Source organism: Girardinichthys multiradiatus, chromosome 7, assembly GCF_021462225.1.
Source record: "Girardinichthys multiradiatus isolate DD_20200921_A chromosome 7, DD_fGirMul_XY1, whole genome shotgun sequence".
NCBI classification, from domain to species: Eukaryota; Metazoa; Chordata; class Actinopteri; order Cyprinodontiformes; family Goodeidae; genus Girardinichthys; species Girardinichthys multiradiatus.
Genome location: NC_061800.1, coordinates 231908 through 303996, shown reverse-complemented (window position 1 = coordinate 303996; position 72089 = coordinate 231908). Strand labels below are relative to the sequence as shown.

The window sequence follows — 72089 nt, the reverse complement described above, 5'->3', positions numbered from 1 at the left end:
TGCTGTTTTCTTCACAACCTCCCCATATGTTATTACGTTAATTTAAATACATTTTCTTCAGCCTTTCAGAGCAGTGGAAACAGAAAGCACACATTTTTTGAGATTCTTTTTACCCGTGTGAAAAAAATCCCAGGGAATCAACACTTTTGCAAAGCAGTGTAAAAGACAAAGGCCACTGTTTTTTAATTGTTCTGTTTTGTCTAAAGGCATCTAAACCTAAAAGGTAACAATAATGCTTTCGATATTGCCTCAGGAGTATTAGAAAGCCTTTTTGAGTTAAGCAACAAATTGCATAGCAAAGGGAACCAAAATAGGGTTTGAAAATAATACAACACAGGCAGCTTTGGGTTGGAAACATCCATTGATATTTGGAGAATTACACATCTATTCAGACAAAAAAAAAACAGTGAAAGCAAAGTAAGGGAGGGCAGGAACAGTTCCATGCGTCCTGTGAAACATTTCTGATTGCCTCTCAAAAAGACTTCCCACATAAACAGATCATTAAATACAGAACAGTCGTGGATGGAAATGTTCACAGCATGTTTCTGCAGACATATCTGAACAAAGAGCCTGAATAAAGGCAGATAAACTGAAAGAAAAACTCTGATTCATTTCTCTGTAATTTTACTCATTGTTTCTGTTTCTGTCATTTTAATGGACAGGATGTAACTTGTTATGAACACTGTGTAGGACAAATGAAAAATGACTTTTTTGCGTTTTTGATTTAAAGTTTTCTTCTTCTCAATCTGCCTGCTAAGTTCCTTAAAATCTGACTACAATCTGAATGTGTTCACTTTATTAAATGTTTTTTTAACAGACAAAAGTAAAACACGTTTTTACAAATAACAAATTAAGTCATAGCAGGTAAGGGGTGTCAAGATTGGGTATAAAGTGTCCATAAAATGATTTTTGTTGATTTCAAGTTGAAACCAGATATTGTAATAATAATTTAAAATAAATACAAACGCTTTTGCTTTTTTTTCTCATTGAGTTTTTGCCTTTCCTTTTCCTTTCAAGAGTTCGTACATTTTCTTAGAATGTGATAGAATTACTTTTTAATTCTATAACTTTGGTGAAATATTTTAAGTATTCTTCCATAATCTCCAAAGGTTTGCTGGAATTTGGTCAGAACTTGTGTAACTGAGTCAAGTTTCTAGGCCACCTTCCTCTAGTACCCTTTTTGCTCTGCTCAGAAATTTTCTATGGAAATACATTTTTTGTTACGGTCACTCCAAAACATTGATCATGTTGTCCTTGAACCAGCCGTAAGTATGCTTAAGGTCTTTGTTAGTTTAAAAACACAATTTCTACCCATGCTATAAGCTTTCTTGAGATGTTGCTTCAACATTTCCATATAATGTTTTTTCAAATCTCCTCTGTGTCCGCCTCAGGTCCAAGTGGGCAAGTCTGTGGCTCCTCACACCTGTTTGAATATTGTTATGGAGAAATCTTATGTGCACAAGCATGCTCACATATGCACCCACAGGTGTTTGGATTCAGTGTTTACAGAGACACCGATACTATATACGGATAAACTCGTTATTGCGCTGCGGTTGCCACCAAATATATCTTGCATTCATTAGTACTGTGTACCTCACAGTATCATTGTTGTTGTTATATATGTGTTTGATGTTTGTCCCTGTGTTGTTTTTTTCTTTTTATCTCACTTTCTGCAGGGGTAAAAGCAAACTTCTATGGTGTTATATTCTCTTTAACCTTCTTTTCTCTCCTCTTTCCCATTCTTTCTTCTTTTTTTCCCTTTCGTTTCTGTCTCCGTGTCCATTGCATTTGAAATAATCCCATAGAAATTTCTAATAAAGGTTTTTATATATATCAAGTGGACAATAAATATTATTATTATAAATATATTATTTAATGTATTGAGAACAAATTCTAAGAGAGTTCAAGGAAATATCCCTGCATAGTTACTATAAACTCCTCTTGTATATGTATGATTTCTGAATCTACATAATTATCATGCCATGCTCAGTATAGGCACATGGGTCATGGCTCCTTTGGAAATCCATCCATCCATCCACATCCATCCATCCATCCATTGTCTATTCCCATGTGTGCTTGCAGAGTCATGGCAGCTCTGGTTCCTCTTCTGAAAATCATTGTTATTCTAGTCTATTACTGACTCCAAAAATATAGCCTAAAACTGCAACATATATCATACTTGTCATAAGGAACTGAAATACTACATGCAATGCTGACACAAGTGATCAGATGATGTCTGTGCAATTCATTGAATAACTTAGTGATAATATGTGATAAAGATCGCTGGTGTTTGACAAGAAGCATGAAGGTTGACAGAGAAAGAAGGAGCCAACAGACATCCTGACAGGCAGGACAGGCTGGTGAGGAGACAACAGCACTGAGGGCAGAGGCATAAAAAGACTGAGGTGGGTTAGTATAAACACTGATACACCACTTCACTGATATAGGGGCTTTAATGTGGTGGTGGCCATTAAACAGCAATCTAAGAAAGATGCACAGACACACAACCAGGGAGACAGGGTGTAACACACAACAGTAATGGCAGAAAGGGAAGGTAAAAAGTAGAAACAACTAGATATAAAACAGTGGACAAGTGTGCTGTGGTCAGATGAAGACACATTTTAGTACCTTCATGAAGAAATAGACATCTGTTTGTGCGTGCCAAATCCCCTGTGGATGTTGCGGACCATGTGAGTCATCAGAAAAAGGTAAAAGAAGCCAGCCTCAGGGATGGCATTGACCTGCATCATTACCTAACCTCCTTCTTAGGACACCGCTGGTGCTGGGTTGTATATTGGTGAGATGTGTGCTATCATTGAGACATGGTGTCAACGGGACAATGCCAGACATGATTTTGCATGACTTCCAACATCTTCATATGAGGCATGTGACTCATGAACTAACCTGCCTGCAGTGCAGATCTGTCAGCAAATAAAAAAGTTTGGTAAATCACAGAAAGGAGAGTGAGACAAGGACCGGGATGTGTAGAGCTGCTGAACTTAGATTCTTCTGGAGAACTAAAACAATTATACCAAAAAGGTGGCAATATATATATATATATATATATAGACTGCTGGAGATAGGCACCAGCTTCCCCGCGACCCACTATGGAATAAGCGGTAGAAAATGACTGACTGTATATTTATATATGTTTCTCATTTCTAGAAGTTAACTTTATGATTCATTTTTTAATTTCACAATGATGGTGATGAGTGTAGTGTCAATGTAGTGTTTTGTGTATGAGGACATCATCAAAAGGATCTGCTTATGATTTAAATCTACAAATGTACTAAAATACAGAACAGATTCCTTGCTATTTTTATTTAACAAGAACAAAAACAATAAAAAATGCATTTGGAAAAACTTAGAGCATGGTGCTAATTAAAGCAACTGCTTATCTCCTATTGACAGTTTGCCAGTCTGGATCATTCAGTATGTATTTCAACACAAGACCGAAAATGAGAGATATTTTCACTGACCTTAGAGAAGCAATTATTACTGCTCATCAATCTGTTTTAGGGCCATTTATAAACTATTTAAAGTCCATCATCCCACAGTGAGAAAGATTATTCGCAAGTGGAAAACATTTAAGAGACCAGCCGATCATCCCATTAGTGTGCATCCCGAGGTCATCCCATGCTCAAAGAAAATACATAGACTCAGACTCTACAGACCTCAGTTAGCATGTTGAATGTTGAGGTATTGCTAGCATGGATGGGTTGAAGGAGCAAAATATTCTAGAGTCAAATGTAAGATTATCTGTCACACAAATTGAGAGCATAAAAATGTCAGTCAGTCATTTTCTACCGCTTATTCCATAGTGGGTCGCGGGGGAGCTGGTGCCTATCTCCAGCAGTCTATGGGCGAGAGGAAGGGTACACCCTGGACAGGTCGCCAGTCCATCGCAGGGCAACACACAAACAACCATGCACACACTCATTCATACACCTAAGGGCAATTTAGAGTGACCAATTAACCTAACAGGCATGTCTTTGGACTGTGGGAGGAAGCCGGAGTACCCGGTGAGAACCCACGCATGCACGGGGAGAACATGCAAACTCCATGCAGAAAGACCTCCGGCCAGGAATCGAACCCAGGACCTTCTTGCTGCAAGGCAACAGTGCTACCAACTGTGCCACCGTGCAGGATAAAAATGTCTATACCAAAAATTAACCAAAGCAATGATGTAAGAAGCTGATAAAGTCAACAGCTATTTTAAGTTAATGCTGCTAAAGATGGTTCTACAAGCTACAGAATTATAAAGTTCACTTAGTTTTTTACACAACCTTTGGCTTTGTTTTTCTTTAATAAATGAGGAACATTTGCAAATGTTTGTATACACTTGAGATTTGATTTTAAGCATTTTACAAGTAAAGACCAGATCATTTTATTGTCTGTCTTAATATTATTCAAACTAAGGAATTGAAATAACATATTTCAGTTCCTTTCAATGACTGTAATTTAAATCTACATTGATTTATTTTACACAGTTTTAATACTGATGTTGCCATACACTTACAAACCTCTCTGACCCCAAACTGCCATTCCATTCAGTTTGTTTCCCAAATGGTTTTGCTAGAAAATAACGGGAGAATGTGTAGTAAATGTACTTCTTCATGTACACACCCACCTGGATGACAGTTTTAGAGCAGGTAACATTAGAATAAGCCTTTTTCTTCTACACACATACAATCTGTGTGAACAAGACCTGAAACTGGCATGAAACTGTGACAATGTGGTTGCTGCTAGCAAAAAGAGCCAGCTGCCAGTAGTATGATTTTCCCAGTTGGACTCTGAGCTGATTTACTTGGAACCAGCACTGACACCTACAGTGTTTGAAAAAGAAGTTTGAAATGTAAACCTCAGGAAAACCTTTAGTGCATTCATATAGCTGTAGGACAGTGTTTCAGCTGGGGCAGCATGTGTAAGTACTGTATGACCTTAAACAATAAAAAATAAATCAAATAATCAATAATTAATGCATGTATGCATTAAAAAAGTATTTGGCCCCATAATGTTTTTTTCTGGTTTTGCTTTGTTTGATCACACTAACATCTTTCAGATTATACTTGTGACAAGGACATTTAAGGATATTCTAATTCTAATTAGCCCCACTCTTTGTGGTTGTTTAACTTGTGACTTCTCTTGCTGCTGTTTGTACACCTAAATAGTCAACAATAAGGTGTCCAGGGTCAAAGCAAAAGAGGAGTTCCTGCTTTGCTTTGGTGCTGCATGGAGGCAAAGAAACCTCTTTGTTTCTAATGTTTTGGGAGGACTCAAGATGGAGAGAGGACACATGCCTTGACATAAAGTATTTTGTGTGTGGCAGTCTGTTGTATTGTGCCTACATTTCCCTCATTTAGGATAAGAGGCAATGTGCTCAGGCAAACAGGTTTCAAATTTGACCACTAACATGTATTCATGTTTTGAGACCTGGTCCTTTTCTTTACTGCACACCAGCAATCAAAAACTCTTCTCCCTGGTAAAGTCAGTATAAGTCTTCATTTGAGCTATTTCAAGAGGGTAAAAACATTGCCTTGGGCAGCAACTTATAAGCCTTCAAAAATGGAAGTTTTAAAGGTTTTGTATGACAAGCATTCTTTAACAGAGAGTGAGGAACAAGCCTTTTCATCCTGTCCAGTTAGCCTACACTGCACAACTACATATAGTCCTGTTAAGAAAGATTTTAGTGCCTTGCTCAAAATTCCCGGTTTATTACAGGACACTGCAGGACCTGATAAAAGTATTCAAACCCCCTCTGTATTGTTCTGTTACAGACTTGATCTATGGCAAGGGTCAGGACAGATGGGTCTGTTTAGTCTTAGAGGGATGACTCCTCAGCCTTCTAGATGAGATAACATGTATCCCGCACTGTGTAAGGTTCAGTTTATATTGTCAACATGTCTAGGAGAGATTACAACAGGTTTTACCTCTGTTGAAGCTTTTATAAGGTGAACTTTTGCTTTGTCTAGTCAGAATGATTTGGCAGCACTCCTGAGCACATGTCCAATGTTGTAAAAAATCCTTCTCTCTTGTAAGATATTAATAAAGCTGATTCTGAGTGAACACCATCAGTCTCCCTTGGTAAAAATTAAATTTTCTACAACCGTCCATATAGTCATCAGCCAGTTTAAGGCAACTGCGCAAATAGCTGTCGACCTCAGACCTCAACCTCAGACACATGAAACATAGGAACCAAGGTAGCATTTTTGGTCACATTGAAGGTAGAATCGGAGGCGAGCTAAGCACATCTTCAACTGAGCATCCAACCTAGAACCAGCAAGTAACTCCACAGTAAAAGGACCGTGTTGCAAAAAGGTGACCGTTTGTCTGATGACAGGTTTATCAGACTGTCATCATTTCACATAGGAACAGAGAGACTTTCAGTTTCCAAGCTAGACACAGGTAAGGATAGAATACTTCTTTTGACCAAACCCTCTTTAACAACAGCATGGAGTTGCTTCTTTGTAAAGAAGCTGGAAAAACAAGTGTAGTAGTTGCAAACACATCTACAGTTACTTTACAGTATTGTTCTGTTTAAATTCAAAGCTTTAAACAAAATCCCTTTTCTAATTTATCTTTTAAAGTCGATGTTAATAAATCAATGCTAAAATGATGAAAACACTTCACATTTAGAAAGTTCTCCTTTACATCCATTTATTTTTGCATTCCTAAACAATTCCAACCATACTGTCTGTATTCAATGTTTGACCGCTGTCCTTTTGAATGAGACAAAGCCTATGGAGCTAAACAAAATATTGAACGTGTCTCCTCTAACCTCAGCATGCCAACTTCTCACAACCTAATCCAGAAGATGTCAGTAACTCAACTTGAAGGGGTTCATACTGTTGTATGTTCTCTTATGTTTTGCCCGATGCATTAGCATTAAAAGAATAAAAAGGTTCATTAGAACACAAAGACATGAATGAAGAGGTTTTGGTTTGTAATGCCACACACCAGCAGATACAACATGATGGAGTTTCATTGATTTGACTTTTCAAAATCATTAATGCAAACTAAATTTAAGTAACAAGTGAGAAGGGTTTAGTGTAATTTATCTTGTCTTATTAAAAACATGGTGGTAATCCTTCTTTAATCCTTGTGCTCCACAAAGACCTTAAAACTTGTTCTGTTCTAAAACTCTAATGCTTGAGCAGTAATTATAGACTGTGGAGAACAGAGGTTGAAACATGCTGAGACTTCATTACACAGACTTTGAAAGTGGCTGGTTTATTCTACCCTTCATCGGTTTACTGCTCCTGTAGGCAGAGTCACAGAGGGCCACTCAACTTAAGCTGTGTTCACCTGTTGTTGAATCACCAAAACACCATTTAAGTAACTATGATTTCACCTGACAAAGTATTTGACATTTTACACATGTGTTACTTCAGGTGTCTGTTTTTTTTGTTGTTGTTTTAAATAAATTAAAGGGAAAAAAAACAGTTATTGTTACAACCTGAGTGTTTTTTCAGCTGTTTTAATGTATTGTTCACTAACAAAAAGTACATTCTTCATCAGTTAAGTTTCAGGCAACTTAACAAAACAGCGCCTTAAATAAAAAATGTTTCCACTCAATCTTTTACAGTGGAACTTCCATTTATTTGTGCTGATTTGGGCTTCTTAAAGAAAAGCCAAAACACTGTGTTCTTTTACAAGAAACATAACATGATTATCATTAGTGGGCAGCAGATTTAATGATACTTAGACAATGTGCTCTGACTTTGAGCAAGATTGTGTCAGCTGGGTTTGAGGCATTTGGGATATGCAGCTGGGAAGGACATTTCAGGGGGGTCCTCTTGTGCTTAAGCTGTTGAAAAATATGTTCACCTCATTGGGTTTATCTATATCCCATCAGTAAAAACCTCCTCAATCTCAAAGTGTAGAAGATCAGAGATCTCCACAGTGATCTGTAGCGACCTACTCATCAGGCTTTTCCTTTTTTTTGCGTTTTCTAAATCCTCTTTGATGAACTTCAGTTCAACTCAATGAAGGAGCTTATTGCTGAATTAGGTTCTTCATGTAAAGTGAACACATTATGAATGCAATTATCTTTGTTATTAAATAGAGCTGGCCCTACCCATTGGGCACTCTAGGTGAGATTTCATATCCCCTGATGGTGCTCACCTCCACCAGCCATTTACATACATTTGCAAAAGAAATGAAAAAACATTGTTTTACCACTATCTTTAATTAATAAAATAACATGTCACCCAATTGACATGCTTACAAATGACAAATAAACAAAAATATGCTTACCACAGATTAAAAATCCAATCCCTTGTTGCAGCCTTTGTTCCTGATACAGGATGCCTGTTCCTGGGCTCCTTTGAGGTGGAGGGGACAGAAGGAGTGCTTGTGGCTGTTGCAGTGCCTCTTGAAATATCATGCATATCACCAATCTATAAAAAAGTTAGCCATTTCCAGTGAGAAAAAAAAAATCCTTAAATTCGGAGTTGGTCAGTAAAAGATGAGAGAGCCTCCACTGAGTGTGAGGTTGGTTGTGGTTTGGAAATTTTATAACCATAGAAGTGGAAGCATGATCTGAGACCACAATACTATGATACTAGTGGTGCCGACCCATTTTAATAGCCTATTTTCAACAAGTAAGAAATAAACTCTTCAGTATGTATGGTGAACTTGAGAGAAAAAAAGAAAACACTTGGATGGATCCCCAAAGGTCGCTTAGGCCAAGCTGGTCTTTGAAAGACTTCAGTGTAGTTGCAGAGTTAGATAGAGTAATGCCCCTTTTCCACAGGCCCTTTCAGGCATCATGGTTCCACTCCACAGCCCATCCAGAACTTATAGAATAAGGCACAGGGGTTTTGATGCACGAAGTCTGATAACAGGCAGCTGCTCTCCGCCTGCTCCCTCCTCCTGCAGAAGGTGGTTTGCTGAAGGTCTTATGTAAAATTTCCTAAACATGATGGTATTGTTTTGGGTGTTTTGGGGGGAAAGGTTTGTGCGTCTGAACAACTGATTTTATGTGTGATCAGCTGATTTAGGATGTTATTAAATACAGTGCACCGCCTGCATGTAATTCAGAAATCTGATATGGTGTGCTTTTTCTTTTCTTTCAGTCTTCAGGCTTGGTTTATGATTTGTAAATAGTAATATTATATTTCGGTTTGACCTGCTCTGGCCATTGTGGTTCTTAAAATTATTGTAGCTGCACTTGAGTTTTATTAACTTTTCCCTGCACCACATCGGTGAAAACTTTCTCAATTGTCATGGTCCCATGGCCATCAGTGAACAACTGTCTATTCGTGTCACATGTATTCCCCACATAGCCCTAGTCATGCCTGGTCAGAAGCAGGAACCGAAAAAGTAGGTACCAGTACAGAAACAAACAGTAATGGAAATGCTCGCAAAGCGGGCCTTGTAGAGTGGAGCCCGCCAAAGAGGACGACCTATCTAAATCGGTAATCTGGATAAAGTTAAATCACCTCCTATAATTTGATAGTGGTTGTCTGTGTCCGGGAGGGAGGAAAAAGATGAGAAACAAACTTGTTGTCACCCAGACAGTGCCGTAAACACATTTAGACACCTAAGAATAAATAACCCTTTACTACCACAAAATGCCCATTACGATCTTCATTAAATTTTATTGGTTTAAATGTTATGTTCTTGATAATAATAATGGCTGCACCTCTTGCCCTATAAACATTTTGAATGAAATACATGGCCCATCCTGGGTCATTTAAGGTGAGAAACCTCAGAAGTCTTAAGATCCTGTCAAGTCGCCTCAAATGGGAAAGCACCCTGTTTCTCTTAATAACTCTGTTGACTCCTCTAATGTGCTAGATATTATTCACCCCAATGCAAGAGTAGCACAATTTGCCGTGGTGATGCCCAGGTGAGGTGGAAAAAAAATAAAAATAAAAAAATAAATACAAAAAATTTGAAAGAAATAAGATAAAAAAAACAATTCTAAAAAACAATTCTAGACAATAAGATGACTACGTACCGTCCGATGTGTTTAGTGAACAGGTTTGGGGGATGAGGAGGTTGTTGCTGTTACACCATTTAATCCGCCAAGCAACAAACAAGCTAGTTACGAGGCCTGCACTGGAGTTTTGAAAGAGTAATCTGCCCTCTGATGTAGTGAGCACATTCAGTCTATGTGACCAGCTGGCCACACAAACAACTGCAGAGACAGAGAAAAAAGTTTTACAAACATATTACTCATTTTAATGCCAATAAATAATAAAAATGGCGAATGAACATTGTATTGCTCAAAGAGAAGAAGAGACACACCTGTGACTCATATTTTGTGTAGTCCTCCAAATCATAGCGTGGTTTTCCACCTAACAGTTTCTTTGGTCCCACAACTAAATCATTTTTTAAGCTCATGTGTGCAGATATTTTTGTATTTCAGAATTTACAAGTGAATTGGTAAGCCTTATTAAATTACCTAAATCAACAGAAAAAAAAAGAACCATCTGAGAATTAAAGCAGCAAGCAGCATTGGGCAGCCCTTACAGCTTACCCTTGGCCTGTATTGCGACCACAGGAACCTGGCATCGCCACTTCCACACCACCGACGAGGCCACTCTTGATGCCGCACCTCACCACTAGGCAGTACCGTGAGCAAGCTTTCATATGATCTTTGGTCATGTCAAGTTCTGCACCAGCACAAAGCGTTGAAAATTTGGCTGAAAATTCACGATGGAAGCTGCGCTCTGTTCCTGTTTGGTGGCGAAGGATTAATGAAGACTTCCTCATTGGAAATTATTATACCTTATTAAAGAAAGTTTGAAACTTCTGGAGACTCTCAAGGAAGGTTAATCAGCTACAAAACCTGTCATTTGGTTGACAGTGGGCAGGGCTAAAGTGATGTCATCAAATTACCATGCCAACGTGTTTAGCATTTGTCCACAACGATGCACACAACATTTTGTGTAGATCCAATAACGTATGAGGGAGATACAGCAGTTGAAGTTTCCTAGGGGTTTTGTTGATCCCGATTCCAATGTAATCCAATAGAGCTGTTTGGGGGTTGACAAAGATCAACCATATTCAGTGTGACGTTAATTGGACAATGCCTGTGTGATTAAAAGCTGACCGTATGCAAACAGCTAGACACATAATTGTCTACTTTTATCAAATATAGAGGCTGTAAAAGGCAAAAATAGAGTGAAAAGCAAAATTCAACCTAAGATGGCCACCTTCCTGTTAGTTGTAGAGCATGGTTGCAAGAGAGTTTTGTGTAGGTCTTGAGAATGTCTACAAGTGCATCGAATTACATACCTCTACAATAATGTAAGGTAAATGTAGAGGGAAAATTTCCAGGGGGTCGTGTGGAGCTATTTCTTTTGCGACTTTTACAAAACCCCCAAAATTCGTACAATTCACACACGACTGATGCCTCTGCCAAATTTGATGACTTTTTGAAAATAATAAAGCTGCCAAAAGGGTAATTCATTTGGCAGATGAATAATAATAATAAACATTCGAATAGGCCTTTGCAGAGGTTAGCTGCTCGGGGCTAATTATGCAGGGGCAATAATACAAAGCAAAGTCATGAAAAAATGAGTGACTCAGTAGTAGAGCAGGTGCACCATAGTAGGAAGGTTCTAGTCCTCGATGAAGCTACTGCATGTCTTCCACATCTCTTTCTGCCTTTCTTCCTGCTGAGCTACTAATGAATAAAGGCCACTTGTGCCACAAAAAAAGATTTCCTAAGGTCAGGAGGTCCAGGCAACACACAGATGGTAGCTCAGAGCAGGAGTAGGTGATGAGAAGCAGGGGCTTAAATTATGAAACATGTTAATGGAAAGTAAAATGAAATGTTTTCAATATTAATTGTGTATATATGTAAATTAAAAAAGATATATTCTATTTCCATTATATATATATTAAGCAACCAAAAGAATCTTTATTGAGAGCTTAGTGTACCAGAGTCAAATCTGTACAAACTTGGCAATAACGCTGATTATGATATCTATTATTTTGTTTGTTTTCAGCAACTTTTAATAAAATGCTGAGTAACTGTTAGGGTATTTGGAGTTTTCGAGCTGGATCAGTTCTAATGTATAACAGATGCAAAAAAAAGCACTATATTTATTTATTATTATTTATTAAACATTCACAAAGGTATTCTCACCCACAAACTCCCCAAATATAGACAGTTTATAAAATGTCTGACCAGAGAGGACAACGTTCTGGATCACTGTTACACCACCATCAGAGACGCTTATCACGCCGTCCCACGTGCTGCACTGGGCCAATCCGACCACATCATGGTCCACCTGATTCCTGCATACAAGCAGAAACTAAAGCTCTGCAAACCTGTTGTGAGGATGTCAAGGAAGTGGAGCCGTGAGGCTGTGGAGAATCTCTAGGCGTGTTTAGGCTGTACAGACTGGGATGTGTTCAGGACTACTACCAACAGTCTGGACGAGTACACAGAGGCTGTGACTTCCTACATCAGCTTCTGTGAGGACAGCTGTGTACCATCATGCACCAGGGTGAGTTACAACAACAATTAACCCTGGTTCACAGCCAAACTCAGAAGGTTAAGACTGGATAAGGAAGAGGCCTTCAGGAGTGGAGACAAAGACATATACAGAGAGACGAGGTACAAGTTTGGCAAGGCAGTGAAAGAGGCCAAACGACTGTACTCTGAGAAGCTCCAAAACCAGTTCTCAGCCAACGACTCTGCGTCTGTCTGGAAAGGGCTCAGGCAGATCACCAACGACAAGCCGAAAGCCCCCACTCCATCAACGACCGACGCCTCGCCAACGACCTTCTATCGAGGCTCTTCGTCATGCTCTAACAGACTGCGACGGTCTGAGACGGGAACCTCAGCGCTGATCTCTGTAATCATTCCTCTGCCTTAATTTAGATTAAAAAGAGCTAAAAGTTAGAAACTGTTTGAGTCATTCCTTTAAGAGTCTATAGATAGAAGTGGTGACTGTTACCGGGGTCCAAGTACCGGTGGGGCTCCGAGGCGTCTGACCGCCAACAGGGTGTGGTAGCTCGGACAAATTGGTGTTCCCGCCCGCGCCCCGGAAGCGGAAACCACTTTTGGATAGCATAGGGTTGCCACGGAAGGACAACACATCACAGCTGTGGCCGCAACAGGTAAGGAGATACCTATTCAAAATCTCCAGTGTTTTTCCTGTAAAAACACTCTGGCTGTGTTGTTAGTCCTGAGTGAGTTGTTTTTGTAATTCTTGGAGGCAGAGAAATGGTTCAGAATAATTGTTGCGTACGTATTAATAAGTGATAAGATGTGTTAATAGGTGGTGCGATTTTAACGGTGACAGCCTGGGAAGAACTGTACACTCTTCTAAAAGACAGCTAAAATCTAAGGAAGTAAGTTTTGAGTTCCTTTGTTGTATGCAAGGGAAGATCGGTTTCCCTCGCACACAACATAAAAGCTACCTTCCTGAATGAGGCACGCCATACTTGGCTAAGGTTTGAACGGGTCCTGAGTTCCGCTTAACAGAATTTGAAAGCGCCGCCAAGGGGAAAGTATTAGGTTTTGATAGCTCCTTGGACTTCTTAAAAGTCCTAAAAGCCGCTTACCTCCTTGTGAGTAAAACACGCAGAGATAAATGCGCATCCTCGGTTTAGGTTTCGATGGTTCCTGTTTGCTCTCATAAAGAGCACAAAAGCCACCACCGAGAAGGAGTCTTGAGTTTCGATAGCTCTCTAATTTTTCCATAAGAAAAATTTAAAAGCCGCTGGCTCCTCTGTGAATAAACAGCTGTATAAAGATAAAAGAGTAACATTAACTTGCCAGTGTGGAGGTGTGTGTCATAACAGCGAGCAGACGGAAGTGAAGGGGGACACATTAGACTGACGGACCTTGACTGCTACATGTGAAGCTAACAGACCCTAGCTCACTGAATAAACTGTTGTGAATAAACTTTGGTGTCTGAGAGATAATGAGATAAGCTCTCATTTGGACCAGGAAACGGTGCTGTACCGCCTGGTTGGCCAGAGTGTGTGAACGTGTGTGTGAAGTGAGAGAATGACTGAGAGAATCACTAGAAAATAAGCTCCCTGCTTGTTCTATAGGAGCAATGCTCGGATACAGGGAGGAGAAATATGTTAGCAAGTTTCAACCACAAAGACGCTTTAACAAGTTAAAACAACAGTTTGATGGAGCTTGTTTGGGTCCCAGAAATAATTGTCGAGTCACCAGAAAAGGGTAAGAAATAAATTTTAATCATTAAGTGACACAAAGTGGTTCCACTTTAAAATGCTGTATTTAAAGTGTAATCAAACTTTATGTGGCCAATGTTTGTCCATTTTGTCTGTCTGTTTTTGTGAAATGAATGTCTGTTTCATGTTATGTAAAAAATTAGGGGATATGTTGCAGGATACATTTAATTTAAATTGTTTTCTGATAGGAAACTACTTGGAATTTTGAGTTTTTAGGTAGGCTGCACAGTGGTGCAGTTGGTAGCACTGTTGCCTTACAGCAAGAAGGTCCTGGGTTCGATTCCCAGCAGGGGATCTTTCTGCATGGAGTTTGCATGTTCTCCCCGTGCATGTGTGGGTTCTCACCGGGTACTCTGGCTTCCTCCCAGTCTAAAGACATGCCTGTTAGGTTAATTGGTCTCTCTAAATTGCCCTTAGGTGTATGAATGAGTGTGTGCTTGGTTGTTTGTGTGTTGCCCTGTGATGGACTGGCAACCTGTCCAGGGTGTACCCTGCCTCTCGCCCATAGACTGCTGGAGATAGGCACCAGCTCCCCTGCAACCCACTATGGAATAAGTGGTAGAAAATGACTGACTGAGTTTTTAGGTCTGGAGAAGCAGTCCTGGCCATGAACCGCCTGCATGAAAGGTGAAAACATTTTAAACTATCTGACGCTCACTGTTATTTATTAAATAAGGTATCACAATAATAATTAGAGACTACAAGAGCAGGTCTGATCCAACAGTACCATAATAATATTAGGTCAGTTCTTTATGATAACATGAAAGGAAGTGCCAGAAAGGGACAATCTCTCCCCTCAAAACATGATTTTAACAGATGGTTTGACTTTTTCCAGCCAGGTTCAGAATGATCAAATTATTCTCAAATTTAACACAGGATGAAATGCACCTTAACAGAATTACTGGACTGGACTAAATGAACAAAACTTTAGCTAAATGAAACAAACTTTAGTTACTTGAAATAAATACAAAGTGTGATTAAAAGGAAACTGTACAGTGTGTTTATAAAACAGGGCAAGACAAACTAAGATTATAAGACATAATGTGTCCTTCATTTTTGTGTTCATCAAATTCATTTAGCCTTCTAAACGGATACGTTTTCCACAAGACTCAGTTACAGTTAAATGTAATTGAACAAGATTTTAAAAAAATGGTATGTATGGTTCAGATTTAATACTTACATTCACAATTAAATGAACACAATACTCTGACCCTTTCTGATGCCTACACTACACACAGAAAGAGACCTATTGAGGTATGGAAAGAGATTAAAATAAGCACTAGAACTAATGAAATTAGCACTTCGCATTATTAGAAGTGACCCCATTCTTAAATATAATAAGGACTTACTGCATTAGAAAATATAGATAGATCTAAATAAAGCTAGATTAGAATAGAACATTCAGAGCCGTTATAATCTTGCTGATGAATACCACAAACATTGTTATGGAACCATATGATTACGAGGGAGCAGCTTTATCAGGGCCAAACAGAAACATTTGTAGAGCAGACCCAATGTCCTTCGACCTGATTTTGACTTTATTTAACCCTATCATGGCCCATATTATGTATGGAAAGAAATAAAAGGTATAATTGGCAGCACTGACACCTGATTATTTCAAGGGTGACCCCTTGAAATGTACCATCTAATTTTTGACAGGGTCCTTGCAGAACAGAAGATGTTCTGTAAAACGAATCAAACAAATATGAAATAAAATCACACAGGAATACCCACAACATTCTCAAGAATACACACACACACAAATACACTCTCACAACCACATAGTCACACACAACCAAAATCACAGCCACCAGCATAGAAACTGCATGACACACATCACAAGACACAAAATAAGACAACATACACATACAGAGTTCATGCGAACATCTCTGTGAGGATTAAGTCCAGAATAAATGAACCTTTATTCTTACTGAAAGCAAGAGAAAGATGTTTTACAATAAAGTAAATATGAATAACAGTGATACAGTAAGTAAGTGAGGCAAAGTATTCAAGCTGATGAAGCTTTAAACTGAAATGCAAAACGTCTAATTTTCCAAATTATTGGTGTAAAACACATAAAGATAACTGATCAGTATTTCTCAGGCCATATTGTGAATTAAATTGGATTAAGTATTTCTAAATACAGAGTATTTCAAAGTTTGAGGGGATGAAGATTAGTTTCTGTGGCATGGCCATAAATAACATCTGCGTGTTCTAGGATCAGCAGCACCAGTTGTGTGAAAACTCTTTTACGAGCTGGAAGGGAAAAACATTGTCAGAACGATAATGGGACAATTTAAGGCAACAGGCTTTTAAACAATATTAAATCTAGGATTTTAATTCGACCAGTTAGACTCAGATTTTATCTGACTCCAAAGGATGATAACTCGAAAACTTTACAACAATTAATTGCAGCGATAAAACTTGGAAAAACTTTCACTCATTTAAGACTTTCAGCAGGAGGAAAAATGCTGTTAACTTTATATAATTTGAACAGAATAAATCTACCATTACCTTCTGACAAGATTAAAATTAATGTGATATATTAAAACTTGGTTTTCACCAAAAGTGGTAGTTGCATTAAATCATACAGTTAATTTAATTGATGGAATTAAAAGCAATAAAATGCCAGGCGAATTGTACATAGGGATTTATGTCAAGTCAAATTTATTTATATAGAGCTTTTCAGCAACAAGGCACTCAGGATGCTGTACATAAGGAGGAACATTGCAGTGATGCAAAATCAAATAACAGAGGTAAGAATAGAAGGATGGATAAGAAAATGAAAGGAAAGTTGGACTGAAAACTTAACTTATAATGTTTAGATGTCAGAGTGATTATTTATGCATAAATAGGTTTATTGAGGTAGGCAGAAGTACAGATTAATTTTTCAACTTTCACTACTTGATGCTACAAGAAGAGTGACAAGAGGCCAAGTATCCATAGTTTTTGTGTCAGACCACCAGGTGCTACAAAGGTAGGCTATACTTTCCTTTTTCTGAATGAAATGATTCTGTTTATAACTAATCTATTTGCTTTTTATCTTATTTTACTCCTTAATAAGCTGGTACACAGCAAGACTGGAATGTCATTTATTTTTGTCTTCTTTGTATATAATCGTTCGTTCGTTCGTTCGTCGTCTTCCGCTTATCCAGGACCGGGTCGCGGGGGCAGCAGACTCAGCAGAGACGCCCAGACGTCCCTCTCTCCAGACACCTCCTCCAGTTCCTCCAGGGGGAGCCCAAGGCGTTCCCAGGCCAGCCGAGAGACATAGTCCCTCCAGCGTGTCCTGGGCCGTCCCCTGGGCCTCCTCCCGGTGGGACGTGCCTGGAACACCTCCCGAGGAAGGCGTCCAGGAGGCATCCGGTATAGATGCCCGAGCCACCTCAACTGGCTCCTCTCGATGTGGAGGAGCAGCGGCTCTACTCCGAGCCCCTCCCGGATGGCCGAGCTCCTCACCCTATCTCTAAGGGAGTGCCCGGCCACCCTACGGAGGAAGCTCATTTCAGCCGCTTGTATCCGTGATCTCGTTCTTTCGGTCATGACCCAAAGTTCATGGCCATAGGTGAAGGTAGGAACGTAGACCGACCAGTAAATTGAGAGCTTTGCTTTTCGGCTCAGCTCTCTCTTCACCACAATGGACCGGCACAGCGCCCCCATTACTGTGGCAGCTGCACCGATCCGTCTGTCGATCTCCCGCTCCATTCTTCCCTCACTCGTGAACAAGACCCCGAGATACTTAAACTCCTCCACTTGAGGCAGGAACTCCCCTCCAACCTGAAGAGGACAAGCCACCCTTTTCCGGTCGAGTACCATGGCCTCGGACTTGGAGGAGCTGATCCTCATCCCAGCCGCTTCACACTCGGCTGCGAACCGCCACAGCGCATGCTGTAGGTCTTGGCTAGAGGGGGCCAGCAGGACCACGTCATCCGCAAAAAGAAGAGACGAAATCCACTGGTCCCCAAACCAGACCCCCTCCGGCCCTTGGCTGCGTCTAGAAATCCTGTCCATAAAAGTTATGAACAGGACCGGCGACAAAGGGCAGCCCTGCCGGAGTCCAACATGCACTGGGAACAGGTCCGACTTAGTGCCGGCAATGCGGACCAAACTCCTGCTCCGCTCGTACAGGGACCGGATGGCCCCTAATAAAGGGCCCCCGATTCCATACTCCTGGAGCACCCCCCACAGGGCATCACGAGGGACACAGTCGAATGCCTTCTCCAGGTCCACAAAACACATGTGAACCGGTTGGGCAAACTCCCATGAACCCTCGAGCACCCTGTAGAGGGTATAGAGCTGGTCCAGTGTTCCACGGCTGGGACGAAAACCACACTGTTCCTCCTGAAGCCGACGTTCGACTATCGGTCGGACTCTCCTCTCCAATACCCTGGCGTAGGCCTTACCAGGGAGGCTGAGGAGTGTGATCCCCCTGTAGTTGGAACACACCCTCAGGTCCCCCTTCTTATAAAGGGGGACCACCACCCCAGTCTGCCAGTCCAGAGGCACTGTCCCCGACCGCCACACAATGTTGAAGAGGCGTGTCAACCATGACAGCCCTACAACATCCAGAGACTTGAGGTACTCAGGGCGGATCTCATCCACCCCCGAAGCCTTGCCACCGCGGAGCTTTTTAACCACCTCGGTGACTTCAGCCTGGGTGATGAAAGAGTCCAACCCCGAGTCCCCAGCCTCTGTTTCCACCACGGAATGCGTGATGGCAGGATTGAGGAGATCCTGGAAGTACTCCTTCCACCGCCCGATAATGTCCTCAGTCGAGGTCAGCAGTCTCCCGCCCCCACTATAAACAGTGTTGGCAGAGCACTGCTTCCCCCTCCTGAGGCGTCGGACGGTTTGCCAGAATCGCTTCGAGGCCAACCGGTAGTCCTTCTCCATGGCCTCACCGAACTCTTCCCCGGCCCGAGTTTTTGCCTCTGCCACAGCCCGGGCCGCAGCACGCTTGGCCTCACGGTACCCGTCAGCCGCCTCAGGAGTCCCACAAGCCAACCACAGCCGATAGGACTCCTTCTTCAGCTTAACAGCATCCCTTACTGCCGGTGTCCACCACCGGGTTCTGGGATTGCCGCCACGACAGGCACCGCAGACCTTACGGCCGCAGCTATGGGCAGCAGCATCGACAATAGATGCAGAGAACATGGTCCACTCTGAGTCTATGTCTCCAACATCCCCCGGGATCTGGTCGAAGCTCTCCCGGAGGTGGGAGTTGAATACATCCCTGGCCGAGGGCTCCGCCAGGCGTTCCCAGCAGACCCTCACTATGCGCTTGGGCCTGCCGAGTCTGTCCGGCTTTCTCCTCCTCCAGCGGATCCAACTCACCACCAGGTGATGATCAGTGGACAGCTCAGCCCCTCTCTTCACCCGAGTGTCCAAAACATGCGGCCGAAGGTCTGATGATACGACAACAAAGTCGATCATCGACCTCCTGCCTAGGGTGTCCTGGTGCCAAGTGCACTGATGGACACCCTTATGTTTGAACATGGTGTTCGTTATGGACAATCCGTGACTAGCGCAGAAGTCCAATAACAAAACACCACTCGGATTCAGATCGGGGAGGCCATTCCTCCCGATCACGCCTCTCCAGGTGTCACTGTCGTTCCCCACGTGGGCGTTGAAGTCCCCCAGCAGAATAATGGAGTCCCCGGGAGGGGCACTATCCAGCACCCCCGACAGGGACGCCAAGAAGGCAGGGTACTCTGCACTACCACTCGGCCCGTAGGCTGAAATGATAGTCAGAGACCTCTCCCCAACCCGAAGGCGCAGGGATACAACCCTCTCATCCACTGGGGTAAACCCCAACACGAGACGGCTGAGCTGGGGGGCAACAAGCAAACCCACACCAGCCCGCCGCCTCTCCCCGTGGGCCACTCCAGAGTAGAAGAGAGTCCAACCCCTCTCAAGGAGATGGGTTCCAGAGCCCACGCTGTGCGTGGAGGCGAGCCCGACTATTTCTAGTCGATATCTCTCGACCTCCCGCACAAGCTCAGACTCCTTCCCCCCCAGCGAGGTGACATTCCACGTCCCTAGAGCCAGCCTAAGCATCCGGGGATCGGGCCGTTGAGGTCTCCACCTTCGTCCGCCACCCAATCCTCTTTGCACCGGTCCCTCACGGTTCCCCCTGCAGGTGGTGGGCCCACTGGAGGATGGCCTCGCGTCTCTCGTTCGGGTCCGGGTCCCGCGAGGAGCAACCCGGCCACCAGGCGCTCTCCGACGAGTCCCGACCCCAGGCCTGGCTCCAGGGTGGGACCCCGGCTCCGCCGTACCGGGCGACGTCACGTGCCTCGATATTGTGTTCTTCATGAGGGGTTCTTGAACCATTCTTTGTCTGACCCATCACCTAGAACCTGTTTGCCATGGGAGACCCTACCAGGGGCATTTAGGCCCCAGACAACATAGCCTCTAGGATCATTTGAGCACTCAAACCCCTCCACCACGTTAAGGTGACGGTTCAAGGAGGGGTTGTATATAATAATAATGGAAATAACAATGTACAAATATGATTACCTGTTGTGAAAGGAAGATGGCGAAAGAAAAATGTTGATTTCACTACCCAAGTTTGTGATTTCTTGTTTGTGTTCATTTGTTGTACTGGGATGGCTGTATGATCAAACTGGTTATTTTCAGGCATTGCCGATCACAATACTCATGATTTCTCTGGAAAGGTTGATGAAGAGTCGTTCCACTATATTGCCTGTTGATGTGAGCAATAAACCCTAAACATATATTTTTCTCCTGGGTGAAGAAGACTTGAGAAGGTGGCTGGGACCAGCCTGACAAATGGGTCCATTGACACATTATTACTTAGAACATGAGATCTCTGGGGTTCAGGAACAATAGGAATCAAAAGATTGTGTTTGAGGGTTGAAAACGTGTGGTTGAGAAGAGTGTGACAGGAATGAATGAAGGTCCAAGGTATGGATGATGAATGATGTGGGCCACATGAGTGAAAGGTTCATGGATCAAATAGTATGTTTTAGTTTCTGTGAGCTCATTTTTGTTCTGGGTTTTGATTCATAGTTGTGTTCGGACAACTAAAGAACATTTTAGAGCGCACCAGTTTGTTTTTCATTAGTTTTTCTCTAATGTCGGTGTTCCCTATATGTGTTCAGATGCTCACAAGTTAGAACAATTTTCTGGGTTTTAGTTTCAGAGGGTGAAAACTTAAATTTCTTATGAATTTTCTTGAGGTGAAAGTGGATCTAAATTCTCTTTGGGATGGGAACAAAACCAAATAGAACCTGTCATTCTGCCATAGGGTTCTGGTTGAATAATTTGATGGTAAAAGATTTGGCAACAAACTTCTTTAAGAGGGGAGGCTGAAGCCGGCATGTGTTGTGTGTCTTAAATGTTTGTCTAAATTTCTGTTTCAATGTTTGTCTGACTAACCTTTAGACTTCAGAGAAAACAAAAAGAAATAATAATGATCATAGGATGGAAAAATGGAAATGGATATATTGGGAAGAAATGACTGGTTATTGTGATCAAATGTTTAACAGGAATGAATAACTGAATAATGGTATGATTAAGATTGTACAGAATATGCAAATTACTTTATCTAGTATTGGGGGTAGAGGTTACGTGGAAGGACCATAATGGTCTAATTTAGGTAGATATAATTAAATTATCAATGGCTTGAAAAGTAGGTTGATTTTTGGATAAAAGTTAAGAAGATGACTCTATTATATTATCTACATATAAGATTTTCTTGAAACCAGGTACTGGAACATTTCCTGTTCCCAACAGGCCCTAAAGGAAACTGTTATTAATTTTATGGGTTCTGACAACAGAGTGAAAGGATGTAGAAATGCTTGACACGTTCACCAGGTCGGCTGAGAGAGATAATCACACAATCAAAAAATGATTAGCTAAAGTTTGCGCTGATACAAAAATGAAGTGCGCTGAAGATGCGCTGCCCTTGGTGATGTTTTACATCAGATCATCACCCACTGAGCTCATGGGTTTAACTCTCTATCAGCTGCTGACAGGAAGAACCATACCCTGACCTTTCACCTCCTCTCTTCAGTCGGGGTGTGAACCCAGTCTGGATTCACAGAGAGAGCAACTGACATGTTCAAAGATTTTATTCTGTTGTAAAGTTTTTGGTCTCATAAAACACAGGAGGCTCTAACCAAAGAACCAACAGGAGAAACAAATGGAGCTCTGGATGAGAACAAAACTAAGGTCAGCAGATCATATAGCAGAAAGCACCTGAGGAAGAACATGTGAATAGGTTCGATTGGATATCTTTTGACTTAACATTTCATTTCCAGCTAACACATCAAAAATGTGCTTGTGAAACTAAATTAATTTATTCCAGTAACCATAACGTCAAAAGGTAAGATTAACTCATCTTTTTGCTTTCAACTAACAAAATACTATTATGTGGAACCTGTTTCATAAATGATTGAGTGGGCTGGGTTACTTCAACAGAGGGAACGTGATAAAGATTAAACAATAAAAATTATATTTGTTGGGTTAAAGCTTGAAGGAGGATGTCCTGGTAAATTTCACAAAATCAAAAATCACAGAGAGGAGAAGGATTTCTAAAGTAAAACTGTGAATAATTAACAAACAAATGTTTACTTCTGTGAATGTGGGAAATTGTGGAATAAATTGCATGAAGGGTTGAATGAGTGTTCAATTATTTAATCAATTTGAATAACTTCATGAATAGAAATTATAACCTCCTGTTTGCTTCTGAGTTATTTATTTATAGATGGTGTTGTTTGCAACTTAGATTGTAAATTATCTTGATACAAGGCCTTGAAAGTTTACTTGCTGCTGAGCAGAACTGATTTATGGGTAATAATTGCTTTAATAATTAATAATAATTGCTATTGACTGGACAGGAAAGCTGTGCCCTGGTTACCCTCTCCCTCCAGGACGCCCTGACACCGATTGGCCTACTTCGTCAGGGGGAACCTTTCAGAAAATGTGTTTTTGAATTTGATATGTCTGCTAGAATACAAACTGCTTCCTGTTAGAACCGATTCTAATCTTTTAAATGACACCAAGGCAAAACAGGAGAGACAGCTGAAGGCTGTGTAACCAGGATGTTGAAATTATTTCTTGTCAAATTAGAATAGCTTTGGATATGATCCTAGCAAAAGAAGAAGTTTGTGTGTTTTGGAGAGGCTTGTTGTTCTTTTATCCCCAACGATTACAGCACCTGATGGATCTCTAAAGAAGGCCCTAAAAGAATTGTAATCACTATCCATTGAATTAAAATCACACTCAGGAATCGATGAACAATTCACAAACATGTTTGAGACGTGGTTTGGAAAATGGGGAAACCTACTGGTGAGTATATTCACGTCATTGACTGTTGTGGTGATCGCAGGTTGTGTTTGCTGTTGTGCAACGTGTATTCAAGCTCTCATCCTCAGGTGTATTGATCGGGCGATTGGTTCCAGTGATACCAGAGGTTTGAGATTACCAGAATATCAGATGGATGTGGTGCCAGAGCATACACTGATGTTGTCCACTGAATATTTAAGGACAAGTGATGATGTGGATCTCATGGAACCAAACCAAAGTGCTGGAGAAATGATGATACTGTGCTAGGAAGAGGACCAGACAACTGCAACAGATAATTGAACAGGGTTTACGATTCAGGGTCTACAATATACTGATACACATTGTGCTGCTCATTTCCACTGTGCTTCTAGGTTTTTATTATTTTTGTTGTTTTAACTTTTTCAACAGGGCATTATCAACTATTTGCAATGTTTTAATCATTTACATTGCAGACACACATCAGCATAGGAAACAGAGGGGGTACACACACTGAGGGTTGCAGGACATTACCAGAGAGATGGCACTCCGTTTGGGGGGCCGGAGTTACGCGACAGACGGAAGGAACTGCCTCCCATATTCTAGCTTAGGTCCATATGCTCCAGACACATTGAATGATGGGAGGTGGGTTTTTCCCACCTCAACAGGGGGGTTGTTATGGATGTATGATTCTGTGGCCTTTTCTAATCATCTCTTTCCTGCCTTAATTAAATATATCTGTCCTTGTTGCTCATCTGCCGCACCGCTCACTGCTACAGCTTACACAACATAACTGTTGATATCACATAAGATGCAACACATAGTCAAAGATAAACTAAAACAAGAGGATTCAATTCAATTCAATTCAATTCAAAAATACTTTATTAATCCCAAAGGGAAATCAAATATTGTTATAGCTCATATTATGTAGGTTTCTTCAAAGAGCCATTGTAGATGCTGATGGCTGTGGGCAGGAAGGATCTCCTGTAGCGCTCCATCTTACAGCAGATCTGAAGAAGCCTCTGACTGAAGACACTGTTGTTGTAGGACAGTCTCATGAAAAGGATGCTCAGAGTTCTCCATAATGTTCTTCATTTTATGAAGAATCCGTCTTTCCACAATGATCTCCAGAGGTTCCAGAGGAGTCCCCAGAACAGAGCCAGCCTTTTTTATCAGCTTGTTGAGCTTTTTTAAGTCCCTGGTTCTGATGCTGCTTCCCCAGGAGATGATGGTAGAAGAGATCACACTCTCCACAACAGACTTATAGAAGATATGCAGCATCTTGCTGCAAACACCAAAGGACCTAAGCTTCCTCAGGAAGTACAGTCTGCTCTGTCCCTTCTTGTAGATGGCTTCACAGTTGCATCTCCACTCTAGTCTGTTGTCCAGGTGAACACCGAGGTATTTATACTCCTCCACCACCTCCACTTCTTCTCCCAAGATGGAAATAGTTTTTGACTTATTCCTGTTTCTCTTAAAATCTACAATCATCTCCTTTGTTTTAGTCATGTTCAACATGAGATGATTGTTTCCACACCATGCCACAAAGTGGTCCATCACCTTCCTGTACTCAGCTTCTTGTCCATCTCTGATCCACCCCACGACTGCAGAATCATCCGAGTATTTCTGCAGATGACAGGAGTCTGTCTTGTACTGGAAGTCTGAGGTGTACAGAGTGAAAAGGAATGGTGAGAGTACAGTCCCCTGTGGTGCTCCTGTGCTGCTGACTACCTGGTTAGACTCACAACCCTTCAGTCTCACAAACTGTGGTCTGTTTGTCAGGTAGTCTTTAATCCAGGAGATTGTTGAGGCCTCCACCTGAGTCTTCTGGAGTTTCTGACAAAGCAAATCAAGTTGGATTGTATTAAATACACTGGAGAAATCAAAGAACATGATCCTCACAGTGCTGCTGGCTTTGTCCAGATGACAGTGGGTTTGTTGAAGCAGGTGTATGATGGCATCTTCAACTCCAACTCCACAGCGATAAGCAAACTGAAGGAGGTCCTGATAGTTTACTGTTTGCTTACTCAGGTGGGCCAACAGGAGTCTCTCTAGGACCTTCATGATGTGAGATGTCATGGCAACAGGTCTATAGTCATTGAGGACTGATGGGTGAGTTTTCTTTGGTACCGGAACAAGACAGGAGGTCTTCCACAACACCGGAACCTTCTTCTGGGCCAGGCTAAAATTGAAGAGGTGCTGCAGAATCCCACAGAGCTGCTCTGCACAGGCCTTCAGGACTCTAGGGCTGACATGATCTGGACCTGCAGCCTTATTCCTATTCAGTCTCTCCAGTTGTCTCTTCACCTGACTTCTTGAGACACACAGGTGGAAGGGGAAAGCAAAGGAAGCATCAGCATCTTCTGATATGGTTGATGGCAAACATGTAGAAGGGTCTAGGGCTGAGGTGAAGATAAAAAATGTGAGGTGTTACTGGACAGCTGTGGGTCCTGTGGGTCAAAGGAGGGTGGGATGTCTGTTTGGCTGTGAGCAGGAGAGGAGGATGCGAAGCTTGTTTCTGAACTGAACCTATTGAAGAATGTATTCAATTCATTGGCTCTGTCCAGACCTCCATCGGTCTGATCATCCTTCTGCTTGAAGCCTGTGATCTTCTTCATCCCTGTCCACACATCTCTGATATTGTTTTGCTGGAGCTTGGTCTCCAACTTCTTCTTGTACACCTCCTTGCTGTCTCTTATCTTGACTTTAAGTTGCTTCTGTAAACTCCTGAATAATTCTCTGTCTCCCTCTCTGAAGGCTCTTTTTTTTTTGTTAAGCAGGTCCTTCAGGTCACTGGTAATCCAAGGTTTGTTATTGGGGAAGCATCTCACTGTTCTGGTGGGGATGATGTTATCCACACAGAAGTTTATATAGTCGGTTACACACTCAGTCATGGCATTGATGTCCTCTCCATGTGGCTGGCACAGTGCGTCCCAGTCTGTAGCCTCAAAGCAACCTTGCAGAGCTTCTTCAGCTTCCTGTGACCATTTTCTCACAGTCCTCTTTATTACAGGTTGCCTCTGAACAAGGGGCTTATATTTTGAGCAGAGAAAAACAAGATTGTGATCTGATTTGCCTAGAGGAGGTTGTGCTGTAGAGATGTATGAGTCCTTGACATTTGCATAAAACAAATCCAATGTTTTGTTTTCTCTGGTAGAGCAGCTGGCAAACTGTTGAAACGTTGGAAGTGTAGCAGAGAGTGAAGCATGGTTAAAATCACCAGAAATTGCCACAAAAGCATTGGGGTTTTGTGTCTGTAGCTTAGCAACAACTGAGCTGATGGCATCACATGCAGTGTCGGCAACAGCAGAAGGTGGAACGTAAACTGTTGCCAAAATAACACTGGTGAACTCTCTGGGTAAATAATATGGACGAAAACTTATTGCCAACAGTTCAATATCTAGACTGCAGAGATGACACTTCACAGTAACATGTCCTGGATTACACCATCTGTTATTCACAAGTACTGCCAGTCCACCTCCTTTACATTTGCCGCTCCTCTTTAAGTCTCTGTCTGCTCGTATGGTTAAAAAGCCCGGCAGAGAGACGCTGGAGTCGGGGATATGATCCTGCAGCCATGTCTCAGTAAAACACATGATACTGCATGCCCGGTACTCTGGCTGGGTCCTTTGTATGGCTTGGAGTTCATCCAACTTGTTTCCCAACGATCTCACATTGCCCATCATAATCGACGGAAGAGATGGTTTGAACTTCCTCCTTCTCTCTCTTCTCTTAGCTCCTGCTCTGCATCCACGGCGTCTCCTTTTCAACTCATCAGGGATTTGGGGTTGTAGTTGAAGTATTATTTGAGCTTTTGAGATATTAATCAGCTGCTCCCGGTTGTAAGAAACAACCCCGTTGCCATGGCAATGCATCATAACAAATGTTCAAAAATAGAAAGTATCAAGAAAAATCCTCCAAGCTGCACAGCATCCGACACCGGAGTGGACAGTCATCCAAACAAAAAATCAACTGTATCCACCACAAGAGGAATAGTTCCCAAAAAAGAATAAATCAGAATCAAAAGTAACAGAGCTACTCCAACCTGCTGCCACCTTGAGCGGCGCAATTCTTAGGCTCTCATCCTTAGGGGCATGACTGCAACCATGGACTCAGGGGGTCCGAGAGTGACAACCGCCTGTCAGATGCCGATGGTTAAGGGGTCGGGCCCCTCAAATCAAGGGTGTAAGAAAGAGGGGGCCGTGATCAGGCTCACTGGATTGACAGAGGACAACCCATAAGTGAAAAGGGGGCCCGCTGTCTGACCCGATATCCTTTACAGTGATTTCTGTGACTTAATAAATAATGTTGATATTAATCAGAATATTTGATTTAATGGTATGAATGATGTACCAGATAAGTTAATGACAGATTGATTAAATGAAATTAGTTAAGCATGAATGAAAGTATTAATAGAACCTCCCAGGTTATGTTTAGTTATGTGTTCACCTCAAGCGGAAGACGACGAGTACGAGTGTTCACCTCTCCATAGGTTGATTTTTAGGACATGTTAAGTAATAAATGGAGGCTGGTTTAAACTAAAAAGTTTTCTAATTGTACTAAACAGGTACATTGTTTTTGATCATGATGAAATATTTTTGACTAAGATCCATTTGATTAAACCACTATGTGGCCTGTTTTAATGATAGTAATAGTAGTTGATGATTACCTACGATTGGGCGTAATCGGCCCGGTATGAACATATGATTTCATATATTTCATTTTAAGACTCACCTTTTCAGAGCTGCGTGAAGCTGACACCCCACCCACTTGAAAAATTCCAGCAAATAGACAGAATGGTTAGTGCTTCGTTTGTGCAGGTTTGTGCCGTTAAAATTTTTGTTTGTGCTGTTTTGGTTTCTGAGATATTAAAGATTATTTTTTAGGTCATCCAGAGGTCACCATCCCCCCATTTTACTCCGAATTGAACCGGAGTGGGCTCATTTTTTAGTGCTTCGTTTGTGCAGGTTTGTGCCGTTAAAATTTTCGTTTGTGCTGTTTTAATTTCTGAGATATTATAAGTTTTAATTTCGGCCGATGACGTCACCATCCCCCCATTTTACTCCAAATTGAACCGGAGTGGGCTCATTTTTTAGTGCTTCGTTTGTGCAGGTTTGTGCCGTTAAAATTTTCATTTGTGCTGTTTTAATTTCTGAGATATTATAAGGTTTAATTTCGGCCGATGACGTCACCATCCCCCCATTTTACTCCAAATTGAACCGGAGTGGGCTCATTTTTTAGTGCTTCGTTTGTGCAGGTTTGTGCCTTTAAAATTTTCGTTTGTGCTGTTTTAATATCTGAGATATTATAAGTTTTAATTTCGGCCGATGACGTCACCATCCCCCCATTTTACTCCGAATTCAACCGGAGTGGGCTCATTTTTTAGTGCTTCGTTTGTGCAGGTTTGTGCCGTTAAAATTTTCATTTGTGCTGTTTTAATTTCTGAGATATTATAAGGTTTAATTTCGGCCGATGACGTCACCATCCCCCCATTTTACTCCGAATTGAACCGGAGTGGGCTCATTTTTTAGTGCTTCGTTTGTGCAGGTTTGTGCCATTAAAATTTTCGTTTGTGCTGTTTTAATATCTGAGATATTATAAGTTTTAATTTCGGCCGATGACGTCACCATCCCCCCATTTTACTCCGAATTCAACCGGAGTGGGCTCATTTTTTAGTGCTTCGTTTGTGCAGGTTTGTGCCGTTAAAATTTTCGTTTGTGCTGTTTTAATTTCTGAGATATTATAAGGTTTAATTTCGGCCGATGACGTCACCATCCCCCCATTTTACTCCGAATTGAACCGGAGTGGGCTCATTTTTTAGTGCTTCGTTTGTGCAGGTTTGTACCGTTAAAATTTTCGTTTGTGCTGTTTTGGTTCTTGAGATATTAAATAATATATTTTTTTAGGTCATCCAGAGGTCACCATCCCCCCATTTTGCTCCAAATTGAACCGGAGTGGTCTACCTTTTTAATGCTGTTTGTGCCGCTTTTATGTACAAGCTATATAATTTTCTTTCAGGCGATCACTGACGACTTAAATCGATGACGTCTATGGCCTGCGCTGAACATCATCACCACCATGAGGTGGGCACATGACCAATATATTCATAGTTGGACAGTATTTCCCATCCCATGCATGAAGCTAGTAAAGACATGGAGAGGTACTTTAGCCTAAGTGAAGCTTTACCTTAAGTGGACAAAAGTACTTTTTTGCAGATCAGGGCTGCTGTTAGACTTTATAGACTAACCATCACTGCTTCCAACAAACAATAGGTTTTCTACTTTCATGCCAATATTGAAGTTTTTATCTGATCAAGTTTTTATCTGATCAAGTGTTTACATAAATGCTGTCACCACTGTCACCTGATTGTTCTGCACGCCTAATTTAATATATATAACCTATACCTTACTGATAACTGCACAGTATTGTATTTTTCCTCTCTTTTATTGTAAATCCCTTTCAGCCTTTTTGTGATTGTTTTTTGCACTTTGTTTCTTATAGCTTCTAGTTTGGGTAAGTTTTCTACTTTTTTAGATAAATATGAACCTGTGTACTTTCATTGCCTTATGGTTTGGTGCTGACACACTCAAATGTTCCTATTGTGGAACAATAAAGGTTTTCTATTCTAATTAATTGAGAGAGATAACTATGACTTCTGAGATCACGCATAACCAAGTTACTGTTTGAAAATGTAATCTACATTATACTTTCAAAGAAGAATAAACACTTCTGATTTGGAAAATTAACTTTATGTTATAAATCACCACAGGCAAAATATGGCATACTTAACCATCTAAGAACTTGTAACAAAGAACATTAAAATAGAACCTACTTCTGGTCAGGAATATCAAACCATGGCAAAATGTATTTGCCTTTTGATCTGGGATTCTCAGAAATTTTCCCCCAAAATGTGTTGATTCACAGCATTCAGTCTGCTGTGTATAACACTGCATGTGGTTGTATTGTCTTCTTTTCAGACACAGTCTTCACTATATTTGCCAGGTCATCATAAAGCTCCCACACACATGGAGCTCTTCGGCAGTATGCAATGTAATGTCCCAGACCATCTTTAGTCAAGCTTCCCTTGAAAGCGATGACTCCTCTCAAAGAGAATGTCTTTCCTTGGAGAGCAACAGTGGGGGGAAATTCACTCAAAGGAAACTGAGTTGTGTTTGCAAGGTCAGTGTCAATCCATGTTATTTCTCCAATGCTGTAGCTGTGAGTAACAGTTCCAGCACAGAGCATTTTTCCTGAGGTGCTGGCTCCTGTTTTGAATTCAAGTGGACATTCTGATTCCTTCGGTAGTGGGCGAAGGCAGGGAGACTCCGGAAGGAAGAGTCCATTTTCCACTGAAATGTCAAGCTGAGCCATGCCAGAGTCCATCAGCACAGAAATGTCAGGAGAAACAAATGGTACTTCCCTTGTTGTTCCTTTGTTTAGCTGGCATAACTGTGAAGAGCAGTGTTTTGAGATATAAACGCTGGATATATTTCTCATTGTTTTTCCAATGACCGTGGAGATATTGCACTGGGCATCGATTTGATGGGCACCAGACCTCAACTGGATTTTTTCAAACATTGCACTAAGCAGCTCTGCCCTCTGTAAATAGATCTTTGGGGTCACACCATCTGTAGCAATGGCTTTTACCAGCAGCAAGATGGGGTTGTCACTGTTGTTCCTGACAACATTTTGAAATGCTGAGCTGTCACAGAAAGCACAGCATAAGCACTGACAAAACGCATCAAATGCACATGTGTTCAGAACAGAGATTGTTGATTTCCCAACTCTAATCGGTTGATGCAGGTTTCCATTTTTTAATAGTCCCACTTTCACTCTTTTTGCCCCAAACGATGGATCTGCATGGAGCCATTCAGTGCAGGAAGTGAAATAAGAAGTTCTCTTCCTTTTTTTGGGTGGAAGAATTAGTCCCCTCCAGTTTTCAACCACGTCTTCATCTGTTGGAGGAATGTTTGTGGTTTCATCGGATTCTACAGAATGGTGAGAATCCATTCTTGTCTTGGCTTCAGCACTGTGGGTAGTCATGGATACAGAGTTTGTTTCGGAAACTTTTGCTAATCCAGATGTTTCCTCATCATTTTTCGCTTTTGCAGAACAAATCCGCATATTTCCTTCAATAAAGGAAAGATGATGAGAAATAAAGCGATCAACTCGAATGGGTAAGTTCTCGTGTTTAAAAAGGCCATGCTTTACATTTTTGAATTCTGCTTCAACAGTGGCTGAGCTTGCTGTGAGGTTGGTGCTTTTGAAGAGGGGGACCATTACTCCTGTCCAAAGTGGTAAGTAACTTGCTAGTCTTATTATGTGTGGAACAATATCAGGGAGGAAATGGATATTATCCCTATCCCCATTGGCTGCAGCGAGTGACCTGCTCTCCTCGCATATGTTTGATACCCAGCCGCGTAGGTCAGTCTGGATCTCGTCAAAAGAATCCACTTGATGCATTTCATTTGGATCTTCAGCTGGAATGATGATGGAGTCTTCTGTGATCTGGGTTTTTAGATATTTTTTGCACATCTCTGATTCGAGAGGGACTCCAGAACTATCATCACCCTCTGCCTCACTGAGGGCCACAACAGTGATGGCATGTATTAGCTGTTTTGCATGGTCCAAGCACTGTGATTGAAGAAGCTTTGCTATTGCCCTGACAAAGAAATATTTGACACGGTGTGACTTGTTTTTCAGGCAGTCCCACTGACAGATCATCTTTATGCAGTGTGCCACGTCAACCCTGATAAAACAAGGAGGAAGTTTTGCAGACTGGTTCCCAAGTAGCAAACGGAAGCATTCGTTAATGTATGTCTTCAGATTGGGGTAAGGAGTGAAGGCCTTCACCAGAGCACCAAGAATAGCCAGAGAAAAGTCACTCACGGCTTCCTTTGGTATAGCAGCACCTGTACGAAGCCATTCTGTCAGCCATGTTGCAATTGCATTAATGTCGTGTCTCTCTGACAGCATTTGCACAACTGGGACTGAGCAGTGGTCCCCTGTCAGAACACCTTGATATAAGAAGATGTGGCCAGATGTACCATTTGGTCTCACCAGTCTTCTCACAACTGAGCCAGTTGCGTCAAACCAAACTACTGAGGGGCATTTTTTGGACAATGCCTTATACACATGTAGCTGTGTTTGACTCCAATAGTGGCAGAAGAACTTGTCTAGACCAATGTCTCTTATACTACCACTGTGAGGTGTGCTATATTTTAATAACTGCAAAGACAAAATGGGATCTTTGTCACCTAATTCCAAATCTCTTCTCTCCTGCTTAGCTTTTCGTAGGGTGGCCAAATTTGGAAGGTGACTTGGCTCAGCATCTCCAATATCCATCAAATCTGATGCCTTCGCTGACCTCCATACAGCCGGCTCCATCCTGCCCTCACACAGTTCTTTTGAAATCTGTGCACGAAGGTTTCCAGACATGAACCTCTTGGATTGCCCAGTGTGCAAGGAGATATCAATGTCTTCGATGGACCACTGAAGCAGCATTGGGCTGTTTACCGTTGGCTCTCTAACACAAGTCATTTTAATATGGCCTTGACACTCTTTACAGAAGCCTTTGATATCTATGTAGTTGCTTGTGACAGTTGGATAAACCTTTGCTCTCTGGAACACAAATGTACATGTGCTTTTGATCTTTTTCCAAATCAGATGGTTAATTACATGACTCCAAGTGCCAGGCTTCAAAATCATATATTCCCTTTTGCCAGATGATGAAAACTTGTCATTATATTCCACTTTCTCAGGTACAAATTTGATCCATTCCTCAAAGGAACTTCAAGCTGAAAACCTGAGCAGTCGTCTTGTCCAGGAGAAATGGAGCCTGAGTCAAACTCTGTGTCCACACTGCTCTCACGATCACTTTCCTGCTCACTGATCTCCAAACATGACCAGATGTTGTGTCTGTTAGATTTTACAAAAGTGTACAGGGCTTTTGGAGACATCTTGTTTTCCAGCTGCTGACTTAATTCTGTCCAAATAGTGGCAGCTGGAGTGGCTATTTTGCCATTAAGAAGGATAGCCTCTTTGGAAGTGCAGAGAACTGCAATAAGGGAATCCCTGTCTATTGATGGCTGTCGAGGCATCTAGTTAAAGAACGAAAAGGCTTTGATTAGCATTAATCAAAATATTATTCTGGCCTATATAATCTCCCAAAGCCACAAAACATTGATATTTCAGCATTCTATCACAACTCAAAAACTCAGTTTAAATTGTTCTCTCAAATCTGTAAGCCATTTATGCTGTGTTGTAATTATAGTATGTTTTTATTTTATTTTAAATGTTGAATTTTTTACTACTACTTGTCTTGTGAATTTTCAATTGAAGTATCTGTTCAACTTTAAAAACGTGTCTTAGTTCTGTGGAGTCAACTGATGTGCCTAAACATCGATGACTAAAAATGAATGGAATAGCTGCAAAATGAAGCCTTGCAGAATCTTTGTTTCAATATTTTTTTAAAGTCTGGACTTTTAAAAAACAGTGTTTTATCTAAAACCTAAACATTATTAGCTCACTTACCTTGTACAAGTGTAGTAAAACATTTAAATTACCGCCAAAACAAGGTCAGTGGTGGGGGTCAGTACGTGGGTGGAGCCAATCCCTATGACATTGTGTGAGAACTTAGTATATCAAAGTTGCCAAGCGCTTTTAAAAATTCTTACATTTAATGTCAGAAATTAGAAATTAATGCTTGACGCATTTAAAAATTTTATTTAAACAAAAAGTAAATTACTTGGTTATGAACTTTGAGCCAATGACCTACTCGCACTTCCGCTTTTGTCCAGCGTACACGAGCTGAATTAGATTATTAAAACCACAACAGTAACACAGAACAGTTATTGAAATTATAAACATTACATCATAGTGGTCGCAGACCATGTCAGGTTTTGGGCAAGGAATGTGTAGCTGCAGCTGGTGGATTTGTCCCCATTTGTGAGAGGATAATATTGAATTACTGTGTAGAAAGATAAATGTATTGGTGACTTAGTAGACATATTTAAAGCAAATTTCTTTGAGACCAAAAAAGTTTCATAATCTTTATTAAGGAATGAAGTGCAAAACACTATAACAAGGCATACATTTTACAACATCGGATAAAAACACAATTTAACTTGCATGATGAAAGAAAAACACGAAATTAATAACTGCTTGCTTGGTGGTGATGATGTTCAGCGCAGGCCATAGACGTCATCGATTTAAGTCGTCAGTGATCGCCTGAAAGAAAATTATATAGCTTGTACATAAAAGCGGCACAAACAGCATTAAAAAGGTAGACCACTCTGGTTCAATTCGGAGTAAAATGGGGGGATGGTGACGTCATCGGCCGAAATTAAACCTTATAATATCTCAGAAATTAAAACAGCACAAACAAAAATTTTAACGGCACAAACCTGCACAAACGAAGCACTAAAAAATGAGCCCACTCCGGTTCAATTCGGAGTAAAATGGGGGGATGGTGACGTCATCGGCCGAAATTAAAACTTATAATATCTCAGATATTAAAACAGCACAAACGAAAATTTTAAAGGCACAAACCTGCACAAACGAAGCACTAAAAAATGAGCCCACTCCGGTTCAATTTGGAGTAAAATGGGGGGATGGTGACGTCATCGGCCGAAATTAAACCTTATAATATCTCAGAAATTAAAACAGCACAAATGAAAATTTTAACGGCACAAACCTGCACAAACGAAGCACTAAAAAATGAGCCCACTCCGGTTCAATTCGGAGTAAAATGGGGGGATGGTGACGTCATCGGCCGAAATTAAACCTTATAATATCTCAGAAATTAAAACAGCACAAATGAAAATTTTAACGGCACAAACCTGCACAAACGAAGCACTAAAAAATGAGCCCACTCTGGTTCAATTCAGAGTAAAATGGGGGGATGGTGACCTCTGGATGACCTAAAAAATAATCTTTAATATCTCAGAAACCAAAACAGCACAAACAAAAATTTTAACGGCACAAACCTGCACAAACGAAGCACTAACCATTCTGTCTATTTGCTGGAATTTTTCAAGTGGGTGGGGTGTCAGCTTCACGCAGCTCCTTTTCAGGTAGCTGAACCTGCCAAAAGACTTGGGGATGGATGTCGCTCAGGGGGCAGAGAAGACAGACGAAGAAAATCAACGCTTAGGGTGTACATTAACTGATTCAGATGATGTTAGACAGAATTTTCTGCTGTGCTTCAGGCTGTTGTTGTTTCTCTCTCTTTTCTCTAAATCAACACATACAGGTTTGATGGGGTTAGACTTGTCTCCACTAGGTGTATCAACTGTTGCTTAGACACCACCAGGGGTCTACCGGAGAGATGGCGTTCCTCCTTGGGGGGGGAGGAACCACGTGACAGCTGGAAGGAGATTCCCTGGTCATATATAGGTTTAACACACACATACAGGGTTGAATGATTGTTTCGGGGGGTGGGTACCCAGTTGCAGGTGGTCCACTACCCAGTGCCTAGGGGGTTAACTGATCTGCCTTTAAATGACACATCATCAGGGTGGTTGTTAGGAATAACCTTTATTAATATGAGTCATGATGCCCTGTGGGGGGTGCTCCAGGAGTATGGAATCGGGGGCCCTTTATTAGGGGCCATCCGGTCCCTGTACGAGCGGAGCAGGAGTTTGGTCCGCATTGCCGGCACTAAGTCGGACCTGTTCCCAGTGCATGTTGGACTCCGGCAGGGCTGCCCTTTGTCGCCGGTCCTGTTCATAACTTTTATGGACAGGATTTCTAGACGCAGCCAAGGGCCGGAGGGGGTCTGGTTTGGGGACCAGTGGATTTCGTCTCTTCTTTTTGCGGATGACGTGGTCCTGCTGGCCCCCTCTAGCCAAGACCTACAGCATGCGCTGTGGCGGTTCGCAGCCGAGTGTGAAGCGGCTGGGATGGGGATCAGCTCCTCCAAGTCCGAGGCCATGGTACTCGACCGGAAAAGGGTGGCTTGTCCTCTTCAGGTTGGAGGGGAGTTCCTGCCTCAAGTGGAGGAGTTTAAGTATCTCGGGGTCTTGTTCACGAGTGAGGGAAGAATGGAGCGGGAGATTGACAGACGGATCGGTGCAGCTGCCACAGTAATGGGGGTGCTGTGCCGGTCCATTGTGGTGAAGAGAGAGCTTAGCCGAAAAGCAAAGCTCTCAATTTACTGGTCGGTCTACGTTCCTACCCTCACCTATGGCCATGAACTTTGGGTCATGACCGAAAGAACGAGATCACGGATACAAGCGGCTGAAATGAGCTTCCTCCGTAGGGTGGCCGGGCACTCCCTTAGAGATAGGGTGAGGAGCTCGGCCATCCGGGAGGAGCTCGGAGTAGAGCCGCTGCTCCTCCACATCGAGAGGAGCCAGTTGAGGTGGCTCGGGCATCTATACCGGATGCCTCCTGGACGCCTTCCTCGGGAGGTGTTCCAGGCACGTCCCACCGGGAGGAGGCCCAGGGGACGGCCCAGGACACGCTGGAGGGACTATGTCTCTCGGCTGGCCTGGGAACGCCTTGGGCTCCCCCTGGAGGAGCTGGAGGAGGTGTCTGGAGAGAGGGACGTCTGGGCGTCTCTGCTGAGTCTGCTGAGTCTGCTGCCCCCGCGACCCGGTCCTGGATAAGCGGAAGACGACGAACGAACGAACAAATATGAGTCATAGCTGTTTTTCCCATCTATACTATAGCATACCTGTCAAGTTTTGGATTTGAAAATAAGGGAAATGTTCTGGGGCCCGCTGCGAGCCATCCCACTACCCCGACCAAGCTCCAGTATCCCTTACATTTTAGCACAGGTGTACAAGATATCTAAAATAACAACTTGTCAACCACTAACAGACTACAATAAGCCTACCTTTGATGACACTGAATGCTGTGGACATTCCTATGTTATAACAGAGCCTAAATGAAACACAAAAGGGGTTCAAGCACATTTATTTATTTAACACATTTTCAGTTTATATATACATTGCTTGTCTTTAGGTTAAACATTTACATTTTGTCTTCATTACACATTTTATTTAAATTTCTCATGTTCACTCAGGTGGCTCTCTGGCATTCACTAAAGACGTATTATACAGATTTGTTGCAGCCTTTGCATCCTTTAAGACTCGTTTGGATGGAGTGTATTTGTGGCCTGGGCCAGAGTGGTTGATTTTACATGACAGTAAAGCACAAACCGTGCTGTTGTCTAATGACATCCTATTCTCTGTAACAATCTTTCTTACCATACTGAACACTCTTTCAGAACTGGCATTGCTGTGGGGAATGCATAGTAAAGCCTTCATTAATCTTGGCAGCTCACTGAACCTCACATCTTTCCCTACCAGTCCCCAGAATCTGTCAGTTTTGTCTTCTTGTGGGAGATGCTTGCTATCTGTCACCTGTTAGTCAATGAGTTCCTCTCTCAGCCTATCCTCACTCAAGATCAACTGAGGGAAAAGGGCCCCTAGCCTTGCCACTGTAATGTAAAACAAGTGTTTGACTGAACATTGCAGATCTAAACCATGCAATATTCATTTATTCATTTAATCAATGAGGAACTGACTCTAACATCTACCTGTCCCTGGAGTAATGTCAAGGCGAGCAGCAGGGTCCAGCACTTTCATGTCCTTCAGGAGTGGATGGTCAAGAGGAAAAGAGGAGAACATCTTCTGAAGCACTGCTTCATAGAATCTTCTCACAGATCTACAACAGCATAAGAGTAAAAACAGCATAAGAGTAAACAAAAAACACTACAGCCTATAATCTCATACTGTGAAAAGATGATATAATTAAATAACTGCTGGGTAATATACTCACTGAAAGATTTTCTTCTCCGCTGACACAGGGAGCTCTTTCCTTGCCATGAATGCCTTTGTTTCTGCTCCTATAAAGAGCTCTTCGTCAGCCAACTGATGTCCTTCTCCATACTCCACCTCCTTGAGAGGTACACCCATGATGGCCCTGGCTGGTATGAGGAACCCCAGGATCCTCTTGATCAGCCTGCACATCTCCTCTTCAAGTCTGTGAATCTGCACGGCCTCTGACTGAAGAAAATATAATTGGTCACACTGTAATAAAAAGGCTACAATAAGTACAACCATATTTTATTCATCCAATATGATTGACACCCACCTGGAAGACAATATTAAATTCATATAAAGGCTTAAGGGCAGCACTCAGGAACATGAAGTAAGCCTTCACGATTGGATCACGCAGATGGCTTGCTAGATCGCGCACTTTGGCACTCCTCTCCACCTCCTCATGACTGTTAAAGTAGGCCTACAGTACATATGGACACAGAGTGGCAATTCATGGTTAAAATGGAAATCTAGCATAATTAACTGTGTATATATCTGCTGGAGTTACCATCCTTACCTGCAGTGCATCCCACTGGTTCAACACTCTCTGGATGCAGGTTAGCAGACTCAGCCATCTGGTGCTGCAGTACCTGAGGAGCTTCCGGTGGTCTGAATCAGTGAAATCTACAAACCCTTTGTAGAGTTCACATCTATTTGCACTGAAAGATAGAAAAATGTTTATAAGAATATTAACTGCAGACCTAGAAAAAATAGAAGTCCTATTTAATTTATTTGCATCTACCTTTTATCAAAGTGGGTGTATATCCCCACCAGGATGTCTTCCACCGGTACCTGGGCTGCTCTGATGCCACAGCCAGTGGCAACGTCCTCATTCTCAGAGAACCACTTCAGTCCTGCATCACCTACAGGATACAACATGAAATGTCTACCGCTTTCTCCAGACCTCTGCTCACCATCGCCGCTATTCATGGCTGAGTCTGTAGACGCGAATGTCCTGCCTGAAGACATGAAGGTGGTTGTGGAGGAGGAGGTAGCCACCTGCTACTCACCCTCTACCGAAGCCCCTACACAAACCCTGGAACCGATGGAGGACCCTCAGCCTTCAGCAGAGGATGAGAGTAACCAGGAGGACGAAATTGACGGTTGGTTCTCAACCACCCTCATCAATATGGTGAAAACAGCGATACTTCATTTATTCAACATAACCTCTTTGAACTATCTCAGAGAAACCTGCTATGGATGTATAACGAACCACCCGAGCCAGCGTCAACACCATTGCCTGGAGGTATTGGGGGAGGATTATTACCAAGTCAACTTTCAACGCATCGTACGACGACTCGTAAACCCCAAACTCGTTCCTGCTATTCAGAATCTTCTGGTACTTCGACGCATACAAGCGGATGACTTCAGAGTGAAGACGATTGCCAAGACGGTTTTATATGAACTGAAATCGGTACAAGGCATCCACAGTGCAATAGCGCACGTTTATGATCGCATGGTCGATGAGAAACATCTCAAACAACTTAACTCTGTTTCAGAGTGCTATGGACTGACAAACTGATCTCACATGTTTGATGACTTGTTGTATCATTTTTTATTTTTTGTTTAGTATTCCAGTACTTTAATTAATCTGCATTATATGATTTTTCTTCTTTTTTTCTTTTTACTATTAAATACAATTAAAGTAGGAACATAGTAACCTTTCCCAAAAGTGTTGTTTAAAAGCTAGTAGTGTTTGAATTCATCTGCATTAATCTGCATTTTATCTGATTTTGTTTTTTTTTTTTTGTTTTTTTTTATATTAAATACAAAAATAAATAAAAAAATAAGGATAAATCTACCCTCCTGTGTGTTTTTTCTCATTAATTAACAAGTAATCGGCAGAGTGAGCATAAGGCAGAGATGGCAGGAAGACGGCTGATGAAGAAAGTATATTATAGCCCTTCAAATCCGGGAAGTTTTGGGGGTGTAGATAGTCTGAGGAGGGTTATGCAAGATGAAACGGGAAAGAAGGTTGCGGTTGAAAAAGTTAAAGATTTTTTATCAGGAGAAGATACCTATACTCTACATAAACCTGCAAGAATAAAGTTCCCGAGAAACAGAGTTTTTGTCAGCAGACCATTGAGGCAGTTCCAGGCTGATCTCTGTGACATGCAAGCTCTGGCCAAGGAAAATAATGGTTATAATTATTTATTAACAGTCATTGACATCTTTTCAAAAAGGGCGTATGTACGAGTTTTGAAGAGGAAAACAGCCGCTGAGGTGGTAAAGGCATTTGAATCAGTTTTTACAGAAAGTCAGATCCCCAAAAAACTTCAGACTGATGCCGGTAAAGAATTTTTTAACAAGAAATTTAAGGTTTTAATGGAAAAACACGGTATTGAACATTTTGCCACAGCGAGTGAAGCAAAAGCTTCAGTGGTCGAGAGATTTAACCGCACATTAAAAACAAGGATGTGAAGTACAAGGCAAATTCAGTGATATGATTACTCAGACGTTTAACCCCGCCCACTACCTTCCAGTCTCCAGAAGACATATTGAAAATATCAATATAGAAATTAAATCGGACCAAAACGTTCCTGTAAATTTCGTCTATGGAAAGACCGTCATAAGACTACACTTCAGACCGGTGATATCACAACGTAGCCTGAGATAAATTTTATTTGTATAAACTATTCCAGAGATATGTATATAACCTCTAAGACTGATTGGTTATCAGAGAATTTAAGTACACCCTTTCATCAAACTTTTTGACAGGTGGGCGGGACTTCCGGTGGGGGCCATGTGGGCGCCATGTGGTTGCCATGTGGGCAGGAGGTCACGTGGTCAAGCAGGTGGTGTGTCCAAGGGGGCGTAACCGTGGATGCTGATTGGTTGTCGTCATTAGGGGCGATACCTTAAATGAATCAATTAAAACACAGGGGTGTGTTTAAGGGTGTTACAGGGAAGGCCTTAAATGAGCCAATTAAAACACACAGGGGTGTGTTTAAGGGTGTTATTAATAATCTGTATGTTTTTCAGGCGTTAATACATCTAAAAAACAAAAAAAGACATGCATCCTTTTATATTTTAAAGGTATAATCAACTTAATGTTGACCTATCACATGAAATCCTAATAAATGAACTGTGTAACCTGACAGAATTGTAAGTTCATTTTGCTTTACAGCAGGACCTATTTGTTGAATATATGAGCCAGTCTATCCCCCAGTGGGCCCACCACCTGCAGGGGGAACCGTGAGGGACCGGTGCAAAGAGGATTGGGTGGCGGACGAAGGTGGAGACCTCAACGGCCCGATCCCCGGATGCTTAGGCTGGCTCTAGGGACGTGGAATGTCACCTCGCTGGGGGGGAAGGAGCCTGAGCTGGTGCGGGAGGTCGAGAGATATCGACTAGAAATAGTCGGGCTCGCCTCCACGCACAGCGTGGGCTCTGGAACCCATCTCCTTGAGAGGGGTTGGACTCTCTTCTACTCTGGAGTGGCCCACGGGGAGAGGCGGCGGGCTGGTGTGGGTTTGCTTGTTGCCCCCCAGCTCAGCCGTCTCGTGTTGGGGTTTACCCCAGTGGATGAGAGGGTTGTATCCCTGCGCCTTCGGGTTGGGGAGAGGTCTCTGACTATCATTTCAGCCTACGGGCCGAGTGGTAGTGCAGAGTACCCGGCCTTCTTGGCGTCCCTGTCGGGGGTGCTGGATAGTGCCCCTCCCGGGGACTCCATTATTCTGCTGGGGGACTTCAACGCCCACGTGGGGAACGACAGTGACACCTGGAGAGGCGTGATCGGGAGGAATGGCCTCCCCGATCTGAATCCGAGTGGTGTTTTGTTATTGGACTTCTGTGCTAGTCACGGATTGTCCATAACGAACACCATGTTCAAACATAAGGGTGTCTATCAGTGCACTTGGCACCAGGACACCCTAGGCAGGAGGTCGATGATCGACTTTGTTGTCGTATCATCAGACCTTCGGCCGCATGTTTTGGACACTCGGGTGAAGAGAGGGGCTGAGCTGTCCACTGATCATCACCTGGTGGTGAGTTGGATCCGCTGGAGGAGGAGAAAGCCGGACAGACTCGGCAGGCCCAAGCGCATAGTGAGGGTCTGCTGGGAACGCCTGGCGGAGCCCTCGGCCAGGGATGTGTTCAACTCCCACCTCCGGGAGAGCTTCGACCAGATCCCGGGGGATGTTGGAGACATAGAGTCCGAGTGGACCATGTTCTCTGCATCTATTGTCGATGCTGCTGCCCATAGCTGCGGCCGTAAGGTCTGCGGTGCCTGTCGTGGCGGCAATCCCAGAACCCGGTGGTGGACACCGGCAGTAAGGGATGCTGTTAAGTTGAAGAAGGAGTCCTATCGGCTGTGGTTGGCTTGTGGGACTCCTGAGGCGGCTGACGGGTACCGTGAGGCCAAGCGTGCTGCGGCCTGGGCTGTGGCAGAGGCAAAAACTCGGGCCTGGGAAGAGTTCGGTGAGGCCATGGAGAAGGACTACCGGTTGGCCTCGAAGCGATTCTGGCAAACCATCCGGCGCCTCAGGAGGGGGAAGCAGGGCTTTGCCAACACTATTTATAGTGGGGGCGGGAGACTGCTGACCTCGACTGAGGACATTATCGGGCGGTGGAAGGAGTACTTCGAGGATCTCCTCAATCCTGCCATCACGCATTCCGTGGTGGAAACAGAGGCTGGGGACTCGGGGTTGGATTCTTTCATCACCCAGGCTGAAGTCACCGAGGTGGTTAAAAAGCTCCGCGGTGGCAAAGCTTCGGGGGTGGATGAGATCCGCCCTGAGTACCTCAAGTGTCTGGATGTTGTAGGGCTGTCATGGTTGACACGCCTCTTCAACATTGCGTGGCGGTCGGGGACAGTGCCTCTGGACTGGCAGACTGGGGTGGTGGTCCCCCTTTATAAGAAGGGGGACCGGAGGGTGTGTTCCAACTACAGGGGGATCACACTCCTCAGCCTCCCTGGTAAGGCCTACGCCAGGGTATTGGAGAGGAGAGTCCGACCGATAGTCGAACCTCGGCTTCAGGAGGAACAGTGTGGTTTTCGTCCCAGCCGTGGAATACTGGACCAGCTCTATACCCTCTACAGGGTGCTCGAGGGTTCATGGGAGTTTGTCCAACCGGTTCACATGTGTTTTGTGGACCTGGAGAAGGCATTCGACTGTGTCCCTCGTGATGCCCTGTCGGGGGTGCTCCAGGAGTATGGAATCGGGGGCCCTTTATTAGGGGCCATCCGGTCCCTGTACGAGCGGAGCAGGAGTTTGGTCCGCATTGCCGGCACTAAGTCGGACCTGTTCCCAGTGCATGTTGGACTCTGGCAGGGCTGCCCTTTGTCGCCGGTCCTGTTCATAACTTTTATGGACAGGATTTCTAGACGCAGCCAAGGGCCGGAGGGGGTCTGGTTTGGGGACCAGTGGATTTCGTCTCTTCTTTTTGCGGATGACGTGGTCCTGCTGGCCCCCTCTAGCCAAGACCTACAGCATGCGCTGTGGCGGTTCGCAGCCGAGTGTGAAGCGGCTGGGATGAGGATCAGCTCCTCCAAGTCCGAGGCCATGGTACTCGACCGGAAAAGGGTGGCTTGTCCTCTTCAGGTTGGAGGGGAGTTCCTGCCTCAAGTGGAGGAGTTTAAGTATCTCGGGGTCTTGTTCACGAGTGAGGGAAGAATGGAGCGGGAGATTGACAGACGGATCGGTGCAGCTGCCACAGTAATGGGGGCGCTGTGCCGGTCCATTGTAGTGAAGAGAGAGCTTAGCCGAAAAGCAAAGCTCTCAATTTACTGGTCGGTCTACGTTCCTACCCTCACCTATGGCCATGAACTTTGGGTCATGACCGAAAGAACGAGATCACGGATACAAGCGGCTGAAATGAGCTTCCTCCGTAGGGTGGCCGGGCACTCCCTTAGAGATAGGGTGAGGAGCTCGGCCATCCGGGAGGAGCTCGGAGTAGAGCCGCTGCTCCTCCACATCGAGAGGAGCCAGTTGAGGTGGCTCGGGCATCTATACCGGATGCCTCCTGGACGCCTTCCTCGGGAGGTGTTCCAGGCACGTCCCACCGGGAGGAGGCCCAGGGGACGGCCCAGGACACGCTGGAGGGACTATGTCTCTCGGCTGGCCTGGGAACGCCTTGGGCTCCCCCTGGAGGAGCTGGAGGAAGTGTCTGGAGAGAGGGACGTCTGGGCGTCTCTGCTGAGTCTGCTGCCCCCGCGACCCGGTCCTGGATAAGCGGAAGACGACGAACGAACGAACGAACGATAAGCCAGTCTAAATCAGTTCAAAATAGAAAAGACCTAAAAAGTAAATTAAAAGATTGTGCTACATCGATGGAACAAGAAAAACCTTCAGCTTCTGCGTCAACATACTGGAAAAGCAGCTGAAAGAGGTAAGACGAATATGAGATTAACAGAAAAAAAAAAGAACTTCAGTATACTGTTTCCAAGTTATAAATTGACTAGCAATGATGTGTTTGTTTTTGAATCATGAGATTCCATTTTAGAAAAAAGGAATGATAATTTTAGTTACCTGTAGCTTTTCTAAAACATTTACTTTTTCATCTTAGAGTAAAAGGTTATTCAGGGGAGTTACAGTTATACTATATCCATCTGTTAGGGGCGATGTCAGGAAGGGGCAGTTACTTCTGTTCATTAGATAACCATATCACCTTTGAACTCAAGAAAGGTTTTGGTCTTAAAAACAGTCTTTGCAGTTGAGATAACACTGTCATGTTCTGGTATAAATACTGTGAGTAAATGTTGTCCGGGGGCTCTGTTTCATTGGCTAACCTCAGTGTCAGGGTCTTCAAATGCTGAATGTCTTTGAACCATAACACTTGTTACATTGAAAAATACCAGTACTGACAAGAAAAAATGTCGGTAAATATTTCAGGAAACCCGGAAATTGTGGCTTCTACTTCTGATAATTCACAAAAGCACAATTACATCTTTAAACGTAAGTAAGTAAGTAAGTAAGTATTCATTTTTAAGAAATCATTAAATGCATGTGAATGTTCTCTAATTTTGTTTATATATATTGTTTATATATATATATATATATATATATATATATATATATATATTTTTCTTTGTCATAGAACCCACCGCTGATGACCTTGATGATTTCATCTTGACACAATCAGATTATGGTAAGTAAATGTTAAATGCAATAAAATATATATATATATATATATATATATTATAGTTAACCCTTGACAATGTTTCAATTTATAGATTTGATGAGAGAGGTAAACCCGAATGATCAAGTTGGAGGGTTCAGTGGCTGGAATCGACAGTCAAAATTGAGAAGGCGAATTATTTCCAAACAAGAAAAAACCCCAACCACAACTGAAATTAAAACTGATTCTTTGAATACTCCTCCGTCAATTATCATCATTTCCCCTGAAGACACACCGGATAAGTTACCGGCACCACCAGAAAGTAAGTAAGTCCTAGGAACCAGCTATTTTTCTTTGAGAGTGAATGTATTTTAAACCTCTGATAAAAACTGTTTACAGATTCGACTGAGAGCTCTGTGGAAGACACAGCTGTCGAGCAGCAGCAGCAGCAAGGTAGAAAAAAAAAATTTAAAATTAAATAAAAACAATATATATGTATTTTAAGCATAGTTCAATAAAATGTCATATAAACCTGTTTACAGATACATCCAAAGATGCCACATTGAATCCGCCCACCAGAAGGTCGCTTTTCAAAGATCAAGACAGCTTTCAGCAGAGAGGCACCGTTTCAGTTCAACAAGAAGTGAAATCTGGAGGTTTTACCGCAAAGAATCGGAGTAAGATTAAAAAAAAAAACTTGTGTACTTTAAAAACTATTTTTCGTTTTATTTATGAACGCTGTGCTGCGCAGCATAAGATAACTTTTATTGTGTTCTGTTTTTACAGAATATTTAACCCCGGCCAAAAGACAGCAACTCTCTGCGCTACAAAGCAGAGCAACGCTAGTGAGTGGATTAATGAACGGTACGTTTTAATTCATACATACATACTGAATTAATTTGAATTCCTTTGTTTTTTTTCCAGCTTTAATGTGATTATTTCAATATATATATATATATATATATATATATATATATACATATTTTTATTTATTTATTTATTTTTTTTGTTCATTCTCCTTACAGAGGTAACGTTGATGGTAGGACAGATTGGCTACAGAAACGGACAGCACAGGAAGACAGTCTCTACAGCCTCACGGAATCTTCGTAATAAGGCCTCATCGTTAACGCTTCTGGCAGCATGTCAGATTCTGTTAAAGAAGCATTTTGTTGACATCAAGGTGATTTTAAACTGAACTGATCACTGTGTTTTGTTTTTGTTTTTTTGTTTTTCTGTAGGTTAGTTTTATTTTTTATTTTTTTTCTTATGTTCATAGAAATGGATAATCGAATCAGACTTGCCCTGGATGAAATAAGAAATTTAGTTAATGAACTTAACGAAATTTCCGTTAATGCAGAAGTAGCAGATAACATCGTTTTAAATGCATCTCCTGCTAACAGTGAAAATGTAATAAATGAACATCAGCACGGTGACGTTTTAAACGTAATCAATCAGGCTCTTGACGATTTAAATAGAGCATTTTGTCCACTCAGTATTGAGCAAAATGATCCACCTGACACTCATCAGAATCCTTCTACATCACCTGCCGCAGATCATCACGGGGGTCATTTCAATACGGACATAGCAGTTAGTTCTGATCTGTGGTTGAACGTGAACATTTTAATAACCATGAAATAAGGAGACCTTTTACCATACCGCCGCCCTGTCCAAGTAACGTTCCAGATTTAGCAGCATTCTATACAGACATCATGCGTATTATCATTGAATTAGCCGACGCTGCGAGATCGTTAACCAGACGTAACGACGTTGTGCAGCTGGAATTAGTGGGTGAAAATCTCAATCGTCACATCACATTTACTGTTACAGATGATGGAAATATGATCCTGCCTGCTTTCGAAAACTTCCTCGACGATTTAGTACAATCGAATGCAAATATACCTGTAGATAATAACATGGAATTTGTTCTTCAGGTTGTTAATGACCCAGCAGGAGGTTCTAAGCGTAAAGCTGCAGGAACGTTAGACTGTAAACTGATTAATAAGAAAATGCGTCATTTGTATATTATAAACAATACCGGTAATCAGTTATGTTTTGCAATCAGCCTCGCACATGTCTCTGATCCTGAGCTCACGGATCACCGTGCTGTAGAACTGGGGAGGAGATGGCAGCATCAGGCAGGCGTCGACGAGCAAACAGCAGTTACTTTTAGTGATATTGGTAAATTTGAAACCATTCTGAAGAGAAAAATTGTAGAGAATGCAAATACACACCATTGTGAAGGTTATTGTCCAGTGTGTCGAACATATAAATGTATGCAAGAGATTAGCAATCCTGTAAGCTGTGCAGGCTGTCAAAGAATCTGTCGTAATTCCTCATGTTTCAGCAGACACAGGGAACCGCGCATCAGAAATAGTGCTGACAGACCTATGAGTGACTGTGAGTTGGTAAAACTGTGTAAAGTATGCAAACGGATATACGTTATTCCAATCAGTAAACCGAATAAACCACACGTGTGTAATGTAAAATGCAGTAATGTACCCCCCAGCCTAGACATTACATGCGATGATCATAAGTGTTACATTCAGCCTTGCAGTGCAATTAATCAGCTTGATGATAAACTGATTTTTTATGATTTCAAATGCCTCGTCAATGAGAGCGGCGTGCATACCCCCTTTCTGGTCTGTGCTAAAACGTTGAAAGGTGATGAATGGTACGCTTATGGACTGAATTGCACCCAAAAATTTATCCTGCATTTCAGGAGGCCGAAGTACAGAGGCTTCACCTTAATAGCGCACAATGCGCGGGGGTATGATGGTTACCTGATTCTCACAGCAATGCTGCAGTTAGGCATTAAACCTCATCTCGTCATGGTAGGAAGTAAACTTCGCTGTTTAACCGACCCTGATTACAGGTTAAAATACATTGATAGCCTGTCCTTCATGTGCATGAAGCTTAGTGCCATGCCGAAAGCGTTAGGCTTTACCGATCAAAGCAAGGGTTTTTTTCCCCACCTATTTTCCTCTGAACAACGTCTCCAGTATGTGGGGGCTTTTCCTCCTCCATCCTGCTACGCTGTAGAACACATGAGTCTTCAAGAACAACAGGTGTTTAGCAGCTGGTACAGAGAAGCGAGCAAAGAGGTCTTTGACTTTAAGAAAGAAGCTATTCGTTATTGTAAAAATGACGTTGAAATTCTTTCTCAAGGATGCTTAAAATTCAGAGACGAGTTCTTTAAGGAGACAAGTGTGGATCCGTTTAAAGGTATCACAATAGCATCAGCCTGCATGAAGGTATTTGTAACCAATTTCCTTCCTCCTCAAACCTTAGCCATTCCATCACCTCTGGACTACAGACGTAGCAGTAAAACGTTCTCCAGCGCGTCCATTCAATGGCTCGGCTGGATTGCAGACAGCAGAGCCATATTTATCGAGCATGCATTAAATAGGGGTGAAAAGAAAATCGGCCCATATTCAGTGGATGGGTATGCAGAGATTAACGGTGTCAAAGTTGCGTTTGAATTTTACGGCTGTTTTTTCCACGGCTGTAAAAAGTGTTACATGCCTCATGACAAGTGTCCGTTGAGAGGGGTCGCATTTGAACAGTTTTACGCAGCCACTGTTGAGAGAAGCAAGGTACTCCAAACTGTGTACGGCCTTCGTCTCGAAGTCATATGGGAGCATGAGTGGATTGAAATGAAAAAATCAGACCCAGGGGTGATCAGCTTTCTTGAGAAAGTTAATGCACCCGAACCGCTATCCCCCCGGGATGCTCTGTATGGTGGACGCACCTGTCCTATGAAGTTGAGGTACACAGCGGAACCAGATGAAACTGTACACTATGTGGATTACACATCTCTGTACCCTTATGTAAACGCCAACTGCGTTTTTCCCCTCGGACACTCCACCATCATTTACAAAGATTTTGATGACCCCAGCAGCTACTTCGGTATAATCAAAGCTGTGGTCTAACCACCACGTAACCTGTTGTTCCCTGTTTTACCTTACAGAACATCCCAAGGTAAACTTGTGTTCACTCTCTGCCGCTCATGCGCTGAATTAAATAACCAGTCAGGTCCCTGCATGCATAATGATCAAGAAAGAGCTCTGACGGGAGTTTGGGCGAGTGTAGAACTCTGTAAAGCGTTGGAGTGTAGTTATCGTCTTGCTAAAATCACAGAGGTGTGGCATTTTGAAAAGAGAAGTGATACAATCTTTAAAGGTTACATTCATTGCTTTTTAAAGGGTAAGCAGGAGGCTTCAGGCTATCCGTCTGAAGCAGTGGATCAGGAGAGTAAGTCAAAGTATATAAGCGACTACAAACTGCATCAGGGCATCCAATTAGACCCTGAGAAAATCGAGGTGAACCCTGCCAAAAGGCAGGTTGCAAAATTGTGTTTAAACAGTTTTTGGGGGAAATTCGCGCAAAGAAGTGATCTGTCTCAGACCACAGTCATCACTAACCCTGAAGACTTTTTCAGCTTCATGTTCTCGAGTAAATACAGGGTTAACTATTTTCATTTTTTCAACCTTGAAATGTGTGTAGTGCAGTGGAATTTCAGTAAACGTGTCATATATCCACCAAGTAAGACAAATAATGTGTTTATTGCAGCATTCACCACCGCTTATGCACGTTTAAAACTTCTCAGCAGCATGGAGAAGTTACAGGACAGATTGATTTATATTGACACGGACAGTTTGATTTATGTGACAAAAAGTGGTGAAACTCCTCTGGAATTGGGGAATTATCTGGGTGATCTTACTGACGAGTTAGATGGTGACAGCATTTCGGAGTTTGCATCGACAGGACCCAAGAGTTATGCATACCAAACTAAAAACCAGAAAAAGTTAGTGATACGTGCTAAAGGCATCACTCTATTCCGTTTGACAAACGCGACATTTCTTAAAATGTTTCGAGTGGTGTATGATAAGAGACGTCTTTTTTCTGACGAGACAACTCTGCCTTTTGGTTATTAGAGTTGAAGAAGAAATAAAATAAAAAGTCACATGGATTTAGAGGAGATTGATTTTGATCCTAGATTTAGAGCACCTTTCTCATGTATGATAGTTGGACCCAGCGGCTGCGGGAAAACTTTCTTTGTAAAAAGTATTTTACAAAACTGTAATCATGTCATGGATATTGTTCCAGAAAATATTGTATGGATTTACACATCTTTTCAACCCATGTATGCTGCATTGCAGAAGATGAATAAAAATATTACCTTTGTGGAAGGATTGCCTCATTCTTTTGAAGATGAAGACCTGTTTCCTCCTGATCAGAATCATCTGATTATTCTAGACGATGTTATTGCTCAAGCCTCAGATGATGAAAACGTGATGAAGGTCTTTACCCAGTTTCGTCACCATCGTAATATGAGTGTTATGATGTTGACTCAGAATGTATTTCATCAGGGAAAGTTCAGTCGCACTATTAGTTTGAACTGTAATTATATGGTGTTGTTTAAGAACCCGAGAGATAAACTCCAGCTGAATATACTGGCCCGTCAAATGTTTCCATCTCAAAAGGGTCTCTTCTTGGAGAGTTTTGAAGACGCAACGAGAGAAGCTCATGGTTATTTAATCATCAATTTTACGCCTACCTGCCCAGAACATTTCAGACTGAGAACGGGGATACTTCCTCAGCAGTGGCCTGCTGTGTACGTACCCAGAACAAAGTAAGTCATCATGTCTGCGCGTATAAAAAGGAATTTACCATTATTCAGAGCTTTGTACCAGGCCTGTCCACAGAAACGTAAAGATATTCTCGCACACTGCTCTCCCGACTTTATTCAGGCTCTGTGCGAGATTGCACTGAATATCCTAAAAGGTAACATTAAACTATCACCCTCTCAACACCGACAATTGAAGAAACAAAGAAATATCATCAGATTGTTGGGTGATAAAAGAACCGGGATAAAAACTAAACAGTTGGCTCTCAAAAAGCAACGAAGTGGTTTTATTCTCCCCATCTTAACGGCTCTTGCACCCTTGATCGGTGATCTAGTGGTTGGAATCATCAGGAGATAATGTCTCTCAGAACATCGCAGAAGATGTTTCTCATTTCACCTCATCAATTCAAGCGTCTGACCCAGTCAGACACGTCCATCAGACACGTCCATCAGACAGACGGCGGAGGAGAATTTGGATGCTGAAATGAGAGCGATATTAAACGAGCCGGGTTTGACTTCTTATGAAAAAATCAAGAGATACGATGCTCTTCTCCAGAGGTATCTGACTTTACTTAAGCAAGGTGTCAAGGAAGAACAAACAGCGGGTCAGTTTAACGCTGCAGCGTGACACAGAGGTTCCTGAACATGAGCGGTCCCTAGAAAAACAAGGCCCAGGGCAGGACGAGGCCCCTAAGGATCAGGTTCTTACGGAAGTACTGAAAAGCCTTCCTAAACACAACCGTAAAAATGCCGAGTACATTTTGAAGAAATTATCTGAAAGAAGTGAGAGTTGGACTTCGCGAGGTGAATTTGTATTTAAAGGAAATGTTGTAAAAGGGTCCCACATGATTGATTTGTTGAAAAATCTCATGCTTCCGTTTAAGAAATCTGGAGCATCACAAACCCGAGGATGGTCTGACTTTCTACACACCTTGTCAGAGGTAAACATCCCTATATCTTCAGTCATTAACCCTTATGCTCGTGATGAATATAGACATTTCAAAACAGAGGGTACATCGATTGAAAATGGGGTACACCCCCCAGCGTTAAGCAGAGAAGAAAAAGAAGAAGAAGGCAGATAACTCATTCTCCCCACTGGTTGAGATCTGAGCTGGAAGATCCAAAAAATGCTGATGGGAAGTCAAAAAAGTACTATGGATTACATTTTCACCATAGGGTTAGGGTTAGGGTTCATTAACCCTAACCCTAACTTCGTGACTTTTGGAAAAGGTCGGAAAGACGATGTCCAATTTCACTCATCTTCTCTGCCCAAGCTTCAAACGGCAGAGCCAGCATTGTCTTGAATACGCCGCAGTCCTGATTGAAAGCCTCCAACACAAACAGATCTGAGGGACTCGTCCGGTTGTTCCTGCGTCTGCTTGCCCGAAAAGACCAAGCAGGGATATAGGGATGTTTACTTCTGACTCCATGTCAGAAGTAAGCATCCCTATATCTTCAGTCATTAACCCTTATGCTCGTGAAGAATATAGACGTTTCAAAACAGAGGGTACATCGATTGAAAATGGGGGTACACCCCCCAGCGTTAAGCAGAGAAGAAAAAGAAGAAGAAGGCAGATAACTCATTCTCCCTACTGGTCGAGATCTGAGCTGGAAGATCCAAAAAATGCTGATGGGAGATCAAAAAGGTCTCTTGGTAAGACGACACTACCACCCCGATGGATTACATTTTCACCATAAACTGTTATAAGAAAATGAAACATGTAGCCTATTTCTTTTATTCAATAAAATATTTATTGATTATATTTTCAAGTCTAGCTTCGTTCTCTACTTCACACACTAACATATGATGTCATTACACAAATATGAAATCATAAGAAGAAAAAAAAATAAAAAAAACAATGAAAAAAAAAAAAAAGACATTTTAAATTCCATAACAATCCAGAAACATCTCCAAAGAGCATGTTCCGTGAGTATAAAATGTACAACTTTGATTAATGACACATTTCTGATATTTTTTCACAAAGTTAGATACCATTAAATCATTCTTAATCACATCTCCGGTGTATTTCGACAACACTTGCTGCATTGATAATCCGCACGCTCTATGACATAGATAAAAAATGCAATGGTGACCGCACACAGTGGACAGAGTGTTTTGAAGCTGATTATTATGATACAATATTTTTGAAGATCTGTCTTCTAAAAATGTTACGATGCTTGACGAGTAGAACTCGAAATCCGGAGAGAATCCATAAGAGTCAAAAAAGCTGGATTGACCATTCTCATCCAATGTCAGAGCTAGCCAGTGTTCTCCAGGCATGTGTGAAGGATGTGTGTTCACAATAAAGTTGGCCGGCCCTGGGAATTTGTCAGCTAGCAGCGACAGCTGGTCGCACGGCCATACACCACAAAACAAATCTCCCAGCAGATGATGCAGCAGGTTCTCAATTTCATGATTATTCATGTCTGATTAGATTAATAATAATCCACCAGCACACACCTCTTTGAATCAATCTCTAAAATAGAGTGATAACAAGCGTAGATGATCAGCGTGGTGGTATGAGGCAACGGGTTTCTGAAGCGCATTTCCAATCTTAAATTCCCACTGGAAACTGGATATAGAGCATCTGTGTCCTCACCCGGGTTAAGATTAAATGTGAATAGAGAGTATCCTTGATTAAATTCCTGACGTGTTATACTCAGTGGAAGATCTTTTAGATGTCGTCCTGTAGCCGTAAACAAGTTGTAATACTCTCTCACTGAATGACCTTGGTTAAAATTGGGCTGGAAGGCTTTAGCAGGAATTTGTCTGCCGTCCTTACACAAAGCTAAATATTCCATATCAAAATGATTAAAGTCAAACGGATTGAGAATGTGTGTTCCTGTAAAAGCATCATGATTCAGTAATGCAATCACCACATACTTGGGAAATATGCCTAAGAAAAGATTCTCTTGGTTGCATACCCTTGAATTTTCAGGGATGGAATATGTTTTACATTCACACGTGAAAGTGGATACAGAGCATTTGCTTTCATTGAAGCTGAAGCGTGCCCCAGTCGTACAGCTGGAGAGACAGTAACTTTTTTGATAAGAAGAGATGCTCCTAATATCCTGAGTTTGTAAGTGGAGTCTCTTGCGGCCATGAGACAAAAGGCATCGTTGGCTCTTGTAAGTTTCATTTTAAGGTCAACAGAGTTTAAAAGAAGTCTCTCGCAGAAAAATATGTCTGCATGCAGGGGGCCTAGGAGATGTACCTCCCTGGAATTTGCCGTAAAGCCTGCTCTGCTGTTAAGACCTTGGTTAGGGCCGTTAGTTGTAACAATAGAGTTCAGAGCACCTGCAGTGTCTTTATAAAAAAGACCAGAGCTAAACTGGGTTTTTAAAGAATCCTCAGAAAAGTTTAACAATGTCTCAATCATGGCTCTATATGGATGTGTAGCACTGGATTGTGAAATCATTCGATCTCCGAGAGTGACGTCACACTGACTGAAGATGGTGTTTAACGGGTAGTTGATGAGCCCTACAGGTGCATCATCTGGCAGGTTTGTTCCATTCTCATTAGTAATTTTCACTCTGAGATGCAACAGCGTATCGTTGAGATCCAGATACTTTTCTCCATCTCCCGGAATGAAAAACTCGATCGGCCCTCCATCAGTGATTGCTGATAAAGGCTGGATCTCGGTGTAAATTTTATCTTCGATCGATAGCTGCGTCATCGGGGCAGAAAATAAGTCCAACTCTGCCAGCGTGCATTCTGATGATTTGTTATGTAAAAGAGCCATTATTTAAATATATCAAAACTTGCGGATGACTTCCTTCCTCTTCGTTTGTCAGCTGCGACTAATCTCCTTTTTCGCGTTTGTCGTTGTTTTTTAACCGTCCTTAAACGATCACCTGGGGGTCTTGTTCTGGGTCTTTTGGATAAAACCATAATTCCTGAACCTTCTTGACCGTCGGTGTGTGTAGAACAACTCATTTTACTCACGGCTCTACCGATGACATCCGAAGCGATATTTGATGCAGCCGTTTTAAGATGGGGTTTTGCAATTGCAAATCCTTTTTTAACCAGAGGGGATACGAAGCGGAATAATTTTGAAAATAATGATCCAATTCCGCGTCCGTACATGACCGGGGCCCCATAAAACCCTGGCAGATTACCACCTGATTGACTTACATAGTAATTTACAAAGCGATTTGGATCACGTCTCAGACTTAGCTGTGCCATGTTCTTTCTTGCCTGCTTGGTGCACAGTGTTGAAGGACCAGGGTAATATGAATGATAACAGAGAATTTAAGTACACCCTTTCATCAAACTTTTTGACAGGTGGGCGGGACTTCCGGTGAGGGCGGGACTTCCGGTGGGGGCCATGTGGGCGCCATGTGGTTGCCATGTGGGCAGGAGGTCACGTAGTCAAGCAGGTGGTGTGTCCAAGGGGGCGTAACCGTGGATGCTGATTGGTTGTCGTCATTAGGGGCGATACCTTAAATGAGTCAATTAAAACACAGGGGTGTGTTTGTTATAAATAGAACAAGACAAATATGGTATTATCGGAAACTGTTTGGCATCAGCACCAATTAAAAATAGAGTGGTGTGTTTGTAAGCATCGTTAAACCTTGAATAACCCAATGAAAACAATAGGGTGTGCTTTAGTGTTTACTTTAAATACAGAGATAAAACTCTGCACTTTACATGCAGCATTCGTTGGAAAAAAGAACACCCGTTCAACAATGGCTAGAGTTAAGAGAGTTTATCGTCAAGCGGAGGAGAAACGCAACGCGTGCCAAGATGATGATGATGAACAAGCAATTGCATCATATACTTCCTCAACGGAGATACCTATCGATGATGAACAAGCAACTGCATCATATACTTCCTCAACGGAGATACCTATCGGAATTCCCGTCATGACATACTCTACCGATGATGAGGATCCAACATCAACTTCAACAACCATGGTCGAAAATCAGACCTCGGTTCAGCCAAGAGGTATGTCAGTTCTGTGCGAAACCCCAGTGACCGTCTACCAGTATTCATCCCGTGAATTGAATGCTCCTAAGAAATCAACATACTACATCTGCAGGGTACAAAGACCCCCGTTCGACACTCTGCAGGAAGAATGGTCTTTGGAGCCATATGGCCTGGTTGGCAGCTGGGGTTATATTTTCATGTATGAAATAGGAGAGCTTTGCCTGTATCAATTGGATCAAGATGAGGTATTTAATGGATCACTGGCTCTGTGTACTCTCACCCACAGCGACTGGGCTGTGTTAAGGCTTGCAATCCCGCACCTTAATGATACCCCTGAAACAGTCTCAAGGCAGGAGAGGGAGGAAGAAGAAGAAGAAAATGAACTGTCTCCTCGACCTGTAAAACGGGCGAGAATGTTTCATATACCATCCGATGTTAAAATAGCTGAGAGAGAACCTCTCTTTAGCGCAGTGTGGGGGTCAAAAACCACAGCAAATGGCCGCTGGTCTTTTCGGGCAAGCAGACGCAGGAACAACCGGACGAGTCCCTCAGATCTGTTTGTGTTGGAGGCTTTCAATCAGGACTGCGGCGTATTCAAGACAATGCTGGCTCTGCCGTTTGAAGCTTGGGCAGAGAAGATGAGTGAAATTGGACATCGTCTTTCCGACCTTTTCCAAAAGTCACGAAGTTAGGGTTAGGGTTAATGAACCCTAACCCTAACCCTAACCCTATGGTGAAAATGTAATCCATAGTGTCGTCTTACGAAGAGACTTTTTTGACTTCCCATCAGCATTTTTTGGATCTTCCAGCTCAGATCTCAACCAGTGGGGAGAATGAGTTATCTGCCTTCTTCTTCTTTTTCTTCTCTGCTTAACGCTGGGGGGTGTACCCCATTTTCAATCGATGTACCCTCTGTTTTGAAACGTCTATATTCATCACGAGCATAAGGGTTAATGACTGAAGATATAGGGATGTTTACCTCTGACGAGGTATGCAGAAAGTCTGACTATCCTCGGGGTAGCCATGCTCCAGATGTTTTAAACGGAAGCATGAGATTTTTCAACAAATCAATCATGTGGGACCCTTTTACAACATTTCCTTTAAATACAAATTCACCTCGCGAAGTCCAACTCTCACTTCTTTCGGATAATTTCATCAAAATGTACTCGGTATTTTTACGGTTGTGTTTAGGTAGGCTTTTCAGTACTTCCGTAAGAACCTGATCCTTAGAGGCCTCGTCCTGCCCTGGGCCTTGTTTTTCTTGGGACCGCTCATGTTCAGGAACCTCTGTGTCACGCTGCAGCGTTAAACTGACCTGCTGTTTGTTCTTCCTTGACACCTTGCTTAAGTAAAGTCAGATACCTCTGGAGAAGAGCATCGTATCACTTGATTTTTTCATAAGAAGTCAAACCCGGCTCGTTTAATATCGCTCTTATTTCAGCATCCAAATTCTCCTCCGCCGTCTGTCTGATGGACGTGTCTGACTGGGTCAGACGCTTGAATTGATGAGGGGAAATGAGAAACATCTTCTGCGATGTTCTGAGAGACATTATCTCCTGATTATACCACCCACTAGATCACCGATCAAGGGAGCAAGAGCCGTTAAGATGGGGATAATAAAACCACCTCGTTGCTTTTTGAGAGCCAGCTGTTTAGTTTTTATCCCAGTTCTTTTATCACCCAACAATCTGATTATATTTCTTTCTTTCTTCAATTGTCGGTGTTGAGAGGGTGATAGTTTAATGTTACCTTTTAGGATATTCAGAGCAATCTCGCACAGAGCCTGAATAAAGTCGGGAGAGCAGTGTGCGAGAATATCTTTGCGCTTCTGCGGAGTAGCCTCAAACAAGGCTCTGAATAATGGTACATTCCTTTTTATACGCGCAGACATGATGACTTACTTTGTTCTGGGCACATACACAGCAGGCCACTGCTGAGGAAGTATCCCCGTTCTCAGTCTGAAATGTTCTGGGCAGGTAGGCGTAAAATCGATGATTAAATATCCATGAGCTTCTCTCGTTGCGTCTTCAAAACTCTCCAAGAAGAGACCCTTTTGAGATGGAAACATTTGGCGGGCCAGTATATTCAGCTGCAGCTTATCTCTCGGGTTCTTAAACAACACCATATAATTACAGTTCAAACTAATAGTGCAACTTAACTTTCCCTGATGAAAAACATTCTGAGTCAACATCATGACGCTCATATTACGATGGTGATGAAGCTGGGTAAAGACCTTCATCACGTTTTCATCATCTGAGGCTTGAGCGATAACATCGTCTAGAATAATCAGATGATTCTGATCAGGAGGAAACAGGTTTTCATCTTCAAAAGAATGAGGCAATCCTTCCACAAAGGTAATATTTTTATTCATATTCTGCAATTCAGCATACATGGGTTGAAAAGATGTGTAAATCCATACAATATTTTCTGGAACAACATCCATGACATGATTACAGTTTTGTAAAATACTTTTTACAAAGAAAGTTTTCCCGCAGCCGCTGGGTCCAACTATCATACATGAGAAAGGGGCTCTAAATCTAGGATCAAAATCAATCTCCTGTAAATCCATGTGACTTTTTATTTTATTTCTTCTTCAACTCTAATAACCAAAAGGCAGAGTTGTCCCGTCAGAAAAAAGACGTCTCTTATCATACACGAGTCGAAACTTTTTAAGAAATGTCGCGTTTGTCAAACGGAATATCTTTTTATCCCTCCTGATCGTGTGTTGAGGGATTTCAATGACACTCTCACTTGACCCCTGTAAGTAGCCCTCGACCAGCCCTTTGATGCTGTCAAAATTAACCCTCTCGCTGCATTCATGCGTCTGAGTGATGCCTTTAGCACGTATCACTAACGTTTTCTGGTTTTTAGTTTGTTATGCATATCTCTTGGGTCCTGTCGATGCAAACTCCGAAATGCTGTCACCATCTAACTCGTCAGTAAGATCACCCAGATAATTCCCCAATTCCAGAGGAGTTTCACCACTTTTTGTCACATAAATCAAACTGTCCGTGTCAATATAAATCAATCTGTCCTGTAACTTCTCCATGCTGCTGAGAAGTTTTAAACGTGTATAAGCGGTGGTGAATGCTGCTATAAACACATTATTTGTCTTACTTGGTGGATATATGACACGTTTACTGAAATTCCACTGCACTACACACATTTCAGGGTTGAAAAAATGAAAATAGTTAACCCTGTATTTACTCGAGAACATGAAGCTGAAAAAGTCTTCAGGGTTAGTGATGACTGTGGTCTGAGACAGATCACTTCTTTGCGCGAATTTCCCCCAAAAACTGTTTAAACACAATTTTGCAACCTGCCTTTTGGCAGGGTTCACCTCGATTTTCTCAGGGTCTAATTGGATGCCCTGATGCAGTTTGTAGTCGCTTATATACTTTGACTTACTCTCCTGACCCACTGCTTCAGACGGATAGCCTGAAGCCTCCTGCTTACCCTTTAAAAAGCAATGAATGTAACCTTTAAAGATTGTATCACTTCTCTTTTCAAAATGCCACACCTCTGTGATTTTAGCAAGACGATAACTACACTCCAACGCTTTACAGAGCTCTACACTCACCCACACACCCGTCAGAGCTCTGTCCTCATCATTATGCATGAAGGGACCTGACTGGTTATTTAATTCAGCGCATGTGCGGCAGAGAGTGAACACAAGTTTACCTTGGGATGTTCTGTAAGGTAAAACAGGGAACAACAGGTTACGTGGTGGGTAGACCACAGCTTTGATTATCCCGAAGTAGCTGCTGGGATCATCAAAATCTTTGTAAATGATGGTGGGGTGTCCGAGGGGAAAAACGCAGTTAGCGTTTACATGAGGGTACAGAGATGTGTAATCCACATAGTGTACAGTTTCATCCGGTTCCGCTGTGTACCTCAACTTCATAGGACAGGTGCATCCACCATACAGAGCATCCCGGGGGGATAGTGGTTCGGGTGCATTAACTTTCTCAAGAAAGCTGATCACCCCTGGGTCTGATTTTTTTCATTTCAATCCACTCATGCTCCCATATGACTTCGAGACGAAGGCCGTACACAGTTTGTAACACCTTGCTTCTCTCAACAGTGGCTGCGTAAAACTGTTCAAATGTGACCCCTCTCAACGGACACTTGTCATGAGGCATGTAACACTTTTTACAGCCGTGGAAAAAACAGCCGTAAAATTCAAACGCAACTTTGACACCGTTAATCTCTGCATATCCATCCACTGAATATGGGCCGATTTTCTTTTCACCCCTATTTAATGCATGCTCGATAACTAAGGCTCTGCTGTCTGCAATCCAGCCGAGCCATTGAATGGATGCGCTGGAGAACGTTTTACTGCTACGTCTGTAGTCCAGAGGTGATGGAATGGCTAAGGTTTGAGGAGGAAGGAAATTGGTTACAAAAACCTTCATGCAGGCTGATGCTATTGTGATACTTTTAAACGGATCCACACTTGTCTCCTTAAAGAACTCGTCTCTGAATTTTAAGCATCCTTGAGAAAGAATTTCAACGTCATTTTTACAATAACGAATAGCTTCTTTCTTAAAGTCAAAGACCTCTTTGCGCGCTTCTCTGTACCAGCTGCTAAACACCTGTTGTTCTTGAACACTCATGCGTTCTACAGCGTAGCAGGATGGAGGAGGAAAAGGCCCCACATACTGGAGACGTTGTTCAGAGGAAAATAGGTGGGGAAAAAAACCCTTGCTTTGATCGGTAAAGCCTAACGCTTTCGGCATGGCGCTAAGCTTTATGCACATAAATGACAAGCTGTCAATGTATTTTAACCTGTAATCAGGGTCGGTTAAACAGAGAGCTTTACTTCCTAGCATGATGAGATGAGGTTTAATGCCTAACTGCAGCATTGCTGTAAGAATCAGGTAGCCATCGTACCCACGCGCATTGTGCGCTATTAAGGTGTAGCCTCTGTACATCGGCCTCCTGAAATGCAAGAGAAAGTTTTGGGTGCAATTCAGTCCATAAGCGTACCATTTATCACCTTTCAACGTTTTAGCACAGACCAGAAAGGGGATATGCACGCCGCTCTCATTGACGAGGCATTTGAAATCATAAAAAATCAGTTTATCATCAAGCTGATTAATTGCACTGCAAGGCTGAATGTAACACTTATGATCATCGCATGTAATGTCTAGGCTGGGAGGTACATTTTCACCGCAAATACTGCATTTTACATTACACACGTGTGGTTTATTCGGTTTACTGATTGGAATAACGTATATCCGTTTGCATACTTTACACAGTTTTACCAACTCACAGTCACTCATAGGTCTGTCAGCACTATTTCTGATGCGCGGTTCCCTGTGTCTGCTGAAACATGAGGAATTACGACAGATTCTTTGACAGCCTGCACAGCTTACAGGATTGCTAATCTCTTGCATACATTTATATGTTCGACACACTGGACAATAACCTTCACAACGGTGTGTATTTGCATTATCATAGCTGGTGTAACAGTAATTACAAATATATCTGCACCCCATAAAACCTTTGAGATTTTTTATCCCATAGTAATGACCTTGAAATAACAGCAAAAACACAGGGTTTGAACGATCAGGGAAACTGGTCTCAAATTTACACAGAGCAGTAGAGCTCGTCGTTCTGTGAAACACTACAATTTTTCTCTTCAGAATGGTTTCAAATTTACCAATATCACTAAAAGTAACTGCTGTTTGCTCGTCAAGGCCTGCCTGATGCTGCCATCTCCTCCCCAGTTCTACAGCACGGTCATCAGTAAGCTCAGGATCAGAGACGTGTGCGAGGCTGATTGCAAAACATAACTGATTACCGGTATTGTTTATAATATAGAAATGACGCATTTTCTTATTAAACAGTTCACAGTCTAACGTTCCTGCAGCTTTACGCTTAGAACCTCCTGCCGGGTCATTAACAACCTGAAGAACAAATTCCATGTTATTATCTACAGGTATAATTGCATTCGATTGTACTAAATCGTCGAGGAAGTTTTCGAAAGCAGGCAGGATCATATTTCCATCATCTGTAACAGTAAATGTGATGTGACGATTGAGATTTTCACCCACTAATTCCAGCTGCACAACGTCGTTACGTCTGGTTAAAGATCTTGCAGCGTCGGCTAATTCAATGAGAATATGCATGATGTTTGTATCGAATGCGGCTAAATCTGGAACGTTACTTGGACAGGGCGGCGGTATGGTAAAAGGTCCCCTTATTTCATGGTTATTAAAATGTTCACGTTCAACCACGGGTGGAGGATCTCGCCCTATTTGATCAGAACTAACCGCTACCTCCGTATTGAAATGACCCCCGTGCTGATCTGCGGCGTGTGACGTAGAAGGATTCTGATGACTGTCAGGTGAATCATTTTGCTGAATGCTGAGTGGAGACGGTGCTCTATTTAAATCTTCAAGAGCCTGATTGATTACGTTTAAAAAGTCACCGTGCTGATCTTCATTTATTACATTTTTACTGTTAGCAGGCGATGCATTTAAAACAATGTTATCTGCTACTTCTGCATTAACGGGAATTTCGTTAAGTTAATTAACTATTCATTTACTAAATTTCTTATTTCATCCAGGGCAAGTCTGATTCGGTTATCCATTTCTATGAACATAAGAAAAAATAAAAATAAAATAAAACTAACCAACAGAAAAAAATAAAATAAAATAAAACTAACCTACAGAAAAAAAAAAAAAACACAGTGATCAGTTCAGTTTAAAATCACCTTGATGTCACCAAAATGCTTCTTTAACAGAATCTGACATGCTGCCAGAAAGCGTTAACGATAAGGCCTTATTACGAAGATCCCGTGAGGCTGTAGAGACTGTCTTCCTGTGCTGTCCGTTTCTGTAGCCAATCTGTCCTACCATCAACGTTACCTCTGTAAGGAGAATGAACAAAAAATATATGTATATATATATATATATATAATAAACACATTAAAGCTGAAAAAAAAAAAAAAAGGGGAATTCAAATTAATTCAGTATGTATGAATTAAAACGTACCGTTCATTAAACCTCTCACTAGCATAGCTCTGGTTTGTAGCGCAGAGAGTCGCTGTCTTTTGGCCGGGGTTAAATATTCTGTAAAAACAGAAGACAATAAAAGTTATCTTACGCTGCGCAGCACAGCGTTCATAAATAAACGATAATAGTTTTTAAAATACACAAGTTTTTTTTTTTTTAAGGGGGAAAAAACCCTCCAAAAAAAAAACAATTTTTTTTTTATCTTACTACGATTCTGTGCGGTAAAACTTCCAGATTTCGCTTCTTGTTGAACTGAAACGGTACCTCTCTGCTGAAAGCAGTCTTGATCTTTGAAAAGCGACCTTCTGGTGGACGGATTCAATGTGGCATCTTTGGATGTATCTGTAAACAGGTTTATATGATATTTTATTGAACTATGCTTAAAATACATATATATTGTTTTTATTTTATTTTTATTTTTTCCTACCTTGCTGCTCGACAGCTGTGTCTTCCACAGAGCTCTCTGTCGAATCTGTAAACAGTTTTATCTGAGGTTTAAAATACATTCACTCTCAAAGAAAAACAGATAGTTCTTAGGACTTACTTTCTGGAGATGCCGGTAACTTATCCGGTGTGTCTTCAGGGGAAATGATGATATTTGGTGGAGGAGTATTCAAAGAATCAGTTTTAATTTCTGTGTTAGAAGAAAGTTCAGATGTTGTTGTTTTTCTTGTTTGGAAATAATTCGCCTTCTCAATTTTGACTGTCGATTCCAGCCACTGAACCCTCCAACTTGATCATTCGGGTTTACCTCTCTCATCAAATCTATAAATTGAAACATTGTCAAGGGTTAACTATAATATATATATATATATTATTGCATTTAACATTTACTTACCATATTCTGATTGTGTCAAGATGAAATCATCAAGGTCATCAGCGGTGGGTTCTATGACAAAGAAACAAATATATATATATATATATATAAACAATATATATAAACAATATTAGAGAACATTCACATGCATTTAATGATTTCTTAAAGATGAATACTTACTTACTTACTTTTAAAGATGTCATTGTACTTTTGTGAATCATTAGAAGTAGAAGCCACAATTTACAGGTTTCCTGAAATATTTACCGACATTTTTTCTTGTCAGTACTGGTATTTTCAATGTAACAAGTGTTGTGTTTCAAAGACATTCAGCATTTGAAGACCCTGACACTGAGGTTAGCCAATGAAACAGAGCCCCCGGACAACATTTACTCACAGTATTTATACCAGAACATGACAGTGTTATCTGTGGAATTTTCTGTGGAATTTTCCTAACCATCAAAACTACTGATAATGGTTTTTGCAGCTTTCTCCAATAACACAGAGGTTCAGAGGGATGAGTCAACCCAAATGACAGTGTTATCTCAACTGCAAAGACTCTATGTTTTAAGACCAAAACCCTTCTTGAGTTCAAAGGTGATATGGTTATCTAGGAACAGACCTAACTGCCCTTCCTGACATCGCCCCTAACAGTTGGATATAGAATAACTGTAACTCCCTGAATAACCTTTTACTCTAAGATGAAAAGTAAATGTTTTAGAAAAGCTACAGGTAACTAAAATTATCATTCCTTTTTCCTAAAATGGAGTCTCTCATGATTCAAAAAAAACACATCATTGCTAGAGTCAATTTATAACTTGGAAACAGTATACTGAGGGATTGTAAAGTTTTTTTTTTGTTTTTTTTTTTTCTGTTAATCTCATATTCGTCTTACCTCTTTCATCTGCTTTCCTGTCTGTTGACGCAGAAGCTGAAGGTTTTCTCGTTCCATCGATGTAGGGAAGCACAATCTGTTATTTACTTTTTTTAGGTCTTTTCTATTTTGAACTGATTTAGACTGGCTCATATATTCAACAAATAGGTCCTGCTGTAAAGCAAAATGAACTTGCAGTTCTGTCAGGTTCCATAGTTCATTTATTAGGATTTCATGTGATAGGTCAACATTAAGTTGATTATACCTTTAAAATATAAAAGGATGCATGTCTTTTTGTTTTTAGATGTATTAACACCTGAAAAACATACAGATTATTAATAACACCCTTAAACACACCCCTGTGTGTTTTAATTGGCTCATTTAAGGCCTTCCCCGTACACCCTTAAACACACCCCTGTGTTTTATTTGGCTCATTTAAGGTATCGCCCCTAATGACGACAACCAATCAGCATCCAAGGTTACGCCCCCTGGACACCCCCCCCTGCTTGACCACGTGACCTCCCGCCCACATGGCGCCAACCGGAAGTCCCGCCCTCACCGGACGTCCCGCCCACCTGTCAAAAAGTTTGACGAAAGGGTGTACTTAAATTTTCTTGCACACGTCAACAACACAGTGCAGTTCCCTTACCTTAGTGCTTCACTCAGTTTTTCATACAGATTTTCTGCATTTCCCACGTTGCATACAGGCATCTCCATGAATCTTGTAACGACCTGCAGAGTGGCCTCATCGTAGAGTCTAGTTAGGATGACAAATTCTTTATTTCCTTTTCTGTTGTTCGATTCGTCGCACATCACAGAAAATGGCTGAGATCGGCATGTTTTGGCCAACTCGTCATCTAGCTCTGTTGCTATGGCACCTGTTGAGAGAGCCCAGTAATTAAAATTAGCTAACCATTACCCTACAATATGCATACGGGACATTATTAAATAGGCATATGCATACACAATACTCATACTTAATTTGACTCAGCTTACCTTTGATGAGTTGGGTAGCCTTGGTTTTTCCCGCCGAGAATTTCCGTGCGATAGCAGAGTCCGGGAACATTTCAGCTACACACTTATTGAAGTCATCACAGAAGTTGAAAGCAACATTGTTTTTGGCACACAGCATTGCCATTTTAACCTCCGCATTTATGACCTGGTCTGCCTCGGTGGTATTTCTAGTCACAAATGTTGACATCGCCTGGGCATGTTTCTGTGCCTCTAGCCAGCGCTTGTGCTTGGTCGATTTTTCATGCTGACTGATGTCGTTCCTTCCCCCGTGGGAGACACTAAAATCGCAGTTACAAATCTTACGTGACTGTGCCCCATCCTGCTCTTCTTTAGAAAAGAAAATTCGCTGTCCCATTTTTCAAGATATTTGCACGATGTCTTTCTTTTTCTGGCAGGAATGCCTTCCCTTTCGTCATATCTATCCATTTCTCTCCTTTGTTGTTCCAGGTTTGTTCCCGCCGTCGGCACTAATATCGCGACAACTGCCACCCAGGCTACTGCAGGTGGCAGTTCTCGCGAGGCTAGTGACAGAATTCAGAGAAAGAAGCAGAGGAATGTTTTTTTATTATTATATTGTAATATGGGAGATTTACGGGAGAATACTAATACGGGAGGACGGCGGGAAAGAGGTTAAAATATAGTTTCCCGACTTGAGACTTGACAGCTATGTACTATAGTGAAATAAAATATAAATTCTAATGTTTCCCTTTTGTTACATTAGGACAAGAATGCTAATGGACACACATTACAAGGATAAATGGCCCAAGGTTTGTCATAAATGACATGAAGCTGGGGCACTGGGGTTGATTGTGGAGCAGCCGGTATAACTGGTTTGATTAGAAAACTACAGCACACTTAGATTAAATATGGACACCCGCTATTACACAACCTAACAGATAGACACCATAATGGTGACACATAGTCTACTGATAATCACTGAGGGAAGGCACATCCATTGCATTGGAGTGCCAGATATAAAAACTGCATGTGACCTTCTATCGAAGCTCTTCGTCATGCTCTAACAGACTGCGACGGTCCGAGACGGGAGTCTCAGCGATGATCTCTGTAATCATTCCTCTGCCTTAATTTAGATTAAAAAGAGCTAAAAGTTAGAAACTGTTTGAGAGTCGTTCCTTTAAGAGTCTTTAGATAGAGTGGTGACTGTTACCGGGGTCCAAGGACCGGTGGAGCTCCAAGGCGTCTGACCGCCAACAGGGTGACAGAACCCCCGGAAAGCTGCTGGACCGGATTCTGTCTCACCAGCCAGCCTGAAGCACTGCGCTGATCAGCTGTCTCCAGTCTTCACAGACATTTTTAACACCTCACTGGAGACATGTCATGTGCCAGCCTGCTTCAAGTCCTCCACCATCGTCCCTGTTCCCAAGAAGCCAAGGACCACAGGGCTTAATGACTTCAGACCCGTCGCCCTAACCTCTGTGGTGATGACGTCCTTTGAGCGCCTTGTGCTCTCACACCTAAAAGACATCACCGACCCCCTCCTGGACCCCCTGCAATTTGCCTACAGAGCAAACAGGTCTGTAGATGATGCAGTCAATCCTTCACTTCATCCTCCGGCACCTGGACTCCACAAGAACCTATGGATTTCAGCTCTGCCTTCAACACCATCGTCCCAGTTCTGCTCCAGGAGAAGCTCTCCCAGCTGAGTGTGCCCGACTCCACCTGCAGGTGGATCACTGACTTCCTGTCTGACAGGAAGCAGCGCGTGAGGCTGGGGAAGCACGTCTCTGACTCCCTGACCATCAGCACCGGTTCACCCCAAGGCTGTGTTCTCTCTCCTCTGCTCTTCTCCCTGTACACCAACAGCTGCACCTCCAGTCACCAGTCTGTCAAGCTTCTGAAGTTTGCGGACGACACCACCCTGATCGGACTCATCTCTGATGGTGATGAGTCCGCGTACAGATGGGAGGTGGACCATCTGTTGGACTGGTGCAGCCAGAACCACCTTGAGACAGTGGAGATGGTTGTGGACTTCAGGCAGACCCCAGTCCCACCTGCCCCCATCACCCTCTGTGACTCCACAATTGACACTGTGGAATCTTTCCGCTTCCTGGGAACCATCATCTCCCAGGACCTCAAGTGGGAGCCAAACATCAGCTCCCTCATCAAGAAAGCCCAGCAGAGGATGTTCTTCCTGCGGCAGCTGAAGAAATTCAACCTGCCAAAGACTATGATGGTGCACTTCTACACATCCATCATTGAGTCCATCCTCACCTCCTCCATCACCATCTGGTACACCGCTGCTACAGGATAAGGATAAGGGCAGGCTGCAGCGTGTCATTCGGTCTGCTGAGAAGGTGATTGGCTGCAGTCTACTGTCGCTCCAGGAACTGTACACCTCCAGGACCCTGAAGTGGGCAGGGAAGATTCTGGCTGATTCCTCCCACCCCGGTCACAGACTCTTTGAGACTCTCCCCTCTGGCAGGAGGCTGCGGTCCATCCGGACCAAAACCTCACGCCACAAGAACAGTTTTTTCCCATCTGCCACCAGCCTGGTTAACAAAGCCCGGAAACCACCCTGACACTCCCTTTCCCCCACACCCCCCCTTTTTTTGCTGACAGGACACCTGTAACCTGTAACTCTATGCGTTACATTAACGCTCAGCATGGACTCCTGCTTTACTTGCACTGCCATACTTGCACACTGATCATCTGCACTGTTGTATTGCTCTTGCATCTTATACTGCTCTATATTTACTCTCACTCACTTAAAACTGTGCACATATATTTATATTTATATTATATTGTTGATATGTTTATACTGTTTAATTTGTATTGTATTGCACCGACTACGCCAAAACAAATTCCTTGTATGTACAAAAACGTACTTGGCAATAAAGCTTTTCTGATTCTGATTCTGAAATCAAATAAAGCTTTCAAAGATCTCAAATTGTGTTTATAAGATTCTGCTATTAGTGGAAAACAATCTAGTCCAGGTTTGAAGTGTCTGAGCATGTAGTTTTTGAGTTGGAGCAGCTTAAAGATGCTCAAGATAATAAAAAATGAGGTGGAATTGCCCTTTAACTGTTTCCTGAATTGGAGGCTGCAATAGAAAGCCAAATTCAGCTTCATGACCACCCTAGGCATGCTGGTCATTATCCTCTCCAATGCTATCGCTAGCCTCTCCAAAGCTAACGCAAGTGAATACAACAAAGAAATAGCCACCGCTTGGTGTGCAATAGTCTTAACTTTGGTACTAATACTGCGCCATACTTTAAAGCCATTAAAATGTCAGATATATAATTAGAAGCACAATTGTCCAGAACTTGTAACTACAGACAAGAAAGAGAGAAAAAAAGGAAAAAAAAAACTTCCAAAACTCCCCTTGGTGGAGAAATAACAACAATCATATCAGAGTTTGGTGAGCTGTTTGTGTCAAAATAAACCTAAGAAAATATAATTATGTTAAAACACCACTTGGCACAGAGTCCACATAGCGTCAGTTGATAAGGAAAAGAAAGGATAGGAGTATCTGTACCACACCAGGATACATTTTAATTGATTGGGGAAGATAATTCAAGTAGCTGATGGTGATATCCTCAGGTTGGCATGAGTACTGACCATTCAGATCGCATCTTGTGGCTAGTTTTAGGGGGAAGGCATGGACCTCACAACAAAGTCATTGGCTTCTTCAACAGAGGGAAAGCATATTTTGCTACTGTCCTTTTCGGGATCTGTAGCCTAGCTGCATGGAGCAGAGCCAGACAGAGGCCCATGTTGTGTAGCTTAGCAATGACATAACGTTAGGCCACGCTCAGTTCCAAAAGACGCCTGGGCAGTAATCCATGTAGATGCGGACTGGTGTGTAGTGGTATTTCATGTCGTTCCTCCGTTTGGGGGCCTCCTGAATCACCTTACTTTGGTGATGACGAAAACATGATTAGGGGCCTAGGTTTGTCATGGTTTATCTACGAGGGTGCAGTGAACACGATCCAGCTCTGACGGGGTTTGCAGTAGTTGGTTTCCAAAATCCTCCATGAAGACTTTGGAGAAAAATGTTCCAGCATTACAGCAATCAAATCCTTTTTATAATAAGCTTTTTGCATGTTTCCACTGTTATTTTGGTGATTTTTCTTTGGTGATGAGCTTCAAGTCTCTGAGGCTACAAGGTCACTAAAGAAGAAGATCACTAAACAAACTTCTTGGTGGAATAAAAATAACCTAAAATCTAATGCTTCATTGAAAAAACACAGAAAAATAAACAAACGTTTCAACTTCGGGTAGGATTTCTTCATTGAATGTTTTACACTCCATCCATGTCATCTTATCCTATAAATGTAAAGGTACAGGTAATTTAATTTGTGTCTGTCACAACATAGCTGCTGTGTAGCGTTATATAATCAGTATTAGTGAGTGGCACATCATGCTGTCTTGATGATTGTGAACCATCAGCACCATATGATGAGGCGTTAAAGACGTTAAAGAAGTTTGGCTACTTCCATCCGAGTCTGTAAGCTCAGGCTGACACTTCCACTGCTGCTGTTATGACTGAAACTATTTCAAAATGTAAGAACTGCAATGAAACCAGTCACTGTGACTCATTATTGCATTGCTCTACCAGTGTTTTGCTGTTAAATGTGTCTGACATGAGGTATGGTGATTGTATAAAATTTGAAGATTCCAAATAAGTTTAAAAATATAGTGGATTTATGTGAAAGATAAGTTGAAAATATTTACTTCTTTATTTACTTAAAGCAAGTGCAACAATAACTAGATAATTGAGGCAATTGTTGAGGTGAATTGGTTCTATGTAAATAAACTAAATTAGAAAAGACAAATGTTGACCTGAAAGTGTGAGCTAAGATGTAAGCCCATCAAATTCTGCTTTTAAAAAAAAAGAGAGATAAGGAATTTATCCCATCTTGACATCATCATCATCATGTAGGCTCATGTCAGAACATGAGTTGTGTTAAAAAAGATTCTGATATTAATTAGCATGTGAATATTGAGGTGGCACTATGCATGCGGGAGGCAGTCCTGACTTTCGGACCTGCTTCTCTCACATCAACCACTATCATCTCACAAGAAATAATTACAGTGATTAGAAGAAATGAGTAGACAGCAGCTGCGATTAGCATATAGTCCAGGCCAAATACTAATGGATTTGGTATGCATTGTGTGTGTGTCCTGCCATTGTCACACGGCTGCATGCCCCCTCTTGCTTGCTGAAGAAGAAAATCCAATTAGTCACATGCATGCTCTCAAGTGGAAGTGAGAAATTCAGAAGCCCAGACAAAAGCACAGACACAGTGAAGACCAGAATAATAATATGTATAACTGAAGGAGCTGCAGGACATTTTTCTAACTACCTTCACCCTGACCACATTTACATGTCCACAATGATCGCTTTAACATCAGCTAAGCCAAAATAATGACTAAGTAACTCATAAAAAATAATTACCTGCAGTTCTTCTCATGTGTTCACTTTGATTTTACAGCCCAGAATGCCAGCCCAGTTTGTTTCTCTCTCAGCTTCCCTTAACCTCTCTGCAATAATGAAACCTCCAGAAGATACCAGCCTAGCAGCAATCAGCTGAAATATTACTTCAGCAACTTATTGTTAAACAAATGCATTCTTGAACAAGTTGGATATAAATGTATTGATGCTAGTTTGTTTCTCTTTGTTTCTAATTTTTTTTTATTTCTGATAAATATTAATGAAATCTGTCACAAATATTCATACAGAATTAATGAATAAAAAACTTCAATTTCATCCAACACTCTTCAGCATTGTTCAATCTGTGCAAAGATTGGAGCACATTAACTGTTAGACCAGAAAAGTCCTGAATAAAGCCTATTTACCATTTGGAATACCAAAGCTGTGAAGAGGAGCTCACTAACCTTAAAGGGCCAATTTGTTTTTTTCCAAATGGGATGTGTGTAGTACTTAGTCGACAGCTGGAGAAATTACATGTTAGAGAACTGAGGATTTCTAATGAGAGGGTCAAGTCAATCCTTACGTGGGCCATTTTTTATTTTCTCTTTCAGACAAGTGTACATAAACGAAGGAGAAATGAGATGAGAGATACATACATTTTATATATATATATATATATATATATATATATATATATATATATATATCTTCTCAAGCTTTGTCAATATCTTCATGTTCTTTATAGATATTCTCCCAGTTTTGTGTCATTAAATCATTTTTAATGCAGCTATTTTTTCCTCTGATTTCATTCTTGAATATTTATAATTATTTGTATCCTTTTCTTACTATAGTTGCAATAGTTTACAATAAAAATAGGTAAGGAGTTCAGATGACTCTTCACTCAAAAGTCTGATGGTTCTCCCTGATTTTGCACCGATTTTCGGAAGGTAAATGCAGCTATGCGGTGCCAGACTCATTTCCTTTACAGGTCCTTCTCAAAATATTTGCATATTGTGATAAAGTTCATTATTTTCCATAATGTCATGATGAAAATTTAACATTCATAT

At 42.0% G+C, this 72089-nt stretch overlaps 1 protein-coding gene and 1 long non-coding RNA gene across 5 annotated transcripts; one reads left to right on the top strand and one right to left on the bottom strand.

Annotated features, from left to right (window-relative positions):
* The first annotated feature begins 28357 nt into the window (after window positions 1-28357).
* On the top strand, window positions 28358-32128 carry LOC124871609. 4 transcript variants are annotated; one of them, XR_007039051.1, is made up of 5 exons: window positions 28358-28427; window positions 30438-30639; window positions 30766-30872; window positions 31695-31757; window positions 31877-32128. It is a non-coding gene; the product is annotated as an uncharacterized LOC124871609 (long non-coding RNA). The 4 variants fall into 4 exon arrangements; XR_007039050.1 differs by lacking the exon at window positions 28358-28427 and adding an exon at window positions 29487-29543; XR_007039052.1 differs by lacking the exon at window positions 28358-28427 and adding an exon at window positions 29515-29620.
* A 5236-nt stretch (window positions 32129-37364) lies between these two features.
* LOC124871367 lies at window positions 37365-65982 on the bottom strand. The gene is made up of 7 exons (XM_047370637.1): window positions 65610-65982; window positions 65263-65491; window positions 38806-38947; window positions 38563-38709; window positions 38248-38474; window positions 38006-38133; window positions 37365-37906 (listed from the first exon to the last, which is right to left on the bottom strand). The coding sequence occupies exons 1-7, from the start codon at window positions 65980-65982 to the stop codon at window positions 37833-37835; spliced, it is 1320 nt and encodes a 439-aa protein (XP_047226593.1). The 3' UTR covers window positions 37365-37832.
* Between the last annotated feature and the right edge of the window lie 6107 nt (window positions 65983-72089).

Bases quoted from the DNA above. Each gene is read 5' to 3' on its own strand.
- LOC124871367 (XM_047370637.1), bottom strand. From the start codon at position 65,982: ATGGGACAGCGAATTTTCTTTTCTAAAGAAGAGCAGGATGGGGCACAG. The intron at 38,475-38,562 runs GTGGGTGTCAAT...TATTTTCTTCAG, and splicing joins AATTTAATATTGTCTTCCAG to TCAGAGGCCGTGCAGATTCA. The intron at 38,134-38,247 runs GTGAGTATATTA...ATGCTGTTGTAG, and splicing joins GCGGAGAAGAAAATCTTTCA to ATCTGTGAGAAGATTCTATG.